General features: G+C 36.8%; 1 pseudogene, besides 3 other annotated features; it reads left to right on the top strand.

Annotated features, from left to right (window-relative positions):
* Nucleotides 31579-32079: an enhancer, noted in NCBI's record as "H3K4me1 hESC enhancer chr6:77161364-77161864 (GRCh37/hg19 assembly coordinates)". NCBI's record gives its function as "activates a minimal SCP1, AML or CMV promoter by ChIP-STARR-seq in naive H9 embryonic stem cells {active_cell/tissue: H9 hESC(naive)}" and the evidence as "EXISTENCE:reporter gene assay evidence [ECO:0000049][PMID:30033119]".
* Nucleotides 36637-36738, top strand: RNU6-261P (RNA, U6 small nuclear 261, pseudogene; annotated as a pseudogene).
* Nucleotides 57670-58171: an enhancer, noted in NCBI's record as "NANOG hESC enhancer chr6:77135272-77135773 (GRCh37/hg19 assembly coordinates)". NCBI's record gives its function as "activates a minimal SCP1, AML or CMV promoter by ChIP-STARR-seq in naive and primed H9 embryonic stem cells {active_cell/tissue: H9 hESC(naive and primed)}" and the evidence as "EXISTENCE:reporter gene assay evidence [ECO:0000049][PMID:30033119]".
* Nucleotides 60452-61035: an enhancer, noted in NCBI's record as "OCT4-NANOG hESC enhancer chr6:77132408-77132991 (GRCh37/hg19 assembly coordinates)". NCBI's record gives its function as "activates a minimal SCP1, AML or CMV promoter by ChIP-STARR-seq in naive H9 embryonic stem cells {active_cell/tissue: H9 hESC(naive)}" and the evidence as "EXISTENCE:reporter gene assay evidence [ECO:0000049][PMID:30033119]".

Below are 72089 nucleotides of genomic sequence, written 5' to 3'. Positions count from 1 at the left end.
TTTTTTTTCTGATAAATTGTTTAAGTTCCTTATAGATGCTGGATATTAGACCTTTGTCAGATGCATAGTTTGGAAATATTTTCTCTCATTCGTAGGTTGTCTGTTTACTCTGTTGATAGTTTCTCCTGATGTGCAGATGCCCTTAAGTTTAACTAGATTCCATTTGTCAATTTTTGCTTTTGTTTCGATTGTTCTTGGCATCTTCATCATAAAATCTTTCCCTGCTCCTATGTCCTGAATGGTATTCCCTAGGTTGTCTTCCAGGATTTTTATAGTTTGGGGTTTACATTTAAGTTTTTAATTCATCCTGAGTTAATCATTTTCTATTTCTGAGTTATTTCACTTAGGAAAATGGCCTCCAGCCCCATGCATGTTCCTGCAAAAGACATGATTTCCATTCTTTTTCATGATTGTCTAGTATTTCATGATGTACATATCTTATTCAAATATGGCTGCAATAAACAGAGTACAGGTCTTTTTGATACAGCGATTTCTTTTCCCTCGAATAGATACCCAGTGGTGGGTTTGCTGGCTTAAATGGTAATTATATTTTCAGTTCTTTGGGACATCGCCATACTGTTTTCCATAGAAGTTGTACTAATTCACATTCCCACCAACAGTGTATAAGCTTTCCCTTTTCTCTGCATCCTCACCAACATTTGTTGTTTTTTGACTGTTCAGTGATAGCCATTCTGACTGGTGTGAGATGGTATCTCACTGTGGCATTAATCTGCATTTCTCTGATGATTAGTAATGCTGAGCATTTTTTCTTATGTTCATTGGCCACTTGTATGTCTTCTTTCAAGAAATGTCTTTTTGTGTCTTTTGCATATTTTTTAATGAAATTATTTTTTTTCTCCTTGAGTTTTTGAGTTCCTTACGGATTCTGGATATTAGTCATTTGTTGGATGTATAGTTTGCAAATATTTTCCCCCACTTTCTAGGTTGTCTGTCACTCTGTTTATTATTTCTTTCATTGTGCAGAAGATTTTCAGTTGTCTATTTTTGTTTTTGTGTCATTTGCTTTTGAGGTCTTAATCATAAATTATTTGGCTAGGCCAATGTACTAAAGAGTTTTTTCTAGGTTTTCTTCCAGGATTTTTATAGAGACAGAAATCCAGTGTTATTCTTCCGCAAGTGACTATCCAATTTTCTCAGCATCTTTTATTAAATAGCATGTATTTTTCTCATTATATATTTCTGTTGACTTTGTCAAAGATCAGTTGGTTGTACGTATGTGGCTTTATTTCTGGATTCTCTATTCTGTTACATTGATCAATATATACATTTTTGTACCAGTACCATGCTGTTTTGGTTACTATTGGGTTAGTGCAAAAGCAATTGCAGTTTTTGCCATTACTTTTGCACCAACCTTATATGATATTGTAATATAACTTGAAGCCAGGTAATGTGATGCCTCCAGCTTTGTTCTTTTTGTTTAGGATTGCTTTGGCTATTCAGATTTTTTTCTTTTTTGGTTACATATGAATTTTAGAAATTTTTCTTTCCAATTCTGTGAAAAATGTCATTGGTAATTTGATAAGAATTGTGTTGAATATGCATATTGCTTTGGGGAGTGTGGTCATTTTAACAATATTGGTTCTTCCAGTCCATGAACATGGGGTCTTTTTCTATTTATAGCCTCTTCAATTTCTTTCATCACTGTTTTGAAGCTCTCCTGGTAGAGATCTTATCTTCCATCTCCTTTGTTAAATGTATTCCTAGGTATTTTATTTTGTTATGACTACTGCAAATGAGATTGAGTTTTTTATTTGGTTCTCAGCTTGAATGTTACTGGGGTATCAAAATGCTAATGATTTTCGTACATTGATTTTGTGTACTGAAACTTTACTGAAATCATTTATGAATTCTAGGAGACATTTGGAAGAGTCTCTAGGGTTTTCTAGGTATAAAATTATTTAATCAGTGAACAGACATAAATTGACTTCCTCTTTTCTAATTTAGATCCTTTTTTCTTCTTTTGCCTAATTGCTCTGGTTAGCATTTCCAGCACTGTGTTGAATAGATGTAGTGAAAGTGTGCATCCTTGTCTTATTCCAAGTCTTAGAGGAAATGCTTATGATTTTCTTCATTCATTATAATGTTGATTGTGGGTTATGCTGGAGTTCAATCAGGCCGGTGGGAAAAATAACAGAGATAGTTATAGAGATAGACACAAGTCTTCTTGGAAGGCCGAGAAGTTTGCATAACTTCGGTAACAGATCTGGCTGAAGGCGGCCTGGTCTCTTTACCTTTAAACAAATTAAAGTAGTAACAAAGGAAGGCAGAGTAATCTACCTAGCTAGCTTGTTTACTCATGTGATCTTAAGACTAAACTTTGATGTGCCAGGCAGGGGTGGGTGGTGCTTAATTGCTTTCTACTCGGAAAGTCCACAATGGTGGGTGGTGCTTATTGCTTTTTACTCAGAAAATCCACAATGTCAATTACCTTCTAATGGTGTTAACTCAAGCCTTTGTTAATTAATCTTACTGAATAAACGTCTCACTAGCTGTGAGGGCACTAGGGCCACAGTTGCAACTGTTTACTGGACTCAGCAGGGAGTCTGTAAGCAGCCTGGACAGACTCAGTGGGACTGGCAAAGTAGAATATCTGTGTGTCAGTGTATGTTATTCATCTGTTGCCAGGTCAGGGGTCTGCAGGGGACATATCTCCCCGCAGCTGGTGCCCCAGTATGAGGAGTGCTACCACATTGTCATATATGTTTTTTGTTATTTTGAGGTATGTTACTTTGATGCCTAGGTTGTTGAGGATTTGTATCATGAATGGATGTTGGATTTTATCAAATGCTTTTTCTACATCTATTGCAATGATCATGTGGTTTTTGTCATTAGTTCTATTGATATATTTATTAATTTGTATATATTAAACCATCCTTGCCTCCCTGGAATAAAACCTACTTGATCATGATGTATTATCCTTTTGATGTACTGTTGGATTCAGTTTGCTAGGATTTCGATGAGGATTTTTGCTTCTACGTTCATTAAGGATATTGGCCTATCATTTTCTTTTTCTATTGTGTTCTTGACTGATTTTGGTATCGAGGTTATACTCGTTTCATAGAATGAGTTAGGGAAGAATCCTTCCTCTTCCTAATTTTTTTAGAATAATTTCAGTAAGATTGGGGCCAGCTCTTCTCTGCACGTCTGGTAAAATTTTGATGTGAATCCATCTGGTCTTGGGCTTTTTTTTTTTTGCAGGGGGTGGATTTTTTTTTAATTACTACTACAATTTCTTTACTCATTATTGGTCTGTTCAAGGTTTCTGTTTCTTCCTGGTTCAATCTTGAGTTTGTATGTTTCCAGGAATTTATCCATTTCCTCTTGGTTTTCTAGTTTGTGCATATAGAGATGCTCATAGTAGTCTCTGATTTTTGTATTTCTGTGGTATTAGTGTGTATAATGTCATCTTCATTATTTCTGATTGTGCCTATTTGAATCTTCTCTCTTTTTTGGTTGACCTAGCTAGTGGTATATCAATTTTGTTTATCTTTTTAAACACCCAACTTGCCATTTTGTTGATCCTTTGTATAATTTTTGTCTCAGTCTCATTAAGTTCTGCTCTTTGTTTTTTTCTTTTCTTCTGCTAACTTTGGATTTTGTTTGCTCTTGTTTTTCTATCCCTTGAGATGTGAAATCAGGCTGTTAATTTGAGATCTTTTGATATAGCCATGTAACACTGTAAACTTTCTTCTTAGTGGTGCTTTTGCTGTAACCCAGAGGTTTTGGTACGCTGTGTCTCCATTTTCAATTATCTTGAAACTTTTTTTTTAAATTTCTGCCCTAATTTCATCATTTACCCAAAGATTATTCAGAAGCAAATTGTTTACTTTCCATGTATTGTTTTTTTGTTTTTTGTTTTTTTTGTTTTTTTTTTTTTGAGACGGAGTCTTGCTCTGTCGCCCAGGCTGGAGTGCAGTGGCGCGATCTCGGCTCACTGCAAGCTCCGCCTCCCAGGTTCATGCCATTCTCCTGCCTCAGCCTCCCGAGTAGCTGGGACTACAGGCGCCCGCTACCACGCCCGGCTAATTTTTTGTATTTTTAGTAGAGACGGGGTTTCACCGTGTTAGCCAGGATGGTCTCGATCTCCTGACCTCGTGATCCGCCCGCCTCGGCCTCCCAAAGTGCTGGGATTACAGGCGTGAGCCACCGCGCCCGGCCCCATGTATTGTTTTGAGAGTCCCTCTTGATACTGATTTCTAATTTTATTCCACTCTGGTCCAAGAAGATACTTGATATAATTTTAATTATTTTGTGTAATTTATTGAGGCTTGCCTCCTGGCCAAGCATTTGGTCTATTGTGCAGAATGTTCCATGCACAGATGAGAAAAATGTATAATCAGCAGTTGTTGGGCAGAATGATCTGTAAATGTCTATAAGGTCCATTTGTCTAGAATTCTGTTTTAAGTCCTAAGTTTCTTTGTGAGTTTCTGCCTCGATGATCTGTTGCTCACTATTATTTTATTGCTTTCTATATTTGTCTTAGGTCTAGTAGTATTTGCTTTACTAATCTGGGTGCTCCAGTGTTGGGTGCATATATATTTAGGATAGTTATAACTTCTTGATGAATTGAACCCTTTATTATTAAAGATCTATTTTGTCTTTTTACTGTTGATTTAATGTCTCTTTTATCTGATATAACTTTTTCCACCTCTTTGAGTGTGTAGATATCTTTGACCTTCTTATGGGTCTCTTGTAAGCAGTGAATAATTCAATGTTGAATTTAAATCCAATTTTTCTGTTTGTATCTTAGGTGGAGCATTTAGGCCATTTACATTCAAGGTAAATATTGATATGTGAGGTTTTGCTCCTGTTATAATGTTGTTACCTAGTTGCTTTTTATTCTCAGTTATGTAACTGCTTTATAGGACCTGTGAGCTTTGCACTTCATGTGTTTGTATAATTATGAATATTATTATTTTGTTTCCTTGTTTAGAACTCTTGAGCATTTTGTGTAGAACTAGTCTAGTGGTGACTAATTCCCTTAATGTTTGCTTATCTGGGGAAGACTTTATTTCTCCTTCATTTATGAAGCATAGTTTAGCAAAATACAAAATTCTTGGCTGGCAGTTATTTTATCTAAGAAGACTGAAAATAGAACCTCAGTCCTCTTTGGCTTCTAAGATTTATGCTGAGAAGTCTACTATTAGTCTGATGGGATTTCCTTTATAGATGATTTGGTGATTCTCTCCTTGTCCTTTTGGAATTTTTTTCTTCAAGTTGACTTTAGATAATGTGTTGACTATATGCTTTGATGATGATTGTTTTATAAAGTATCTCTCAGGTGTTCTCTAAACTTCTTGTATCTGGATGCCTATATCTCCAATATAGCCAGGAAATTTTCCCTGAATTATTTCCTTAAATAGGTTTTCCAAACTTTTTACTTTTTCTTCTCCCTCAGTAATGCCTATAACTCAAATTTGGTTGGTTTACACAATCCTATATTTCTTGAAGGCTTTGTTCATTTTTTTTAAACTTTTTTTAAATTTTGTTAGACTATGTTAGTTTGAAGGGCCTACCTTTAAGCTCTGAAACATTTTCCTCTGCTAGGTGGAGCCTATTTTTAAACCTTTCAACTGTATTTTATTTTTTTTAATATATCAATCTCTTCTTTCATTTCCTGCATTTTTTTTCTGATTTATTTGCATTGGTTTTCAACTTTCTCTTGGATCTCACTGAACTTCTTTATAATCCATATTTTGTATTCTTTATCTGTCACTTTAGAATTTTCATTTTGGTGAGGATTCATTGCTAGAGAGCTAGTGTGATCCTTTGAGGGTGTGGCAACACTATGTTTCCCATTGCCAGAGTTATTATGCTGGTTTCTTTTTATCTGGCAAAGTTTTTGCTTCTTATTTTTAAACTTATTTTCATTTGGATGGGACTTTTTCACCTTGAAGGTGTGACTGTAGTGTATGTTAAGTAGGGTGCTTTGGCTTTTCTTCTTTAACCTTGTGCATTTCTGTCAGCAGGTTTTACATTGGATTGTGCAGCTCAACCTCCTGGCCATAGGTGCTGCTTATGGGTAAGAGCCGGTTGTGGCAGAAGCAAATATGTATGTGCTTGATTTTTGTATACTGGGATGTGTTCCCTGTTGTTTCACATGATGGGCTGGTCTGTAGCATACTCAATACCTTGAGTTCCCTTTTCAGTGTGGGGCCGCATGGGGATAGATGTTGATGGAGCTGGACCACCAAACTTGCTCATGAATACACCAATGATGAGCACAAGCACTGCCCTAACAGAGGAGGTCCTAGAGGAACTCCTGGTGAAATGCACTGAAGTCTTTGCAGGGAGGAAAGGGGCTGCACCAGCTCCATGTCCCAGGGAGGCAGAAATGCAGTCTGTTTCCCTATCACACTCCATCCCAAGATTCATGACCCTGACATCCAACAGATGTAGTTGTCTATCTCTATGACACAGTGTAGCTGAGAGCCTCAGAAAACACCTGTCCCATTGTTCTCCATACGAATGACTTCAAGGAAGAACCTCTTCCCTCAGCCCAGTACATATATCTTGTTGTTCACCTGTTCTCTAATGCAGTAATGCTACTGCTTCATGTAGAGTGGGTAAGGGGCTCTGCCTTTCAGCATGTGCAGGTGGGTGTTGTGTCAGCTGTGATGGTGATGCTCACTAGTTGGGTTGGCCAAACCTCAGACCCTAGGAAAAGTGAATAGGTGCCAGCAGTGGTGGACTGGCAATCCCCTGATGCTCAGGTCCCTATATGGTCCCCTGGACAGCATACACGAGTCATGGAGGAATCGGACCTGGACTGGACCAATGGACTTGTCCTCAAGTCCCCATGGTTTAGGTACTAGCTGTGATAGGGAGAGAAGGACTGGCCCCCAGGCCGCCAGCAGAACATTCAATCAGGGCCAGAATATTCAGATGGTGGCAGCTCAGAGCAGATCAGAGGCCTCTGGGGACTGGGCTTTTAGGAGAGTACAGGCTGGAGCTGCAATCATCAAGTGGGGCAAAGCAGCCGTGCTTCTGACCTGTCACCAGGGAAGATAGGCCCCTGTCAGTCAGATCTATGGAGTGTGTGACCTGCTTGCATCTTTCTCCTGTAAGAGAAGAGGTGATCTGCCCCAGGGCAGAATGCAGGCCTCCAGGGGTTGGGCTTTCAGAAGGGGTATGGCAGTTGCACTGAGGGCCTGCTGCCAGGAAAGGTAGGCTCCCCCTTAGTGGGAGCACTAAAACAGGCCTACAGGTGTGCAACTGGTTTGCTCCTCTGTCCCATGGCAGCAGCTACAGTTTCCATCTTTGGGACACACAAAAATGCCTGGCCTCATTTCCTCGCCAGCAACTGGCACTGGGCTGCAGCTGATCAGGGATCAAAAGCCTGTGGAAACTCATATGGGCTCCACTAATGCCTCTGTGAAATCTCTAAGCAGCTCCCTGTGTTAGACTAGAGGCCAGAGCTGGTGCACTAGTCAAGGGGCCTCTCCCAAAGCTAGGGTTGTAAATGTCCATGATAGGAGTGTGGACCCCTGGAAGTTACTCACTCACCCCTTCCATGCATCAGGCAGCTTCCCCTGGCTCCATGTTGATCCTAGCTCAGCAAGCTACTTGGCTTCACTCTTCTTTGCTTTTCAAGATTCCCATCGCTTCTCTGATGAATTCCAGTGTGCTTTCTTAGACTATCTATTTGAATTAGGCATAGTTACTTCTATTTTGATTCATCTCCATGGATGAGGCACCCACTAGTCTGCTATCTTGAATAGGCTCCTCCTTTTTTTGATGCTTTTTTAGTGTTCCTATGTCTTCTGGTTTTTATGTGATCAGTAATATCATTATAGACCCCATGGTGGGTGTAAATATTCACAGACATTATGTTTAAGTTGCATAATCATCAACAATTTTCTTGGCATTCAGAAATTGGACTAATAATTAAACCTGCATTTTCCATTTTTAATTTATTGCTGCCAAAATGGTATGCTGAAAAATAAAATGTTTATGAAATAGTTAAATATGTAGTTGCATATTTGTAAATGATGAAACCACAATAGTAAGCATGTTCATATTGTTCTCTATGTATTCTAAAGAAATATTTCTTGCCTTTAATTTCTGCAACAATGTTTTGTACTGAAATACATTTTAGTACATCCAATCTATAGTTTTCCACATTCTCAACTGTTTCTGCTAACTTCAGAGCTGTTCTTTGAGGCATTAACCAGGACTCTGCACAGGCCATGGCACAGTGGCTAGTATACCAAATGGCCAGCAGAGGCAACAGAAGGAAGATTTCTCCCACCACCACCTAAGATCAGCTTATAGACCTAACTAATCTTCCTTGTCTGTATACTGGAAGTCCCCTTCTCCACCAAAATGCTTTAACAACCAATGAGAAAATTCTAAGACTAAAAGACTAGATGCCCTCAAGAACTGCCAAGTGCCTGGGTGCAGAATCTCACACCTGTAATCCCAGCACTTTGGGAGGCTGAGGCAGGCAGATCATGAGGTCAAGAGATCGAGACCATCTTGGCCAACATGGTGAAACCCCATCTCTACTAAAAATACAAAAATTAGCTGGGCGTGGTGGTGCACGCCTGTAGTCCCAGCTACTGGGGAGGCTGAGGCAGGAGAATTGAACCCAGGAGGCAGAGGTTGCAATGAGCCAAGATTGCACCACTGCACTCCAGCCTAGCGACAGAGCCAGACTCCATATCAAAAAAAAAAAAAAAAAATTGTCAACAGAGGAAAGGAGGCTAATTTTCAGAATAGATCTACATATACTCCAGTTAGAGCTAATAATGTAGTATGAACTTAATTTAGAGGAAGTGTTGACGCTCAGCTGTGGAAGTATTTTTGTTGTTGTTAATAATTGTTTCTTTACTTGAGCTTTCATGTTCCTTCCAACCGCCTTCAATTCCAGTGAATCTCTAAAATTTCATCTAAGATAAATAAAATCCATCTAGCCCTGGAGAAAGAAAGCTAAAGAAGAAAAAAGAAGATAAAATAAGAAAGGAAAGTAAAACTAAGACAATATAGGAAAGATACAGAGTAGAAATCAGTGATAAACCTTCATCAGTGTCTATCCATTAATATCTTGATCAGAGACTGTGTAAATATAAAGTTTACCTTTGATTTTTTAAACTTTTCTCAAAGAATAGCTTTACAAATGAAATAGTTACATTTTTGTGGTAGATGACCTTACCTTTTTTCAGATAAATGCTCTCTTAGGGTTCAGGTAATTATTTCTTGCAATGATAGCATGAGATGTAAATAGTGACAGTTGGATACCAACTGAGCCTCCAAAAGGTAGAAAATTAGAAAGGATGATATTTTCTACACTTTCAAAATGTATCTATTTTGCAGTACAACAAAAAGCTTATTTGTGGCATTTCAATTTTTATGTAACATTTTATTGACCCCAGCAACTACATTATCGAATCAATGTCCACAAAGTGGACAACTAAAAATTCTTAACTATATGCCCAGTCTGGTAACTCTCACTGGGAAAAGGAATTTATGCATAAAATATTTTAATTAAATTTCAATAAGAATGAATTTGTTTGTTTATTGTTACTCATTCAGAAACATCCCTTACAAAATATGAAAAAGAAAAAAATTTTCTTTAGGAAATGTCTTTAGAAAGTTGTCTTTAGAAATTTTACTCATTCTAATAATTCCTAAAATACTATTTCTACAAAATAAAATAAAAATAAGGTCTAAAGGGATATAAAAACAATATTTTTGTATCAAAAAATGCAGACGTTGAAATCTCAGATCATGAAAAAAACATGTTCTACCCTGATATGTATTATCCCCAACCCATGTGATACATACTGCAAAGCCACTTTTTTTTTTTGTCTTTCAGCTTCCCTATATTGATTTGTGAGAACAATGACATAATACATGTAAGGTGTTTGGGATTCCTCAGAAAAGACTTTGTCACTATCCTATCTATATGTCACTATCCTATCTTTTTTTGGTGTGAAGTCCTAAATTTCTCAAAACACATATTTTAGCAACTTTGTCCTATTTGAATTATACTCAAGGCTTCCATTGAAATGTAACATTTTATCACTTTATCTGTAAAAGTTACCTGAAAAGACAAGTGCAAAGACAAACTAAATGATATTTATAAAATGTACATTGTGATTCCTTCTGAGTGACTGAATAAAATTGAAAATAATTTTCCTTTTTGAAAATGTCCTTTATTTTACACATTTAGTCATAGCAAAAACTAATGTTTGAAAATGTCTCCACTCAATTTGATAAAATTCAGTACCTTATGGTGTGCTTTTTTTAATATTCTGATCTCAGAGAAAGAGCTGATTTTATAATTGAGAGGTTTTTTGGTATCATAATAATTAAGCCATCAGATTTCTTTGTAAAGGGGGTAAAAGCAGCTACTTTTTTCCCCAAAAGATACTGAAGAACTTATACTATGACTTGAATGTATTTTTCCAAGACTATTTTTGAATACAATTGAGTATTTAAAAGTTGCAAAATAGACTCACTGGCATACATTGCAACACTCACTGCTCAGTCAGCAGCAGTGAAAGACACATGTTGCTCCTAGTACCAAATTATTGAGCCAATACAGGCAATGTGGAATAGAAATCCACAGCATAGCAGAAGCCCCGTGGCTGAACTTTAAACATGGGCAGTCAGGGGAGACAAGGCTGGGTGTAGACAGGCCACTTCAGCCTAAGAAAGCCATGAGCAATGAGTTCTTTTACTGTCCCTCAGGGTATATAACTGTACCCTGCATTTATGCACTTCTAGTCACATTGCCCATCAGGATACATGACTTACTCTCATTCTCTGGTGGAGCTCCTTCTCATCGATACACTGATTTGGCAATCAATAAACTGTTCCTAGGATGAGGTATAGGTGCTCAGTAGGTGTACTGTTATTGTGGATCTGGTATATTTCTATAATTCCTTGAGTTTGAGTTCCAGGAGGATTCAATTCCGCATCAAATTCTCAGATGTTTCTGAGGTTTGAGGAAATGTCACAGACCAGCTATCAACCCTTGCCTTTCATAGATAAATTAAAAATAAGCAAAATAAGCATCTAAGGGCCTGAGGCACATTTGCTACTCCTACTTCTGATTTTTCTCCACTCATTTCTCCTTAGTTCTTTCCAGGTGAGTTACTATCCCTACTACACATTTACAATGACTCTCAGAAGATTTTCTTCAATTATAGAGCTTGATTCAAAATACTATTCTCCAACTAAAGCATATCAGTTAATACCAAATACTCTCTTTGTCTCAAAATTCTCATTACTTACATACTTTTCAATAGCTCATTAGAAGACCACTGATTCTCTTGATTAGTTTTACATCCATTTTATTTCATTTTCAATAGAAACTGCTTTTTTCTAAATATAAAATGATTATAAGCTAATTGTAAGAACTTGAACTATACAAAGGGAAGAAAAATGTAAAAATATCCTGATTACCTCACCCTCCAGAGAAAATCACTGCAGTATTTTCAGCTATGGGAATAGTAGTTTAATATGTTAGAAGGAGGCATCTTTGAAATTATACTGTGGAAAGAAGACAAAAAGGTGAGGTAAGCTACAATTGATAGTTACTGCTGGCCCTGTCCACACCCTTCTAAAGGGAATCTTTCCATCTCTCAATCTCTGGAACGTCCAAATCCATGTGTATACAAAGTGGCCATCAACACGCAATTCTCTTACAACAAAGTACCACAACCTTTTTGAGAAGGAGACTGCCAAAATTGTTCCTAAATTTTATATATGCAAGTGAATAACAAGATAAACCAAAACCCTTCTTACTTTGTTCTCTTGACTATGAAGCCCCTGCACTTCTTGTCCTCATCAATACATTTTTCCATTTACACACACTCTTATAAACTATAAACAAGCATGGAAGGCCAACCTTTCACACATTCACACTTAATCACTATGTTTCCTCTCCAACTGATTATTAAAGTCAACACTTTGGGCCAGGTGCAGTGGTTCATACCTGTAATCCCAGCATTTTGGGAGGCCAAGGCAGGGGGATCACCTGAGGTCAGGAGTTTGAGACCAGCCTGGCCAACATGGTGAAACCCCGTCTCTACTAAAAATACAAAAATTAGCTGGGCATGGTGGCGGGTGCCTGCATTCCCAGCTACTGGGGAGGCTGCAAAGGAGAATCTCTTGAACCCAGGAGGCAGAGGTTGCAGTGAGCCAAGATAGCGCCACTGCGCTCCCGCCTGGGCAATAAAAGTGAAACTTCGTCTCAAAAAAGATTAAAATATTCAACACGTTGATGAAACGGTTTTTATTTTTGTGGAAAAGTTAAAGGAAAAGATAAATTAAGGTATTTGGCACCTGACAGGGAAATAAAGATCCATTTTCACCTCTACCACAATCACCCCTAAAACTGAAAGTTTCACAGTGAGAGCTGGGATAAACAAAGCAAACTTGCCCTCCTGTTGGGTAGCTGGGTTTTTATACCCCTTAAGGCAGGAGTGACACAAGGTGGTCTTTCTTTCCCAATTCTCAATAAAAATCAAATGTAAAACCTGACCCAGAATTCTGAAGAAGGAGTAGTTTAGAATTCACCAGAAGGAACATTAAATTTTCCCCCCCATAAAGATTTTAAGTTAAAGGACCTCAAAAGCATATTGCAGATAAACCTCTCAAATACTTTTAATGGTTCATGAAATTATCAGATAGATTATCTCATAAGTAGAGTTTTTTATTAATGCGGTTAACAGACTAGATAGAATTTTGTTCTGTTTCATACTTGGCCTCTTCATAATGCAAACATTAAATCTGATTTGCCTTAGTAAGACACATTTAGACCACGTAGATGACTTTACCTCAGAAAGTAATATAGAGCTTAACACTACTGTCTTTTTCTGCTAATTCAAAATCATCTTATCTGAAGCTAAAAATATTTATGGTATTTGCTCACATTTCACCTCATCCTATACACTCAAAAAGTTTTTATTATGCAACTCTAAATGCTGCAGTACATATTTGTCTATGGGTCTAGAAATAATTACATATTTTGAACACAATGTATGGAACATAATAATTATAGACCTGTGCTGGCTTTCCAGTGAGCAATGTATAGTGTTGGTAAGAATATCTGATAATGCTATCTGTAGCTCTTATTTGTTAATGACAGCTGGGCATATCCATGGGACGGTTCCCCTTTTGCAGCCATATCATTTATACTTGAAGTATTTAATAACTTTGCTGGCCCTTACACTGCTGTAACATGTGAACACTTTCAGAATATACACCACAGTTAGGTTTCAAACAACAACAGCCTCATTTCAGCATTTGAACTGCAAATATAAGATTACTACTTCTTCCTCTAATTATATCACTTGTGAGAATTCCTAATTCTTATTGTGGGAATTGGCTCCTCCTCTACCTATGGTTGAGAAATGTGTTTCTCAATGTCTTTTTATCTAAGTAAATTTTAGTAAAGGTCTACATAGGAAAATTCACTACAAAATAATTCATAAATACTTTTGGATATTGTGATATCTTTAGAAATCTATTTTTGAACACCCGTTAGTTCTTTAACTTACTTGGAGCTAAATTAATTGCTAAACTATATGCATAATTGTTTTAGCTTGATCCACCTCATTCAAACGAAAACTTTTCTTGGGTAATGATTGTCAGTGGGAGAGAAATGCTATAACCTTTTAGTCTTGTTAAAGTAAACTAAATATAACCTGAGAAGGACTCTGTACTTCTATATTTGAGTCCTTGTGGATGAACCACAACCTAACTTAATAGGTGGACAAGATTGAAACCCTAATTTAGGAGTATGTGCTTTTAACAATAACTGAGTCTTGGCCAATCTCAGCAGCCATACTTCAACCTCTCATACACTGCCGAGTGCTCAAACTGTGTTCAAATAAGGTAAACATCAACCTGTAATCAATCCAGCTGTTTCTGTACCTCACTTCTGATTTCTGCACATCACTTCCTTTTTTTGTCTATAAATTTATTCTGACCATGAGGCATCCCTGGAGTCTCTCTGAATCTGCTGTAATTCTGGGGGCTTCCCAATTTAGAAATTGCTCATTGCTCAGTTAAACTCCTTTAAATTTAATTCAGCTGAAGTTTTTCTTCTAACAGTCTAAATCATGTGCCATGTCAAGGCACCTGAGATTCAGATTTCAACACCATATATAAATCCGAAATTTCTTGATATAACAGATGATTTTCCCTCCAGCTTTTGGTATCCCTTTGCCTGATGAGTGGGAAAGGGATGTCCTAAGCAGAGGGGTAGCAATTACTGTAGTGAAGAGCAATCCCAAGTTTTGTAGGCAAGGTTAGGTTTGCTACAAAGTTTACCTACCCTTGTACCAGAAGAGAAGCAGTCAATGATTAGAGAAGTAATGCAATTAAATTATTTTGATTGTGACTTTAGAATAAACAAACCCCTAAAGCTTTCCTTTATTTTTATTACTAACAAAATACACTCTGCAAAATGATGTCTTATCTCAATGACTATAGTCTTGAGGGATGAAGAGAAGTAGGACTCAGTCAAGTTAAACAATAAGAACCAAAATGATGACCTATTTCCTAGCTATCTTCTCTCCTGGATAGTCATTTGGATAGTGATGACTTCAGTCTCATCCCTAGCTCTAATTTTTCCTTCTCACTGTACTTGTCAGGGAGTGAAAAGGAATCTATTCGATGTGCATTGATGGAAAGCTAGAAACTAACTCACAAGGTATGAAAGAGATATTTGAGTTTAAGGGTAGCTATGTTTATATTTTCATGAAAGAAGATTCATGAAGGTAAAACAATTAGAATAGTTCATATGGATCATCATTAATAGTTAATTTAATGCAAATGTTTATAGGGTAGACCCATGGAATCAATATAAGCAAAGAGGCTACAAGAAAAGAATATATTTTACAGTGGACATTTTTTAGGATGCATATTGTAATAATTTGTGTGAATTTATTCAGTACATCACAAACAGGAAAGAGTTAAAAGGTAAGCATGTTAAATGCTTGGTTTTCTTATCATCCACAGAATCTCTGGGAACGGCAATCCATCATCAAATTCAGTTTTAGTTTTCATACATTTTCTGCAACAAGAAGAGATGGCAGTGTTTTGAAATGGGAAGATTAAAATTTTGAAAATCTTGGAAACAGAAATCATCTATTTTATAGAAACTACTTTTTTTCTGGGTAGAGTCATGCTACAGGCACCCTTCCAGGGAGATACACTTCTTGCCACCCCCAAGAATATTATTATGAGAGTATATAAATCAACAGACAGCAACAGCTCAGCAAACCTAGAGGTAACCAAGGACATTCTACAATTACTGAGACTCACCTCATCTCACTTTAATAAAGCCCACAGGAAAAAGAACTTATTTCTCTCTAAATAAAGTATAAATCCTACATGAGCATTTTTGTTTAGCTAATTGGGTCAGCTGACTCACTCTCAGCCATGTTCCAGAGGGCTGTATTGAAACTCTCCTCCCTAAAACCCATGGAGAGGAGGCAGAGCATTTCCCCAGTGGGGTGGGTGTTGCTATCTCCAGTAGTAGAGAAAAAGAATGGTGGTCAGACAAAAACCAGGCAATGTCTTCTACAAGTGACAAGTGAGATATCAGCAGCACTGGAAGTAAATAGAAATAAACAAGATCTGAGTCACTTCTATGCACTTGCACATTTTAGATATTTAACATTGATAATATAGATATATAACTATATTAAATTTATAGTGGATATTAAAATGCAAAGATAAGCAGAATAAAATGCGTACTGTGCCTACTTAAGATTTCAGGAAAAAAAAAAGTATCATTTAGAATGCTACTCAACATGAAGAATCCAGCCTTTCTCAACCCCAAGTGAGGCAGAAGTTTCAAAGGGACTCACTGGACAATTATTGCAGAAGGTAAATATTGGATCCATTTTATTATAAATAGGAATTGCCCTTGAAGATTCTGAGTGTGACGAGTCATAGTTTTATGACAGAAGTGTTGATCAGTTTGTACATGGAATGAATAGAGCACTCAGGCCATATAGAAGATAGCCAGAACCAAAGGTAAATTATGCTCTTAGGCAGTTTTGTATCACATTTACTTCCTAAGTGTTATTCACCTTCTTTGGCAGAGGTTTTAAAATTATTTTGTAATAACATGCTCTATTCAGTTTATTTTCCCAGATGAAATCTTACTCAGAAGCTCAACATGTAAATAAAACAAAAGGAGAGATATTTCAGTTGAGTGTGGTAGAGAAGAAGGCACTGTGCCACTAATCTGGCCCCAGCTTTCTCCTGCCATCAGCCCCAAGGCTCGTGTGTGAAGTGGGGCTTCAAGGAAAGCTGCTGAAAATCCATCATTCTAGTGGACAAAGTCAGTCTCAGAACAAATGAAAGAGCAGGGCTTATAACTGTTAAAACTGTTGCTCTGCCTTATACCAACTTCTAGTCTGAAAATACGATTTTTGGAGTAACTTTTAAAAGTGGACAATTTAACTAGCCAAAATTGGCCTCAAACACCAAACATGCCATTACAAAACAAGAAGAGCAAATCTTTATGGGAAGGTACAGAAAAAGACATAGAATATCTGGAAAAGAAAATTTCTGCATTAACAATGGATATGACTATGGAAGAGATGAATGAGCCAGAATTAGGAACTAAATCTAACCCTTCAAGAGAAACACAGCTATCCCAGTGATATATCCATGTTAGAAGGCATAGAGAAACTTTGAAATCTCTGCAGAAAGAATGCCAGCTAACAGTTTGTGGAGGTTAAAGAACTGGATAACAAATTTCCCATTTGGAAAGTTTCTTTTGAATCAATTTATTACAGAAAAAGATTTCAAATAGCTTTCTGGGAGAAAAATAAAATAAGTTGTTAAATTTAAATAGTTGGTACAAATTTATCATAATGCAATCTCTTTCAGAATAACTACAAAGATCTTATTTACAATCCCCAAAATACAAGCAGCAATTGCTATTCTTACATTGATGTCATTGGAGAATTAAAATATATAGAAGAGTAGCTTTCTTAGTCATGTGGCAATTTCTACAAGCCATAGGTAGACCTGGTATTGTTGCAGTCTTTCTATTCCTTAGCTCAGCTAAATCCGAGATCTTTTCTCACAACCAGGAAGAATTAAGCATGCGGACACTGGAGAGTGAGTGTAGTAGAACCTATTAAGCAAAAGGAAAGCTCTCAGCAAAGAGGGGATTTGGGGGGTGATTCCCCTACCAGAAAGCAGGAAAGTCCCCCATGTGGCTGGGTCTGGGGCCTCATATGACTCAGAATAGGGAGTGCATGCTGACTGGCCTGTGCATATGCAAAAAAGGTTAAAGCAAAGACACGAGTCAAAGGTGGACATACAGTGTAGGAAACAAATTAGGAAAGGATAGGTATATGTAAAATAGGTGAAGGGTGGGGAACTATGGAGGAAGGTGCACCAAACAGAAAGACATGTTCTGAATCCATTCCGAGGATTTAACTTGTAGCTTGGCTTTCAGGCATTAAACAGTCTTCAGCTTGGAGGTGGGGTTTCACTGGGGACCCACCCTATGCCTAGGCATCTGAATGCCTCCTGCCACTCTCAGTATCTTGAAGAGGGCTATGAAAAAGCCATTTTAATGGTATCTACTTTGGAATTTGTAAAGACAGTAAATTTATTACTCTCAGAACCCTCATAACAACTTGAAGGTGTCATCTATTCTATCTATTCCTTTTAAAGCCAAATTATACTTATATCATCCCATGAAATAGTCATCTGTTCTAATGAAAATAATTTGAGATAATCAAGGAATCTATGAAAAGGACTTGGATGTTTTCATTCATTCACCTGGCAAACAGACACCAGGCAATGCTGCCATCTATACTGGGCATTAGGCCTACACAGTGAATAAAATATAATCTCCATGGAGAATGTACACTCTAGTGTATAAAACAGTTAAAGAGATCATCTCAGCATACTATATGTATTCTGAAAAGCAGTTAAGACATTATGTTTGAAAATACAGTTGGCATTTAATGACTCTAAAAGAAAATATTCAAGGAAGGGTTTACCATCTAAACTGAGACTGGGCACACATGTTCACCATGTGAAGAGTGACTGGAGGATGTTCCAGTGAGAACAGACAAAACATGTAAAAACCTAAAGACAAAAGAGGAAGTGGCATATTGGAGGGTCAGGGACAGTTCAGAGTGGAGTAAAGAGTAAGGGGAGATGCATTAAGATACAAGGCTGGTGAGATGAGCTCAACCTACATAATCAAAGGCATTGAATATTGTGTGAGAAATCTGGGGTATTATCATGCACACAATGAGAAAAAAATAAGGCTTCTAAATAGAAAATGTGGTTACTCAGATCTGAGTATAAGAAACATTATTCTAACTTGAAATGTAGGATGGCTTGAAGGTGAGTAGTGAGGACAGAGAAAACTATCCTAATCCGTTTGTTCTTTGTGAGGCAGAACAAATAACGATTTCACAGCAGACAAGATATGAAGTATGACAGGAGAAACCCAGGATGCCTTCTTGATTTTTGTCCTTAGCAGTGGGTGTCCTTAGATGGAGAATGTAGGAGGAGTTGGGCTAGATACAAGAGGATGAATTGAGGTTTTTGTTTGTTTGTTGTTGTTGTGGTTTTGAGATGGGGTCTTGCTGTACTGCCTAGGCTATGTCCAACTCCTTGGCTCAAGGGTTCCTCCAACCTCAGCCTGCTGAGTACCTGGGATTACAAGCACATGCCACTGTGTCTGGTTCTGAATTAAGTTTTTAACATGTTGAATTTAGGGTTCCTGGGATTCATCCAGGAGACAATTTTTATTCTTATTATCTTGACTTGTTGAATGCTGCTGTACTATATGAAGTGAGGTAAGAGGAAGAAAAGATTACATAATGAAGGTAAACAGTGATGAAAAAGGAGGGCAGTTGAAAAACAAAATACTGAACCAGAAATGTAAAAAATGACACTTCTCAATGAAATATAATTGTATAGTAAGTCCTGCTATTAGTTTTCTCAATTTACAAGATTAAAAACCACAAGCAGCACTTGAATTAACGGCTTGTACAGCTTCATTGTGGGCGTGAACACATGTATGCATACATAGAAGTCAGTGAAGACATGAGTTCACCAAGGACTTTTAGGAGAAGATTTCACACAGAATATCAGAAAGTAATATCAGGCTGTTTACCAACTATAAGACTGGTTATCTTGAACTGATTGACCCAGTGTCTGTGTTAAGATCTTACAGTGTACACCCAAAGCAACTTTTAAACACATTTCATATTGCATATTATGAGGCTTCTTCTGGAGTTTTTAAGCAAAACAAGGTACAGGTTTCTTAAAACCATGATTATTGTGAACAAAATTGGTTTTGGTCTATTTTTTTTCTTAACCAATTCACAGAATGCAAACATTATTAATCTTGAGTTTAATTAACCCCCTCTTTCATGTAATATATAGTAAGAAATTGTTATCAACTGTGACAATGTAAAAGTTAAAATATACATAACAGAAACTGGAAGAGAGAAATGCTGAGAGGAGGAGCAAGAGGTAACTAATATCTACATCTTATGAACTATAGAATTTAAAAATTACTGTTTATAATTAGCAGAAAAAATAGCAAAGGTTAAGAATATTATTTAATGTTTCAAATATAAGGATTCAGGAACAAAATGATATTATAACTATATGAAAAGGAAGGAAGATGGGGTAGCTATAAGTAGGCTAAATCCTCATCTGCCTTGGTAAGAACCTAATACAAAATATCTAAAAATTGACAAGAAATTCCTCCCTACACATCATTCACAGATATGCAGGTAATCTTTAGGAGAAAGATCTAGGAATGGAGGTTGATGAGGCAATGGGCCATTGTTTTTGTTTAAGCCCTATGCTTTGTCAATTGTAGGTGAATATTACTTTGATAAACATCTAAAAATGTAATATACATACATATATATTATGTATGTTATGTTACCTGGAAGATTTAAAATAGCTCCCAGTTTGGCATAACATTTGACCACAGTCATAACAATGGCATTAATATGTGTGAACAAAGACTGTTTCAATCAGGAAGAACATACATGACAAATATGGCAATGTGCATCTAAACAAGTCAAGGGAAAAGCAGCCTTGGCCAATAGATATGAGGAAGGAAGATCAAAATATGTTGTCTGAGGAACTGCTTAAGATCACATACACTCTATGTTCACATTTCACACTTACCAGGCAACTTTTTGTTCATAATCAGACTTGCCATTCAAGCTAGCCTATAGGAGAGAAACCTTGTCATGTTAACACAAGTAATCTGATCTGTGTAAAGTTTTATTTTCCTATAAATTAATAATTTAGTTTTTGAGATTATACTTCAGTGTCTGGAGAGAGCCTTGTTATTGTAAGTAAGTTATCATAGAACTCTTAGAAAGTGGCTATCTTCTGGGAATTCCTGGCTTTACAACTTGTCTTTCTACCTTCAACAGTTTAAAACTAGGCCTTCTTTTCTTTTTTTTTTTTAGATCAACACACATTCTTTGCTTCCTTCCAACTTCCTTGTTGTCTACAATGTTGTGAGTCATTCATTTTTAATAGTCCATATAGAATTGGTACTCTAAGAAACAGGGAATAGTTCTTAGGTTACAACTTCAGTGACTTTGGAGTTGCTCTTAACTTTTAATAAAAAACTAAATAGGAAAATACAACAGACACAAAATCAAATGTGACATATCTGAGTTTAAAGAAAGGTCCCTCTAGGCAAATCTGTCACTCAGAAGTTTCTGTAATCCGAGGGAGATTTCCTATGAAACTAATGAAGCTTCTCTCTAGGGCACCTCACTAGATGAGGCCCTTGCAATGCCCTAGGAGGCTCCCTTGCAACGTGTTCATGTAATCACTAGTTTTTCTAAAACTTTCAAACATAAGATATTTTAATGGTAATTGGTTGGACTGCTGTCTCTTTCTTTTCTGACTTCATCCCCATTACAAATCCCCTGAGGTCCAATAGAAATGGATTAGCCATGGATGTTTTAGAATCTGGCTAAGAGAAAGTTAAGTTGGAGATATATTATCTTGTTTCTAATCTACTTAAGTTTCACAGTTTTTATATGTATACTTAAGTTGTTGTTGACTCATCAGGCATCACTGAAATTAATGTATATTTCCAGAGATTATAATTTGATATGAACATGCCCTCTGATTTTCAGCACAGAATATTCATGGATAATGGAGGAGAAATAGATTTGAAATATATGGAGCAACAATCTAGTCTATGGAAAATTCTTCTAATTATCAGACATGTAAAATTATAAGAAAATGATTCAGTTCTCATTGACACCAATCAAAATGAAAGTTCTATTCCTTCAAGAATATTCTGAATAATATTGCATAATTATAAAAACAACATGTTTTTCAGACATTCTTCAGAATAGTATTAGAATACCTGCATTTGTAGGGCACAAACCAAGAGCAGTACTACAAATAGTAAGTATATCTTGTATAATCACATATTGAATGTGTCCCAGCTATTAACAGTAAAAAAAAAAAAAAAAAAAAAAAAAAAATTTCAATCAGCTAGGCTAGAAGACAATTATCTTTGTGTTTTGGGACATCAGGGACCCCAAACAGAGAGACCGGCTGAAGCCATGGTAGAAGAACGTGGATTGTGAAGATTTCATGGACATTTATTAATTCCCCAAATTATTGCTTTTATAATTTCTTATGCCTGTCTTTACTGCAATCTCTAAACATAAATTGTGAAGATTTCATGGACACTTATCACTTCCCCAATCAATACCCTTGTGATTTCCTATGCCTGTCTTTACTTTAATCTCTTAATCCTATCAGCTGAGGAGGATGTATGTCGCCTCAGGACCCTGTAATAATTGCATTAACTGCACAAATTGTACAGCACGTGTGTTTGAGCAACATGAAATCTGGGCACCTTGAAAAAAGAACAGGATAGTACCAATTGTTCAGGGAATAAGAGAGATAACCTTAAACTCTGACCACCAGTGAGCCGGGTGGAACAGAGCCATATTTCTCTTCCTTCAAAAGCAAATGGGAGAAATATCGCTGAATTCTTTTTCTCAGCAAGGAACATCCCTGGGAAAGAGAATATGCACCTGGGGGCATAGGCCTATAAACGGGACCGCTAGGTGTGGCCGTCTCCTATGGTCTGTAGACTGCATGGGTGAAATAGACCCCAGTCTCCCATAGCGCTCCCAGGCTTATTAGGAAGAGGAAATTCCCGCCTAATAAATTTTTGGTCAGACGGGTTGCTCTCAAAACCCTGTCTCCTGATAAGATGTTATCAATGACAATGGTGCCTGAAACTTCATTAGCAATTCTAATTTCGCCCTGGTCCTGTGGTCCTGTGATCTCGCCTTGCCTCCACTTGCCTTGTGATATTAAGGACTTGATGTCTGTGACCCACACCTATTCACACACTCCCTCCCCTTTTGAAAATCCCTAATAAAAACTTGCTGGTTTTTGTGGCTTGTGGGCCATCACGGAACCTACTGACATGTGATGTCTCCCCCGGATGCCCAGCTTTAAAATTTCTCTCTTTTGTGCTCTTTCCCTTTATTTCTCAAGCCGGCCGATGCTTAGGGAAAATAGAAAAGAACCTACGTGACTATTGGGGTAGCATCCCCAATATCTTTCTATAGTTTTCATAGAGGATATTAAAAATATTTGTTTCACAATGAGGATATCAAAGGGCATGCAACTAAATACATACGAAAGAGTATTATAGAACTTTGTGAGGCCATTAATTAATAAAATGTTACCAACCTTCAAAAAGGTCATTGACCCTAATGGGCCCTTTCCCTGCTCAGTGTTGTTCACACCAATAAAATAAGACCAGGTTCAGTAAAGCAGAACAGAAACTTTATTCATTGATTGAGGAAAGGAGAAGGTGAGCTTATACTCAAAGCACTCTCTCTCTGTGGGGTAAGGTAAAGGGAGATTTTAAGGGCTTTTAAGGCAGGTGGGTGGAGACAGGGGGCAGGATTCAGGGAAAGAGGTGGGACTTTCCAGAGAGAGTCGAAGTGTAGCAGTTTAGTTGTTTCCTTTGTGCCCAACACTACATGTGCCTAGCAAAGTGCATCCCTTCCCACTGCATGGGGATTTAGTCTGGTAACAAGGCAAGCATTCAGGTTAGGGTAGCACTACAGAGCTCATTTCTCACCTTGTGGCTAGTTTGTTGTTGCCAGTATCTGGCCTTCATTTCTATAAGCAAGCAGACAGGTGTGCACAGGTTAATTTTACAGGTTTAGGGGCTTTTTGAAAGAATTGAAGTCATGCTGCAGTGACAAATGTAGCAAGTTCTATTTTGGGATTTTTAAATATTTATAGAATATGTAAGCTTTATAAAATTTTAAGTTATGCTTTCTTTACCCTAAAGAAATGTTTATATTTGTATATAACTTTGAATTTTAAATTCTGGATTCCTCTTATTAAAGAGGGCCCTCAACAACTGTATAACCTTTAGCCCAGAAAACCTGGGAATCTACACCTGCATGTACAATAAAACTTAGAGTAATCTCTGGAAATGCAAAGTTAAAGATAAAGGGTACTCTGTGCACACGGTGTTATCAGTCTTACATTATATGTCCACCAAGAAGGCTTTTATAAAAATCCAGGTAACAGAAAATGTAGACATATTCAATTTAAGTGTATTGACAAATGATACCAAGAACTTGAATCATACCTAATTTTCTCTAACTTCCTCTTCCAAGTTGCTTTTTTTAAAGAGAGTTTGTTTATTAAAGGAAGTATGAAAAAATCTGTTTGGATGTCCTCTAAAATTTCGGACACTTTTACAAGGTAAAAAGTACATTAAGTCATGTGACTCATTTGAATGTTGTCAGTGGCATAATAACAAAAGTCATCTTATTTGGGGTTAAGTGAGGTAGCTGTGCTAAATGACTCTCAAAATCATAAAAAATGGATGGAACCATCAAAGTAGAAATGAATAATTAAACTTGTGCTCCAATCTGCACCTATGGATATCAGGAAAACACAAAGAGCTATTAATGTTTATTCTTTCTAGATAGAAACCCAAATTGTAAAATTATATAACAAAATTTAATAACAAATATTGCAATCAAGACTAATACTATAACAGCATTTGGCATGCGTCTGTGTAGGAGTTAAACAAATAAAATGCTAAGAGAAAGAGCATACAGACTCCTACCGGTACTAAAAAAGAAGTGAGAAAAAAAGTTGTTCAGTCATGTAGAGCAAAGCAGGAAGTGATGATGAGAAGGAGGCCTGAGGGAGTGAAAGAAGGAAGGCAGGCAGCATCACTGAGTACTTGTATGTTTGCCATCACATTAAATATTTTATATCCCTTACAATTATTTTATAGTCACAAACCCTGGATGGTAGTTATTATTATCACTATTTTAGAGAATAAACACTTGAAAGAGTGAATTTAAACAATTTGTCCAAGAACACATGTGTAAGAGATGAAGCCTGAATTCAAACCACATCTGTCTGACTCCAAAGCCCACACACACTCTTTCTACACTCAAGGCCCAGATCGGTCAAGAATGGCATTGGAGGTGTGAGTACGGGGTTGGTTCACAGATCCTGGAACAATAATAGTAATAATGTTGGATAATGCAGCAAACATATACAGCATTTACTATGTGCAAGGCAGAATTCTAAGCACTTTACATTTATTACCTCATTTAATCCTTCTAGTTGATCTCATAGAAGTAAAGAATAGAATGGTAGTTACCAGAGGCTGGGGTAGTTTGGGTTGGGAGAGGGAGGGGAGATGTTACAATTAGGAATAATAAGTTTAAGAGATCTGTTGCATAGCATGGTGACTATGGTTAATGATACATTGTGTTCTTGAAAAATGCTAAGAGAGTGGATGTTAAGTGTTCTCATCAAAAACAAAACTATGTGAGATTATTCATTTGTTAATTAGCTAGATTTAACCATTCCACAATGTATATATATATTTCAAAACATCATGTTGTACATAATAAATACATACAATTTTATATGTCATTTCAAAAAATAATTTTTTTAAAAAAAAGATGGTTCATGGGAAGTGTCTGGGACAAGTTAAGTACTGAATAAATATTAACTATTAAAAAATCCTTCTAACAACTGTGTATGGAAAGTATTCTTATTTCCCTTTAACTAAAAACAGCATTTGTAGCAAGAAAAGACAAATTTCCCAGTGCAAGGGGTTTAATATATTCTTTTCTGTAGCATTGTAGAAGCAATACCTGATTATAATATAAGTACAAACAGTTCGAAGTGTTTAAAGAGTAATTTTTCTCCTCACCCATTGTAATCCCCCTCTGAAGCAGTTAAACACACAGGCACACATAAATATATGCACACATTTCAGTATAGCTCATAGGCATCTTTCTTTTAAGTATTTAAGTTGGTTTCATGATGCATGATACTACTTTATAAGTAGTAGTCCATCATATGGTTGTACTACAATTTATTTGAGCAGAATTAAAAGTACTTAAATCTATGTAAGTTTTGCATATCTATAAAATAAATTACACCTACTTCAGTGGAAACATAACAAATTCCATTACCCCTTTGTCACTCAGCAGATGCTCAGGGTTTCACTACAGCAATAGATTTCTTAATTAATCTCTAAGTAATTGACTCATCAGTTTAGGCAATGCCCATTTCTTCAGTAAAATACAGTAAATAATGACCATGTCACACTAAATACTCAAAGCTGCCAAGCTACTTTCTATTGGGTCTCTTCTGTTTCCACCAGTTTCCAAAAGTCTGTTACATTTTCACCAAAATATATGACAGTTTTACATGGTATTGTAATTATAGCACAAATTAAAGAAATATACGTGCTAAATATAGCTGTTTCTACGAAAACTAAATTGAATTCTTTGGAAAACTTAATAAAGGTAAGTTACTAAGATAAAAGTGCTATGAAATTAGATACAGAAGAAAACCTTAAAAGTTGTAGGAAAATCGACAAGATTCTAAAGGAATTATGCACTCAGATTGCTTTGCAGCTGTCTTCAAAACATTTATTTTAGTACTATAAAGACATTTAAATATATACAAAAAAAAATTGCACTTGACAGGACCAAAGTTGAGCTCTTCACTAGTCACATTATAGGAAAGAGCTAAAGAGGCACAGGGATATTTGTTTATTCTACAAGAAATGCTCAAAAGGTAAAACTTATTTTAGAAGAAAAAGGGGAAAGCATAGCATTAGTTAATCTCACTCTGCCTCCTTACCTCTCCTGCTAAAACATATGAAAAGAAATAAGTTTTTAGGGTACATTATGCCTTCACTACATGTATCCTGAATGGAAGAAAGAAAGAAACCATAGATTTTAAAGTTCAGTTGGAAAAAAAGAAGAAACTTTTTTTAAAGTAAAAATAAATAAATGTTCAATGCATGCACGTAACTATACATAAAAAGAAAATATCTATAATGCAACTTACGTAAAGTTTCTTTAAAAGGGTAAAGCAATATGGAGGTATAGTGTATGTAGATAATAAATTATTTTTTAGAATTAAAGTACTAGAAAGTTTTAATATCTTTTATTAAAAAAGTTATATGAATTATAGAAAATACAGGTCTTCTAGGAAAAATTAAGAAATATTACTTTTAAAATTTCCCTTGTAAGTTTTATAAATTTTGAAAAAAACTTAAACATGGCTATCCATTTGCCTTAAATCATATCCTACCAATTAACATAAATAATAAAATAAATAGCAATTCTGACTTTTTCTAGAAAGTAATATATCAATAATTGCTATTTTAAGCATTAAAAACATTTACAAATTTTATAATAATAAGCACTCTATAATTTGCTTATTAGGAAGCATAACATTCTACTATTCTTTTATTGTTTGATACCAGAACTCATCATACATATACAGGCAGTTAATATAAACATTAGTTACCGTATTTCATTGACTGGGATATTTTTCACATTTGAATATTTGTGAAATGTTGAAGTATCTTATACCACTAACAAAAATATTCGTTAGTTTTTTTCTTCTTTCTTTTGTTAAATAAATGTTTGGAAAAATTGAGATGGCACATATTGTAAATGACACCATAGTTCCAAAGAAATCCAGCATTAAAATGATCACTAAAGGATTCACTTACCAAAAAAAGAAAAAAAGTTCCTTTAGGAGGGTAAGATTGCAATTTAAAAATTTTTAACAGATAATAATCAAATAAAGGTCAATAAATTTGAATTTTTCTGAAAAGCTACCCTGAAGTCTATCAGAACCCTAAGAAGTTCTTGCAATTGCTAATACAAAAATAAAGCTATTATTTACACAGTTCTGCAACAGTGTTTTCACTATTCATTTACTTCAGTGTTAATGCCCACAAATTTTTTAAAGTTAAATCCAAAAATCACAAAATAATAGAGTAGAAATCACAAAATAATGGAGTTTAAATGCAGTCTGAAAATTTAAGATTAGACTGGACTCTCTGTCAGCTCATCTCAATTTAATACCATTCTGGTTGTACCATTTTCCACTTCTCTACAGCATTTCAAGTGAAAATCTTTCAAAGAATATACTCAGTCAACATTCTGAAACAGTTGTAGTATTTTAGTTAATAACAATATATAGTTTTCCATTATCAAAGAAAGACTTTGCTTCTAAGTTTCATCATTAAAACTACAAGATTTAATAGAAACATGCTTGATCTCAGCAGGATGAACCATATCTATCATTCTCACAACATGAAGTACTTGAACATTGACTCACACATTTCATCAGAGACCCTGAAAAGTTATATATTTTTATTAGAGATAGAGATCTTTAAAGTGTACATAAGAGTTTTCAGTGAATTGTCACAGATTAAATACATGCATTTATCACCAACCTCTCTGAAAATACCACTACAGTTACAAAGAGTTAATAAGATATTAATCTAGGAAGACAATGAGAAAGTAAATCTCAGTAAACAAAAATTTTTAGAAGGAAAAGGTCATATCAGTAACTATGCAGAGCAGAGAAAGATGTTACTTAGGAGCTTAGGGGTATAAAAGCCAAGAAATTTAGAAATGCACATCTCAGAACCTTGTAAAATCTCAAGAATTAGAAATACAAGGAATGCAATAATTGGAACTACAAAAAAGGAAGAAATACTGCGGTTTCAAAACAGAATGATTGAAGGAAGAGCTTTATAGGGTGCAGCTGGGCTTCTGGATCACTTAAATAGCCAAGCAATTCTTCCCCACTCTGAGAAGCCTGGTGATTCACTCTATAATGAGGCAGAACACAATGTCTCGAGTCAAGACACTAGGCAGAGCTAAGCAAAAGATAACTAGAATCAAAACCAGGGAAACTCAAAAAATATGACACATGAAGAGTTAAGACCCACTGGGGCTTCCAGAACCTTGATTTGTATCTCCAGGCATGAGACTGAAGATATCCTCTTAGGAGAAACTGACTAGACTGAAGATATCCTCTTAGGAAAAACTGACTAGGATAAAGGATCAATTGATATTGGCCATTGTGGATCCTCTAATGAGACGGTCAATCTTTGACTTACCAGTGAAACCCTGCAGTCAACAAACCTTGCTCTTACCACAGAGTTTGCACTCAGAATCTTAGTGTTTCACTCTAGAATATGAAAAGACTGCTAAGAATCACCTGGTAGTTGAGAAAAGCCTGCAATATTCAATGTAGACACAGAAACAAACAAGTAGCCAGAGGCAACAAAGACTATGTGGGATCAAAAGAAAACTGCAAATACACTGTAACATAATATTATGTATATATTTAATATATATAATTTACACATATAAGTTTATATATGCATATATAAGCATACACAGATAACTATATATTACATCCATTAACTAGTATATTTCAAATATACTGTAATTAAGATATGCTATATCTATTTTAAAGGAATGTTATTTTTTAAAAGCTCTCAACAAATCTGAAATATTAAAAATATTACAGAAATAATTTTAATCCATTAAAGTTGTTAAAAACCTCTCAAAAGCATTTTTGAAACAAAAGATAAAAATAAAACAGAAGAGATCAGAAAATGGATGGCAGTCTGTGGTGTTTGACATCCAATTCAAAAGAATTCTGATCTGAGAAAAGAGAACTGGCAGGGTAAATATTCTCAAATAAATAACACAAACAATTTTTCTAGACCTGAAGTACATGACCATCCAAATTAAAAGAGACCACTGAATGCCAAGCAAAGTGGATGAATACTGCCTTTATGAAGGAACCCATTGAAAATTTGATAACACTAGAGAAAATTAGAAGTTTTTCAAAGCAATGAGGAAAAAATGTAAATACAAAGACTGGAAATCCAAAATCATCAGACTTCTTAATGGCAACTTTGGAAACTTGAATAAAGTCTTCCATATTCTAGATTCAGTATTCTATACCCAGGCAGATTATCAATTACGTTTGAGGGAAAGACAAAGATATTTTCATGAATGTAAGCTCTCAAAATTTTACTCAAATATATCATCTTCTAATAAATAGCTGAATGATAAGTCCCACTAAAAGTAGAGAGTAAACCAAGAAAATAGAAAAATGGAGAATACAGTAGGAAGGTAAAGGTAAGGAGAAACAACGAGATTTCAAATCAGAAAGCTAGAGGTTTAGTGAGTATTGCTTAGAAACCATTAATTTCACACACACACACACACACACACACACACACACACACGCAATATTGAAAGCTGATGTGCATCCAGGGCAAAGAAGATTGTAGATTTGGTAAGAGAATGTTTGAGACAGTAAGTCCCAAAAAGCTTGAGACTGCAGCAGCTCACAGTTGACTGGAACAGCTACCAAAGTTGTTCCACATTATTCACATAAAAATATAATCTGATCCCATTTAAACATGAGTAATGTTCAAAGTACAACTAACATGAACCTAAGAATAGATAAAGCGGAAAAAAGTATATGAACAAGCTAAATAATAAAATTTCTCCATGTTTTTCCAATCTCAAATTACAACAAACTGATTGTACCACAAAGGGATAAGGTTCAAGGAAGGGATACAGAGTTTCAAGGATGATGGCAGTGGCAGCCCATCTGGAGTGGCCACTGCAAAGACACTGGCTACAGCAGGGAAGGTGTGGCTGGGGCTGTGTGTTTTGCGGAGCTGGCAGGAGATAGGAACAGGTGATTCCGGCGGGAACCCCGCACCCCGTCAAGTTGGCGGGGCAGGAGCCTGTGCTACTGGGCACAGCTGCAGCCACCCAGCCACAGCTCTGGACACAGGCATTCCCGCACTCCCTGGGGCCCGGGAAGCCTGCCTGCTCCTGCTTCCTAGCATCTCCCTGCTCTAGGCGCCTGCTCCACTGCAGAGCAAAGTTGTGGTCAAACCTAGGCACTGTCACGACCTGGCGAGGTGTGCACACGCTCAGGGTGGCTCTGACATGCCAGCCACCTGCCGCCTTGGCCTGTTTTGGACTTGGGGCACCAAGGTACATGGGAGGGAAACTCTTGAGTGCTGAGGGCAGCTGGACACGGGCCTGTGGGCGTCCCTCAGTGCGGACAGCCTGGGTGCTGTAGACAGTATGTTGATGGCGGTCGGAAGAAGACAGGTTCCTGGGCAGAAAGAGGTGAGTCCCCAGTGAAACCTCAACTTCAAGCCAGGGTGGTCTGAACCTTGGGGGCCAGGCTGCCAGTTCGCAGTGGAGTCTGCAACCTGGAGTGAGAACTTCCTTGATGCCTTTTGGCTAATTAAATAGGGTTTTTTCCACACTCACCCATGGCCACCCATGGACTAATCAGCACACACTTCCTCCTGCCCATGTGCCAACCAGCATGCATTTCCTCCATTCAGAGCCCATAAAGCCCCATCCCCACCCCCACCCCACTCCACCACCCACTGAGCCAGACTCAGTCGGACATCTGTGGGGTCTACCTGTCTGCGGATAGGAACTACCCAACTGAGGTATCCTCTACATTCATTGGTACTACCTGTCTGCAGATAAGAGCTGCCCACTTCGGGTCTCCTCTTTGCTGAGCACTCTTCTGTCTCCCAGTAAAGCTCCCAGTAAAGCCCAGCAGCTCCCAGTAAAGCTTGTTCACCCTCCAGTTGTCTGTGTAACTTCCTTCTTCCTGGATGCAGGACAAGAACTCAGGACCCACCAAAGGGCAGAGCGAAAGGAGCTGTAACACTTCCCTGGCTTGCTTGCCAAGCTATGGGCAGGAGCTAAAGGGGCTGTGACACTACAGCCCTCCTGCCCTCTGCCAGCGCAGGGCAGGCGCTCCACATGACCGGAAGCAGTGGCGGGAGCTAGGCCAGCCCTGGAGCCGCGGGCTGGAGTGGGATGACCAAACTGAAAGAGATGTAACACAAATGGGGTGAAACACATCCCCCCAAAACATACCTCCCCCACTCACTGCACTGCAGGTGATGAGAAGCAGAGAAGAGCTGCAGCCCTTCTGGGAGCCCAGACCTCACGGCTCCCCACGCCAGGGCTGTGACATGCTTTAACACCCTCTTTGTGGCTCTGAGGTTCCTGATGTCTCCTAGTTTCCAGGTGCTACTGCGTTCCCCTCGTCCAGACACTGGTGCCCACAGCAGAAGCTGCTTGTGATCTGGCCTAGCCTGTAACACAGTTGGCACCTGTGATGGTGCCCGGGGCTGCCTGCCTCGCTGCAGCAGCTGGCGTGCCTGGCTGTGCGCAATGGCCAGACCCCGCGCTCACTCACTCACACACCCCTCGCCACTCCACACCTGGCTTACCCTTCGCAGGCATAAGATCCAGGCTGGTAGCACAAGCCAAGCACAGCCTGCCGGGCTGAGTGGGCAGAATGAGTCCAGCAGGCATGAGTAAAACTCAAGTAGAGGCACCACTGGCCACAGAGGTTTCTGGCTGGTGAGGCAACACCCAAAGGATCCTCTGACAATTGCATGAAGACAGAAGATGAAACATAAGCTAGCAGAACTCAGTAAAGAAGGACAAGGGCAATGCAGAAAATCATCAAGAAGAACACTAGGTAGTAATCAAAATAAAATAACATGACTAAAATCCAAGAAAAGGCATAATAGGTTGGTAAATGAAATGAAATGTGTAATAACAGAGTTTTAGGGTAGAATAGACAGCCTTTATCTAGAAAATGATAGCAAAGAAGATCCAAAATATGCTTATTTGTTATTCCTGAAAAAGAGAACTCATCAACATTCAAAAGTATTTTATAATATAACCTCCCTGAAATATTAGCACATCATGTCCTAAGAAATACTGACAAACATAATCAATCCCAAGTTATATCCTGATGAATTTATGGAACTTTCATGATAAGGAAAACAATTACGTGGAACTTAAGGTAGGGTAAGCACACTCCAAGCAAAAGGAAATAATCAGACTGTATCAAACTTCTCTACAACAACACTACAGGCAGGTAGAGAGTGAAGCACAGTCTCCAAAATTTTGAGGAAAATATGGTAGGACTAAAGGATTCTGTCTGGCCAAGTCACTCTTCAACTATTAGAAAAATAAAATCAGACATTCTCAAGTAGACAGGATTACAGCATCAGTGAGCTTTGTTCATAAAACTACTAGCCAATGAAATCTAGCCAAGAAAGAATGAAGTGAAATAAACTAGGAAAGACAAAGCTACTCAGACATGAGCTTAAAAATTAATTTACATTTTGAGACAAAGCTAAACCCATGTGGTTATTATGCACACATTAGAAAATAAAATCGAAATAATAATAATACTATTTTGAGTTCAATATTTCAAAGTTATCCTCAAAATCAAGTGCAGCCTACATGTCAATCTGGATAAAACTATCAAACTCTCTGACCTTTTTTTTTTTGCTTTTTTGGTTTTTTTTTTTTGAGACGGAGTCTCGCTCTGTCACCCAGGCTGGAGTGCAGTGGCGCGATCTCGGCTCACTGCAAGCTCCACCTCCTGGGTTCACGCCATTCTCCTGCCTCAGCCTCCCAAGTAGCTGGGACTACAGGCGCCTGCCACCACTCCTGGCTAATTTTTTGTATTTTTAGTAGAGATGGGGTTTCACCATGTTAGCCAGGATGGTCTCAATCTCCTGACCTTGTGATCTGCCTACCTCGGCCTCCCAAAGTGCTGGGATTACAGGCATGAGCCACCGTGCCTGGCTCTCTGAGCTTTTTTAACTGAGATGTTATTTAATGCTGTTCCATGGCATTTATGTTTCTATCCAGTGGAAAATGTGGTAGATAATTATTTGGATGTCTAGTAGACCATGATCTCCTATTCTAAATTCTGCCCTCTTGAGTTCCTATGGTTATACAGTTCTCTCTGTCCTACATGGCCCTATCTCACAGACAGAGCTGATTGAATATGAATGCATAATAAACCCAACTAGACCAATCAAATCCTCTGCCCTGTTGCCTGGAATTGAGACACTGATCCTGTGGCTGAAGATATGTACTATCGGAACTTGAATTGTGGCCAAATAGAATTCTAGTTCATAGAAATAAATCAGTAAAATAGATATAAGGAGGTAAGAGACTGTCTTAGTAGAAACTAAAAAGTGTGGCTGTTTAGATTCCTGTTTTATGTCCTTCCTAAAGCCTAATATACTTTCTGCTTTAGGCTTCCATGAGATACTAGAGTACATTTATAATAATTTCTCCTCTTTTACTTAAGCTCTTAAGTGGGTTTCAGTTATTTGCAGTCAAAATAGCCTTAAAGGCAACAGAAATTAGTATAAGAAATGACATTATATTTAACAATTCCAAATAAAACCATTAAACTGGATAAATTAAAGTGAGTTCTGGGTTGGGGGACAATGATGATTCCTCTATCAAGGAATAGAAATATAGCAATTTGGTTTGGCAATAACAAAATAGTTCAGCTATCATTGTTATCTTTGGCTATTCGGTCTGTATTTTCATAAAAAGTGAAGCTTTAAAGGATGTGATCGCCCACTTAAAGGTATCAGAGTATCTTTAAGATTTAAGAGAAGAAATTACATAGACCAAGAGGAAATCAGGGATAGCAGTTTAAGACTACTGTCTTTCCAATCAATAAATTATTTGTCCTGCCAAAATGGCAACAACAAAATTATTTGAATAATCATATATCTCCAAATTAGGCTGATGTCCTTATTGAATACTAATATTGATAATGGGATATGTGCAACTAACTAAGGTAATGGAAAGAAATCATTATCCATGTGCTCCTTCGTGAGCTAGAGAATGGCCTTCTATCGCGTGCCATACCTAGCTCCAACTTAACACATTTGCAAATATCTTCAAAACATAATCTGGATTTTATGATTTAGTCTTAATACACACGAGCAGATTAAGGAATTGTGCTCTGCTGGTCATTGTTTTTCTTCTGGGCCTTAAGACTAAAGCCATTAAGTAGATAAAAATGGAGACAGGATTCCAGGATAAGACGTGGATAAAAATAATAAACCAAGTTCTGACAGTTCAGCCAAGCAAATCCATTAAGCACCGTGATGCAACAAGTTATCTGGCTTGGTTTACTGCAAATACAGTCTCTAAAACCAAACAATATAAACAAAGATTTTTAAAAAGACCAATAATATTTTAAAAGAAAACTCTCTATATCTCAGCACTTTGGGAGGCCAAGGTGGGCGGACCACGAGGTAAGGAGATGGAGACCATCCTGGCTAACACGGTGAAACCCCATCTCCACTAAAAATACTAAAAAGTAGCAGGGCGTGGTGGCGGGCGCCTGTAGTCCCAGCTACTCGGGAGGCTGAGGTAGGAGAATAGCGTGAACCCGGGAGGCGGAGCTTGCAGTGAGCCGAGATCGCGCCACTGCACTCCAACCTGGGCGACAGAGTGAGACTCCGTCCCAGAAAAACAACAACAACAAAAAAAGAAAACTCTGAATCTGAACAACAGAACATAAATGACTCAAACCAATATGGGAAACTCAGCTGAAGTAAGGCTTTGTTTTAAGTCAGGACTACAAAAGATGCTGGCAGAGCCAGACTGGATTTCTATGCATTATGAACAGCCTCGTTATGAGAATCCGCCCCAATACTCCCTTCAGGGTATCTCTGAAGGACATCAGATATAGAAATTATACCAGTAGGCAGAACCTGGGCCAGCTAGAATTCTTAACTGCTCATTCTACAGGATAGAAAATGAATCAACAGACTCAAAAGTCTATGACATTAACTAGTCAGCCCCTCTCCCTCAGATTACAACATGCCTGCCCTTAGATCCCAAATCTATCTCAGAAGAAGAATATTTCGGTATCACCAATATGATGAGACACAGTGAAAAGGCATATTAAATAAACTATACTGTTTATTCAATTCTATTTTATCCCTGTTAACATTTTAAATTGTTATGAAAATAAATTCTGAAAATAAAGAAACATTATGATTGCCATTTCGTGGAGAAGCAGATCAATATCCTCTCAGGTTGGCCCTTCACTAATCATTTTAGCCACTCCATAGCTTTGACCTTCTCATAGCAGCCACAGACCACAGGAGGTTCAAAACACAAAAGGCCAGAGGCAGCAAAAGCATAGAGTAATGAGAGTAGAGCAACAGTCAGAGCTTTGGTACCTCACAGAGAGCAAAGCTGTTCTCAGGGTATAAGTAATCAAGAGCAAGCATTTTACAGGGTATTTTAGAGAGAAGTAAAAGCTTTTTGGTAAGGCAGTTATAAAAACTCAAATTCAAATGAATGCTGAGCAAAGGCACAGGCAAAGACTAGAATTCTTGTGCAAATTACAGTTGCAAGAAAACATCTGGAGCCGACTGACAGAGGACTAAAATACTGTGGAATAAAAATGGGAAGAATGCAGAAGACAGTCAGTCAGTGGAAACTGGGAGAAGAAACATGGAAATTAAACATGTAAAAAAACTGCTCCCATGTCTATACTGTCTGATAATTTTTATTAATTTTATTATAAGAAAACGGAAGTATCAGTACGTGCTGCTGAGAATCCATAATTATAAAACAAAAACTAAACAATTTTAGTCTAGTATTGCTATATGTATTTTTTGTTACATAGAAGACATTTTTATTGTCTTATGCTAACTTTAACAACCCCTCCATATATTCATCAAAGTTCTGATCCTTAGAAAACACAAAATAGGTGAGCAAATAAATTTGGTTTTTAACAAGGCTTGTTATCTGGGTGGCCAACAAATAATTTGAAAACATAGAATTTTCATTAGAAATGGATATTTGTTTGTATAAATGTTCCCAATACCAATATTCTGGACTTTCTTGTCAATTCAGTAAGATGAAGGAAGGCTAAGCAGAGATATTGAAACATAAATATTGAAAAGAAGAGACAATGATATTTGTAGAAAATGCTGCTGAAGAACTGACTCATGAAATATTTCAGGGGTGCAATTGGCAATATGGCAAAAAGAATACTTAAAATATGCAATCTCTTTGAGGCAATAATTCTAGTTCAAGAAATTTACTTGAAGAAAATAATCAGAGATGTGAGAAGATGTGTGTGTGTGAAGAATGTTTACAATAACTTTACATCTCTGGTTAAAAAAAATAGAGTGCTCACTTTAGCAGCACATATACAGATAATCTTTGATTTATGGTGGTTTATCTTGTGGTTTTTCAACTTTACAATAACTTAAAAGTGATAAACATTTGGTAGACACCATACTTATTTCACCATCCCTAAAGTAGTCAGCCATTGCTTTCAGTCATCTGCGTATTTCAACATAATACTTTCTACTTACGATGGGTTTATTGGAAAGTAACTCTATTGTAAGCCAAGGAGCATTTGTACTAAAATTGGAATGATAGAATATTAACATGGTCCCTGCACAAAGATGACATGAAAATTTGTGAATCTTTCCATATTTTTCAACCCAAAGAGTTCATCAAGACAAGTAATAATCAAATTATTAAAAATAAAAGACAATTTTGAGAGCAGCAAGAGATAAGAAGTGCATTTCATACAATGGCATTTTAATACCACTATCAGTGGACTTCTCAGTAGAGCCCTTGCAAGGCAAGAAAGAGTGGGATGAAATATTCAAAACCTGTCAGCAAACCTGTCAACCAAGAATACGTGGCAAAGCATTCTTTTGGAAATGAGGGAGACAATGGTAGCATCTTACAAAATAAGATGTTTACAAGATGTGCACAATAGCAAAACCAGGATTTTGACATTTATACAGTAAAGATACAGAAAATTTCCATCACCAGAAAGATCCCTTGTGTTGTCCACGTTCCCATCTACTCCTCTCCCCTCTTCCATTCCCTACCCCTGGCCACTACTAACCTGTTGTTTATGTTTATAATTATGTCATTTTAAGAACATTATATGAGAAGAATCATATAATGTCTAATCTTTAGGGATTGGCTTTTTTCACTCAGCATAACTCCCTGAAGATTCATACAATTTTCTGCATGTATCAATAGTTCATTTCTTGTATTGCTGAGGTAGTCCATGTTATGGATGTATCAGTTTGTTTAACCACATGCCCATTGAAGGATGGCTGAATATTTTTCAGGTTTTCTGGTTCTGATGAATAAAGTTGCTACAAACATTAAAAAAAGAAAAAAGAAATGAGGAAAAAATAAAAACATTCTCAGGTAAACAAAAGTTAAGGGAGTTTATCACCATTAGGCCTGCCTTACAGGAATTGCTAAAGGAAGTTCTTTAAACTGAAACAAAAAGCTTCTAATAAATAACATAAAAGTTATAAATGCACAAACCCAGTGGTCTAAGTAATACAGAGCAATAATCAGAATGCTCTAGGACTATAATGTTAGTATATAAAATAATTTTATTCTTAGTACAGGGGTAAAGGACAAAAACATTAATAACTACTGTTGAAATAAATTGTTGAGGAATACATACTATAAAAAAAGATGTAATTCAGACATTAAAAATGAAAATTATGTGTGTGGGGGAAGTAAAAGTGTAGATTTGTTGTATGCAAAATTTGCTCACTCTTAGCTTGAAATAAACTGTTATAAGTAGAAGATATTCTATGTAAGCCTCATGGTAAACAAAAACCAAAAAAGTCTATTGGAGACACACAGAAAAATAAAAAAGGTTCAAAACTACAACTACAGAAATTTATGAAACCACAAAGGAAGACAGCAAGAAAGGAAGAAACAAAGTATCTCCAAAAACCCAGAAAACAATTAACAAAATTGTGAACAGTAATTCCTTACTATTGGCAGTAGTGAGTCCTTACCTATCAATAAGTACCTTGAATGTAAATTGATTAAATTCTCCAATAAAAGGACATACAGTAAATGAATGTATAAAAAAAATAAGACCCAACTATATACTGCCTACGAGAGACTTACCTCACTTTTTAGGATACACATAGACTGAAAATGAAGGATTGAAAAAAGATATTCTATGCAAATAAAAAACAAAATAATGCAGGGATAGTAATACTTAGCAAAAAATTAAAGAGGAAAACTACTTCCAAACTTTATTTATTTATATTTATTTATTTATTTTAAGACAGAGTTTCGCTCCCATTGCCTAGGCTGGAATGCAATGGCATGATCTCGGCTCTCTGCAACCTCTGCCTCCCGGGTTCAAGTAATTCTCCTGCCTCAGTCTCCTGAGTAGCTGGGATTACAGGCATGCGCCACCATGCTCGGCTAATTTTGTATTTTTAGTAGAGGCGGGGTTTCTCCATGTTGGTCAGGCTGATCTCAAACCCAGAATTTTTTTTAATAAGGCCAGCATCACTCTGATACCAAAGCCAAACAACGATATAAAAGGAAAGAAAACTACAGGCCAATATCCTTGATGAATATAGACACAACAATTCTCAACAAATTAGTAGCAAGCCAAACTCAGCATCACAAAGGATCACTTATCATGATCAAGTGAGATTTATTTCTGGGATGCAAGGATGGTTTAGCATTCACAAATCAATAAATGTGATACACCGTATTAACAGATTGAAGGACAAAAAGTTATATAATCACCTCATTAGACACAGAAAAAAATTTGACAAAATTCAACATCCTTTCATGACAAAAACACTCAGCAAATTAGGTATAAAAGTAAAGTCTTTCAACACAACAAAGGCCATATGTAATAAGCCCGCAGCTAACATTATACCAATGATGAAAAATTGAAACCCTTTTCTCTAATAACTGCAACAAGACAAAAATTCCACCTCTTGCTACTTCTATTGAGCATTGTAATGGAAGTCCCGCTTAGAGCAATAAGCCAGAAGAAAGAAATAAAAGGCATCTAAATAAAAAAGAATTAAAACCATTGCTACTTGCTGATGGAATCATCTTATATACAGAAAAAGCTAAAGTCTATAACCGAAAACTGTTATAACTAATAACAAATTTGGTAAAGTTGCAGGATACAAAATTAACACACAAAAATCAGTAACATTTCTCTACACTAAAAATGAACTTTCCCAAAAAGCAATCAAGAGAACAATCACATTTACAATAGCTACAAAAAAATTAAATACTTAGGAATAAATGTAACCAAGGAGATGAAAGACCTGTACATTGAAAACTATAAAACATTAATGAAAGAAATAAATGAAGACAAAAATAAATTCAAAGATAGCCCATGCTTATGGATTGGAAGAATTAATATTAAAATGTTCACACCATCCAATGCAATCTATAGATTTAAATGTAATCCTTACCAAAATTCCAATGCCATTTTTCATAGATATAGAAAAAACAATTTTAAAATTCATATGGATCCAAAAAAATCTCAAATGGCCACAGCAATCATAAGCAAAAAGAACAAAGCTGGAGGCATCAACATCACCTGATTTCAAGCAATGCTACAAAGTGATGGTAATTAAAACAGCGTGGTGCTGGTACAAAAATAGACACATTGACCAGTGAAAACAGAATGAAGGGCCCAGAAATGAACCCATACAACTACAGTCAATTCATTTTTGAAAAAGGTACAAAGAATATGCAAAGGGAAGAGGACAGTCTCTTCAATAAATGATGTTGGGAAAAGTGGACATTCATATGTAAAAAAATGAAAGTGGACCTTTACCTCACACCATATATGAAAATAAGCTCAGAATGTTTCAAAGACTTAAGCATAAGGCCTGAAACCATAGAACTATAAGAAGAAAACAGGAGAAAAATTATTCAACATTGGTCTGGGCAAAGATTTTTTAGATTTGACTTCAAAAGCACAGACAACAAAAACAAAAACAGACAAATGAGAATAAAAACCTTCTGTGTGGCAAAGAAAAAAAATTGATAGAGTTGAAAGATAACCTATGGACAGAAATAAAATATTAGCAAGTCATACATGTAGTAAGGGATTAATATTCAAAATATATAAAGAATTCAATCTATAGAAAGAAAATCTGATTAAGGGCAAGCAATCTGAATAGACATTTCTCAAAAGACAGCATACAAATGGCTAACAGATATATGAAAAAAGTCTGCGACATGACTAATCACTAGGGAGATGCAAGTTAAAACCACAATGAGATATCACCTTACACCTGTTAGAATGGCTATTTTCAAAAATATGAAAAATAAGTGTTGGTGAGAATGTGGAGAAAAGAGAAACCTTGTACACTGTTGGTGGGAATGTAAATTGGTAGAGCTATTATGGAAAACAGTTTGGAGGCTCCTCAAAAAACTAAAAATACAATCATCATATAATCCAACAATCTAAATTCTGGGTATTTACTCAAAAGATTTGAAATCGGTATGTTGAAGAGATTTCTGTGCTCCCACATTGATTGCAGCACTATTTGCAATATTCAAGTTATGAAATCAACCTTAGTGTCCATCAGTGGATGAATGGATAAAGAAAATGTGGTATCTAAACACAATGAAATATTATTCAGCCTTAAAAAGGGGAGAAATTCAGTCAATTGTAATATGAATCAACTTGGAGAGCATTATGCTAAGTAAAATAAGCCCAACACAGGAAAGCAAATACTATATGTTTTATATGTGGAACCTAAAATAATCGAACTCATAGAAACAGAGAGTAGAGTGGTGGTTACCAGAGGCTGGTGGATGGGGGAAATGTGGAGATAGTCAAAGGGTATGAAATCTCAGTTAGATAAGAAGAATGTTTGATTTCTTTTTTGAGATATATTGCATAACATGGTGAATATTGCTAATACTTGAAAACTGTATATTTCAGTCACTAAGAGAATACATTTCAAGTGAACTCATCATAAAAAATGTTCATTTGAGGTGATGAATATGTTGATTAGCTTAATTTAATCATGTCACATTGTTTTAAAAATCATAACACTACTTTGTACCCCTTAAATATATACAACTATAATTTATCAATATATAATTAAAATAAAACAAGAAAACCCAGGGGAAAAATGGGACTTGAGATACAGACCATTTATGCTACAATAAGGTTTATAAAATTCTAACTTTTTTCTTTAAGACAAAAATTAAAAACAAATGAGACTATAAGTTCCCTCAAAAAAAGAAAAATAGAAACACCTTTTATAGCCCAAACAATGGAACTAATCAAATAATTTATAGTAAATTTTTTAAAATGAGATCAAAGGTGTCATAATATAATCAATCATGTGGATCAATTTATTTGACTACATATTAGTTGAGAAGGGCAGTCTGCCATGGCCCTAAGCATTCATGCACATCTTTGCTCAGTGTGTCAAGTTACAGGGCCTAATCTCCTCTAGCCTGATGCTGTTTCTGCAGATAGACTCAAACACAGTTAAGTAGGTCAAGGCAACAAAAACATACCCATGTGACTGCTCAGGAGGGGCTTGTTTATTGCATACCATAAAAGGTACTGAGCCCTTAGCCCTGAGTTCCAGCCCAACCAGGCCATTGCATCATCCCATGATATTTAGGGTAAGGAGAACTAGCACTAACATACTGATGCTTCTGCTGTCGCTGTGCTGTGAGTAATGACCTGTCTTGCTCTGATCCAATGAGTAGTACAGTTTACTTTCAGCGCCTCTGCTACGAAGGTTGAGGTTTTTTCCCTAACCAATTCCTTGCTTTTCACCTGCCAGTTTGTGTTGCTTCACTTCTTTGTGTTTGGTTTGTACTCTTTTAACATAGAGCAATAAGAATATATACCTCCTAGTTATTTTAAGGATTAAAATATTACATGTAAAGCAATTAGAACACTGCCTGACACATAAAAGTGTCCAATAACTATTTAGCAATCACCATCATTGTTGTCAACATCATCCCCATCATCATCATTAGAATCATGCAGTACAAGCATATTTAGTAATTTCTAGAAAATATGGTATCCTTGCTACTAAAACAGCAAGTTATAAAATGCTGAGAACAGATAGGAAAAATGTAAGTAATTGTTAAATCTGAATAGAGGGTATATGGGAGTTCCTTGTACCAAAATTGGAAACTATATGAAAGTTTAAAATTATATCAACATAAAAAGTTACCTTAAAAATAGTGAGTACAGTAAATACCAATCTGAATTTATTTATATACCACTATATTAAATACATAATATACTTGCATATGTGTGTGTATACACAAATATAGGCACACTCATAAACACACATCTTAATAGATAAAAATAAATAGGCTATCTCACCACACTTGATGTGATTTAGAATAATTTTCTTTTTTTGTGTTTTTTCAATATTTTCCAAATTTTAAAATACATATAAATTGTTAAAATAGAAGAAGTAGACATTTAAAAAGAAAATTAAAAACTCTTTTATGGAAAGTTTTACATAAACAATGGCTTCAAAATACAGCCCCTATGTTTTTATATTTAAATGAAGAAATACAAATCAGACATTTCAAATAATGTTCGTTATTTGAAGAAGTTGGAAAAGTAGACACTCAGAAACTCATGATGTTTAAGACTAAATAAATGTGTTATTGTGTATGAAGTTTTGGGTTTCAACTTTGTTTGAACTCCGGAAGTTTACCACACTCTCAGTTTTAAATAATCATGTAGCTAAAGGAGATTGTGACTTGTGTATCGACTTCCAGGCTTCACTTGATTAGATAAGGATATGTTCAAGGTGCTTGGGCAACTTTAATTACAAATTAACACACTGATCAGAAGAAAAGATTTGGCATTAAATGGGAAGAACAGAATAGATGAAATTCCAGTAGTGTCTGCTAAAAACAAAAGGAGAATAAAAGAATCATCAGGAGTGAGGAAAAAAGAATAAAGCCTCAGCTGGCAGAATCCCAACAAGCAAATTTAGGTTCCAATGGAGTCCTCGTGGCCTGGTTCAGTTTTCTGATCCACAGCACAGATCATACTGAGCTCCCTGAAGTGAGAATAATCTCTTTCATGAAAACTTTGCTGAAAGTTTGTATTCTCTTCAAATGAGAAGGCTAATAAAGATGACTTCCATTCTCCCCAGTAGTGCAGAAAGTACTAACAATAACATTTCTGCAGAAAAATTCATTTTCTCCATTAAATAATAAAAGCACATTCTAGCATATGAATATATCTGAGCACTTTTAACTGTTGGACCATTTTCCATATTCATCTATTCCTCTGCTCTTGGGTATAACAACTAAATAAATATTTAACAGAACTTAAGAGAGTAAATTTGTTCCTAAAGGAAAAAAAGTATTAAATACAAAAGTAATTAACAGGAAAAATTTTGCCTAAATAGAGTGACAGATGAAAAAGTAAGCATTTTCTTTAATCTGAATGTTCCAAGCAGATTTCAGGATTGAGTCAGAACAGGATAAATCTATTACTGCAAATGCATTCACTACAAGTAATTAAATATCAAAATCACCATAAGCAGGAAGCAAAATTCCTCATTCCTCATAACAATAAGTGCCCAAGTAGGTGGTACTAAGGTCAGTTACTTCAGCAATTCAATCTAGAGAGGACTCCACATGACTTCTCTGCTCTACTCACGGACACAGGTTACTTGCTACCTTTTCAAGCAACATATCCCCAGAATGATGTTCGAAGACTGGCAGGATCAACTTGCTGTCTCAGGTCCCTTTTCCAGAAAGCATCCAGCATGTATTCTATTACCACTCAGTGACCAAGGTTTTATCCCACTTGCATATCTAAACCAATAACTGCAAAGGGAGAAGGAATTGTATAACTGGCTTAGAAAAATAGTCATTCAATCCCTGGGATGCTCAATAATGACCAAAATGAAGGTTCTGCTTACCGATAAGAAGGGGTATGGTTGTGGGGTAGGCAGCCAGCACTGTCTGCCCCAGGAGAGCTCCAGAGGAGAGTGTAAGACAAAAGCCAAATTCTTTGCCATCCTTTATGAGTCCTGTGTTCCTTCTCTGTAGCTTTATCTGCTGCTTTCTGAATAGGCCAAGCACTTAAGTTGATCTTATCTTTGAAATTTCAGTCCCTTCATCCTTTATTGAATTTTTCACCTCTTTCTTCTTATTTTTATCTTTCAAAGCCTAGTTCAAAGGCAGCCTCATCTACTTCCCCATAATGGGGTGCATCCCTCCTTTTTCTAGCCTGCTATGGTTTGGAACTTCTCTATTTGGCACTTTTGCTTTCCTGCTTTATATCAGTCATATCATAAGTCTCTCACCACAGTGGAGTGAAAGCTCCTTGAAAACAGAAATGGTGTCACATTATTCTTTTATGTGTGATTCCAGTGTTTTTAATGTAAAAGGTATTTAATAAACAGCAAGAGAATTCATCTAAAAAGTCATCTTTCTGAAATCACTCAGTAAAATTCCACACCAAGACCCTGATGCTGTCATCCTCAATTTTTTTAAGAATGGAGAGAGATCACCTTGAAACTAATTTAAGAGTAAAGTCAAATTAGCTGCAAAGATTTATTGCATCTTTTGGTTATCTATTTTAGAGGAATCCATTTACATTTTTAAAAACGCCCAGTAGAATCATAATATTAGTCTATGTCATTAAATTTTTGGAATGCTTTTGCTGAAAGTGAAAAAGAATGCTCTTATATGACTCATCAGATTCTACTCTGACTCTGCTTTCTTCTACTTATCAAGTTTTACTAAGTTTTTATCTTCTTTGAGTTTATTGTAATAATTTTCCCCTTATTTAATAATATAACTTTCAAAATAAGTACCAGTTAAGTCAAATATTGTGAGGCCAGAGAAATTATATAAAACAAAAACAACTCTCTAATGAAGTGAGAATCCTAGTTTAAAAGATTTCTGGAAAGGAGACAAACATTTAGACCAGGTCAAAGGAAGTTACCTGATTACAAAAGTTAAACATGACTCTAAATGTTTTATACTACATCTTGAACCCCTTTCAATTTTACTACGTAATAGAGATAAATCTAGACTCTTTCTAGCCTTTTTGTGGAATCTTTGAACTTATGAATCTTAATAGGAAACTGAGTATGCCTTCCCTATAGAAGTCAAAAAAGCCAGATGCTCAAGATCGGAAGCCCCTTCCAGTTAGGGTGTGGGTATGTGCCATAGGCCAGCTCCTCAGATTCACTGGGCTGGAACTGTGATTGGGCAGCTGGTGATGCACAGGGAATCCATTTCTGGATGGCAGCAGTGGCAATGGTGCCACCACTATGCCCAGTGTCCACAGGATGCTTTATGAGCTACTGGGTCCAGGGTCCAGAATGGTCAACACCAGGGTCCTCACAAGACTGGTTCTGGTGGCCTGGCCTGTCTTTATTCCTGCCTGCTTCCCAACCTGTTTCTCTAGTTTTCTCAGAAATTCTACCAGCATCTCAATATCCATTCAAATTCCTGTTATAAGTGAGTCTCTGTTACCCGTGGATAAGAACCATAACCAATATTTTATGTAAATACTTCAAATACAAATGCTCGTGTTTGTGTAGTACTGAGCAATCTTAATCTGCTTTTAAATCACTATTTTTACTTGAAAATTTCAAAGGTTTTTATTTCTTGTTTCTTATTTATGAGGCTAGGTCAAAAAGTTTTGAGGGTATTCTTTGTCTAAAGCTTTTCTATATCCCTTTAATGGCAGAAGTTCAGAAGTGGATATATAACTCATATGAAATTCTATAAATGCTAAAGATACAGTGATTATCACTGACCTTCAAACATCCCATATAGACCAGATAGGTTAGAGATGTTTTGGGGTGCTTGAAAGGCCAACAGATTTTCTTTTGGTCAGCTTTTAAGCAAGCATGGCATTACATTTTATATGCATGAATATAATCATGCTCTGCATAACGACACTTTGGTCAATGATGGGCCGCCTGTGCAACCGTTGTCCCATAAGATTGTAATGGAGCTGAAAAATTCTCAATATCTAGTGGACGTCATAGCCATCATAACATCATAATGCAATGCATTACTCATGTGTTTGTGGTGACACTGGTGTAAAACAACCTGCTGCACTGCCAGTCATATAAAAGTGTAACCCATACAATGATATACAGTACATAATACTTGATAATGATAATAAACAACTGTGTTACTGGCTTATGTATTTACTATACTACACTTTTTGTTGTTATTTTAGAGTGTACCCCTTTTACTTATGAAATAAAAGTTAACTGTAAACATCCTCAGGCACATCCTTTGGGAGGTGTTCCAGAAGAAGGCATTGTTATCATAGGAGACGACAGCTCTATGCATGTTATTGCTCCTGAAGAACTTCCAGTGGGACAAGATATGAAGGTGGAAGGCAGTGATATTGATGATCCTGACCCCGTGTAGGCCTCAGCTAATGAGTGTGTTCGAGTCTTCATTTTTAACAAAAAGTTTAAAAAGTAAAAAATAGAAATAATAGAAAAAAGTATAGAATAAGGATATACAGAAAGCACTTTTGTACATCTATACAGTGTGTTTGTGTTTTAAGCCAAGTGTTATTACAGAAGAGTCAAAACATTAAAAAAAAAGCTTCTAAGTTTAAAAAAGTTACAGTAAGCTTAGGTTAATTTATTATTAAAGAAATATTTTTATAAACTTAGTGTATCCCAAGTGTACAGTGTTTATAAAGTCTACAGGAGTGAACAGTAATATACTAGGCCTTTGCATTAACTCCTATACAGGAGTGCTTTTTTTTTTTAATTATTATACTTTAAGTTCTAGGGTACATGTGCACAACATGCAGGTTTGTTACATATGTATACATGTGCCAGGTTGGTGCGCTGCACCCATTAACTCATCGTTTACATTAGGTATATCTCCTAATGCTATCCCTCACCCCTCCCCCCACCCAACGATAGGCCCCGGTATGTGATGTTCCCCTTCCTCTATCCAAGTGTTCTCACTGTTCAATTCTCACCTATGAGTGAGAACATGCAGTATTTGGTTTTCTGTCCTTGTGATAGTTTGCTGAGAATGATGGTTTCCAGCTTTATCCATGTCCCTGCAAAGGACATGAACTCATCCTTTTTTATGGCTGCATAGTATTCCATGGTGTATATGTGCCATATTTTCTTAATCCAGTCTATCATTGATGGACATTTGGGTTGGTTCCAAGTCTTTGCTATTGTGAATAGTGCTGCAATAAACATACGTGTGCATGTGTCTTTATAGCCGCATGATTTATAATACTTTGGGTATATATCCAGTAATGGGATGGCTGGGTCAAATGGTTTTCTTGTTCAAGATCCTTGAGGAATCGCCACACTGTCTTCCACAATGGTTGAACTAGTTTACAGTCCCACCAACGGTGTAAAAGTGTTCCTATTTCTCCACATCCTCTCCAGCACAGGAGTGCTTTTTTTTATCCTTCATACTGTATTTTATTGTACCTTTTCTATGTGTAGATGTTTCTATACACAAATACCACTGTGTTGCAATTGCCTACAGTATTCAGTACAGTAACATGTTGTACAAGCTTATAGCCTGGGAGCATTAGGCTATGCCATATAGCCTAGGTGCACAGTAGGCTATACAATCTAGGCTTGTGTAAGTATACTCTGTGATGTTCTCAGTACAATGAAATCACCTAATGATGCGTTTCTCAGAACATATCCCCATTGTTAAGCAACACATGACTATAAATAATGTATTTCAATAATGGGCATGGCACATTATTTTGTTCTAAATATTCTACGTATATTTTCTCATGTGGCAGTTTATGTTTTTGTACTAAATGCACAGTGTGAAGTCTTTATTTTTGAACTTCGGCCTCAAGCACCTCAAAGAACAATAAATATTTGAGAAAATTAGTCTGTTTTTAATTCAACGGAACACTGGAACTTCAAACAGCCTAGCTGTTGCTCTCAGAATAAGAACCTTGCTAACTTGATGGAACTAAGAATTTTGGTATGTCACAGTGATACACAAATAAACAATAAATTTCACTTTTTCTATCAGAATTATATGAGAAAACAAACTATTAATAGCAATATAAATTCTTATAGTAAAATGATGGTAAGGCCCACAAAAAGACAAAGAGGTTATTGTCCATCTGGGCTCTCTCTCAAATCCAGTTGGCTCTGTCTTAGAGGTTGCACTTGCCTTCCTAATCATATTCCACACCACACCCCTTCAGCCATCTCTCCCCTCCATTGCCTGCTCTGTGGCCTGAGAGGCTGACTTGTGGTTGCAGTTGGCATCTCCTGTGCTCTCTTACTTGCCAGCTTCATTCAGGCCAATGGAATTCACATGCAGGAGATAAGAGAGCAAGAGGAAAAAGGGGATGTGGTATTTCTGTCTTGTTCCTTCTCTGCTCTTCTTCTGGCCAGCCTCTTAAAATAGCCATTTCCTTCCACAGCTACAACTCCCACTGGGCAATTCCTCTTCAATGGTTCGCACTTCCACTGGATTCTGATAACTCCATTTCCTTTCCTACTGCCTTTGGTCCAAAGGGTAGGAAAGACTTTTCCATTTGCTCTCTGTGAGTACCTCATCATTACCTGCTTGTTCTTTTAATCTGGCTTCACATCTGAGCAAGTAGTTTCTCAATTGAGTCTCTTCATTTGAACACCCAGGTTATACTCTATTTTCTATCAAAACCCTAACTGCTTACAGGACAAAACTACCTGATACCTTTCACATGAACTGTGGTCTTATTTTCATCCTTTCAACTCAGGAACCTTACTTGTTAACATATTAGATTCATACGTTAGAGAACATGGTATTAAAACTTCAGGAAGACATGATAAAATCAGAGTGATAATTCATTAAAATACAATAATGAATATTGTTGTAAGGAAGATTGGGGGCCTGAGTCTTCTTGCCGGTTTTTACTTTTTGCATGAGAAACCAACTTTTATAATAAAAATATTCAAAAGTGTGTTTGCTAAGTCTAGATTCAGACTGAGGGGAGTTAATTACATTATTCAAATATTTGTTGACCTCAGCCTAACAAAGCCTGGGACCTCTTCCACTGCCTTTATACTCTCCAGAGATACAGGGTAGAAAACACAGGTAGTCTGTCCCCTGAAAAGTGTCTCACTCTGCACTGCCAAAATTAATCTCACTGACTGTCTTTTACTAAGTTTTTAAGGCAACAAATAAATGTGACCCCTACCCTGACCAATTCCCTTCCACATACACAGCTACGATCAGTGCATTTCTTCTTTAGAAATTTTTTCATTTATATAATCAAATCATGAGTTAAGGGCTACTCGGTCTCAATAAAGTGATTTTTATTCATTCATGCCTTCCACAAATATATGATGAGCATCTTCAGTGCATCTGACAGCTGCTGGGTTTGAGAACATACCCTGAAGAATAAATTCACTCTCTTCCCCATTATGTGGTACTTTCTCATTTTTGATGCCAGAAAGCACACTTATATCCTTCATATCAAGCTCTTTAGGGACACCACATAGTATTCCCCAATTACTGACAATACATTTTTTTCCTGCGTGAATATCAAATAACCTAATCAGTGCCAGAGCGGTACAAAAGAAAGAAAAAGAAAATGTTTACAGGACCATTTTAACATTCTAAATATCCTGAATTTTACCAACTAAATAATGATGTTGGCTAATAATTTAACCAAGTTAAGATTTATCTTTTTAATGTATAGTCTCCCATTTAACTATGAAATGTATATGTACTGGTTACCATTAGAACCCAGAGTTGGTCCAGATCAAATTGTGAACTAGTAAATCTGTTCTCTTCATCTCCAGCTTCATCAAACCATCTATGAAAGAATTGTTCTACTTCATCAGGCTGTGCTTCCATTTGCACATTCACATACACAGCCAGTACCTTGTCTTTCTCTCTGAATTCAGTGGTGTCTTTACTAGCTTACCTGCTTCTCTTGTTCCTCTGTACTGCACACTTCACTCAGCAGTAAAAGTGATAACTTAAAAATGTAAACCCGATCAAGTCACTCCCCGGGCTTGAATTCCAGATCTGTCACTTCCTAGCTATGACCTCATCTGTAAATTAATGATGTTCATAGCCCTTCCTTCACAAGATTGTTTTGAATATGCAATGAACATATTCAATGGGGAGGCCGGGTGTGGTGGCTCATGCCTGTAATCCCAGCACTTTGGGAGGCGGAGGCAGGTGGATCATTTGAGGTCAGGAGTTCAACACCAGCCTAGACAACATGGTGAAACTCCGTCTCTACTAAAAATACAAAAATTAGCCGGGTATGGTGGCACACACCTGTAATCCCCGCTACCCAGGAGGCTGAGGCAAGAGAATTGCTTGAACCTGGGAGGCAGAGGTTGCAGTGAGCCGAGATTTTGCCACTGCACTCCAGCCTGGGTGACAGAGTGAGACTCCATATCAAAAAAAAAAAGAAAAAAAAGAAAAAAGAAAAGAAAAGAAGAAAGAATCCACGAGGAATGTTAAAATGAATACCTGGCATAAGTAAACTAGCTATTATTTTAGACTGGCAAAAGTGTTTTTTTCCATATTTCCTGTGACACCCCACCTCAGGCAGCAGCTAAGATATTTTATGCTTATTGCCTCAGGGGAAAGAAAATGGCATCAAAGAAAAGAGAAAAGGTCTTTTGAAACTCTTGGCAGAGGCATTTGTTTGTGAAAACAAAAAGACCCTTCAAGTTTCAAAGTCTTTCGGGGGCATAAAGTTTATACTGTAAACAGTATGATTTGGGAAAAAAAAAAAAACAGATGAAAGGACATACAGCCCAACCCTAGACTAGACAAACTTTCTCTGGTCAGGAGGGATTCAAAGAGAACATTGAGAGAAGGCCCCAGGCCTTGTCCTCACCTGCTAGGCTAAGTTCTAGGGAGGAAAAAACAGTCTGGGTATATTTGAGAATCTGAGAACAATGAGGAAGACTGTGTCCTAAACAGAACTTGAGACAGTTATAAAGCCTTAGCATTTTCTGAGTCCAGCATGGTGCAAGCAAGAGTAAGGAAGAAGAAAAGGCTGCATGTCACATCTCAACAGAGGAGACAAGGAAGACCCCTTAAAGTTCCTCTCATCTCTAGACCACCATGAGAAAGCAACCAAATATGTCCTGTGTTTCAACAGAGACACAAACAGAGAGGAGACAAGGGGCATCTACAGAGTCCCTGTGGTTGAGGTGAGAAACAAAAAGAAGCAGTCTGCATGGTTCATAGCCAAGGATCAGATAGAAAAAGTATGCCTCAATGAATACCAACATGGAGAGATGGAACTGGCCACACACCTTTCATCACCCCCAGCCCAACACCAAATGTGTTGGTGTGACAGAAGAACTCCTCCTAGGATGACTGACATTACTACATATTTTACATGGAGTTGAAGGGATTCTCAAAAAAATAAGTCCAGCTATAGAAATATAACACTATCTGCTTGTGTTAAATGCCTTTCCATTTCCCTTAAAATAAACTGCAAGCTTCTTACCTTTGCCTACCAGCAATGCATGACCAGGCTCCTGCTTCCCTCTCTCATCTTGTCTCGTGCCTTTTTTTCCTTTTGTCAGTACATGCCAGCCACTCCAGCTTTCTTCCTCTTTTGAGACTTGGGAAAGTCCTTTCCCAAATTAAGGCATTTGCATTGGTTGCTTCTGTGCTCTTAAAATGTCTAGACCATTCTAAGCCTTGGGAAATCATCACGACAGTCTTCTCCTCAAAGAAGACTTTCCTGACTTAAACTTCTCCATATCTTCTCATGTTATTTCATCCATACGACTTAATGCTTGTTTATTTACTCAATTATTTATTTACTTTTTTTTTCTAATCTCCCTGAGGCCTGGAATCTTTTCCATATATTCTTTGCAATGTCCTTCACATCAAGCACATTTTCTGGCATAGAGTAAGTGCTTAAAAATATTTGTTAAATGAGTGAGTGAATGCTTTCCTTCATCCAACCACAGTAAGGAAGTTCACACTGTAGTCATAGTAGTAGCAACAGTATTTTATCCTTTTTATTTAAAAAAATTATTTTGAAAACAAATCTCAAAAGATATTTTCTATCCAAACTATATAAAGTACATTAGGTGTTCAGAGATCCCCAAGACCACCCTCAGATTCAGTGATTCAGTAGAAGGACTCACAGAACTCAGCAGAGCCATGACACAGATACAGCTGACTATAGCAGTATAATATGAGGATACAGATTAAAATCTGCAATGGGAAAACATAATATAGGTGCTGGTAATTGTGAAAAAAAGTTGAATTTTTGGAGGCCTAAAGTAAAAGAGAAAATTCATGGGCCCTTAACTTGGAACCCAAAAGTGGTATATGTTGAGTAAAAGGAATCCCACATGGTTTCTTCCTGTACATAATCTAACACACTATGACATGCCAACAGCATGGGCATATGATTATTTATAACCAGCCTCAATCCAAAAGAATTTGACAGTTGTTTTTAATAATACAATCATATATACATAAAACATCTGCAGGAAGCAACAATACAGCGTAGAGTACTGGGAATATTGGACAGATTTCAAGAACCCTGAAAGAACATTCACTGTGTCCAGGGTAGATGAATTCTGAGACTCATTTGGAATCAGGTAGGTCAGGGAAAGATGACTTCTGCCTGCCTACCTTGTGTGTCCTTTCTTCAGAGACACAGATCTACAATATCCAGAACATAAGAAAGCTCCCTACGCTCAGGAGTTCCATTTGAAAATAACTGATACTATTTCACAATTCATTCCCTTACTACACTGCTCTCAAGTTTCATTCCTTTCTCCATCCTTTTAGGAATGACAGTTTCATGTAATACTATACAGCTAAAAGTAGAAGAGAAATTAACAGTACATTAAGGCCTGGGGTGTAAACTTAACAGTAGACAGCAGGAGAAATGTTAAATAGTTGTACACATGGTACAAGAGAAAAACTTCAGATTCCTTCAAACCACTTCTGAATAACTTCTCTTGCACAATGCAAGATAATCAAGAAGTCAAAGAAGGATAAGCCTCAGTCTGGAAGAGCCACAATCAACAGATGTCCCGACACTATCACGTTGAGTACAGGATGAGTTCATCAAGCAGTCCGAGATCTAAAATGAAGCATCAAACACCCATGTTGATAAGAGGAGCAAAAACAGATTCCATTTTTCTAAAGGGTAGTTGCAATAAATAACCATCAAGGACCTTCTCCTCTTCCAACTACTCGAACATCCCTTCAGCTGCGTTATTGCCACTAATTTTACAGGACCTACTTCCTCTTGAATGAATAACTTAATAATGTAAGCTAGACTTGAACTAGAAAATAATGTTCTTTCTTCTTTTTTTTTAGATAAATAAGAAAAATGTTAAAAGCCAAAGTGCCTTGGTAAAATATAAAACTATATGTCCACCCGTGAGGTACAGACTCTGCACTGCAGAAATCTAAACTATTGATATGGAAGTCAAAAGTGAAATGCTTTTCCAAAGGCAAAGCAAAATAACAAAGAGAAAAACTATGAAAAAGAGATAGAAGTAAAAGAGAGAGAAAAAGAAAGATTCAATCTACTAATAATTTGTATTGTTAAAGAGTGGAACAGAATAAATAAAATATAAAAAACAAATGTACGATTGAGCAAAAACAGTCCTAAGTTGTTAGGTCCAGTTCTGAGAAGTCTCCACAGAGATTACTCTGTGTTGTTGTGAGGGCATGCTCTGTGTTTGGTGCCTGTCCTCCAGAATGTAGACAAAAAAGCAGATGACCACAACTTGAGTAATAAATGTAGAATCACTGGAAAGTCTTTACTTCAATCAGAAGAGCTCAAGTATTTCTTGATTCTTAAGCTTATTAAAAATCTTCATTAGAAAGGAGATAAAGCTAGTCATGGTGGCTCATGCCTATAATCCCAGCACTTTGGGAGGGGGAGGTAGGAGGATCACTTGAGCCCAGGAGTTCAAGATCATCCTGGGCAACATAGTGAGACCACATCCCTACAAATAATAATTTCTTAAAAAATTCATTGGGCATGGTGGTATGTACCTGTGGTTCCAACTACTTGGGAGGCTGAGGGAGGAGGATCATCTGAACCCAGGAGGTCAAGGCTGCAGTGAGCCATGATCACACCACCGCAACCCAGCCTGGGTGACAGAGTGAGACCCTGTTTCAATTAAAAAAAAGAAAAAGCAGATAAAAATCCATTCTATCTGCATATGCAGTCTTGTATGTACAGTGTCACGAGAAAGAGATCAATTTCAGATGCAAAAGAAGAAAGATAATTTTTTAAACACTGAAAAACAGTTATAGAATACAATAAAGCCTCCCTATGCAGTTGATCAGCAGCAGCAACAGCATCTTCATCACAGCTCTCTGAACAGTTTAAACATACCACAGTAGACAAATGATAAGGAGATAAGTTTGTGTGTCACAGATAGAAGGCTGCCACCTGTCTTTAGTTCTAAAGATCTCAAGGGCCTGTTTTCTGAATGACACAAAGGGAAATGTTATAAAGATTATTAATGTCATAGGTGATTGATCTGAGAAAAAATAATTTCTTTGATTCTAGTAATGTTTCTAATCAAAAAAGAGCAAACTCAGGTTGACCTATGATGTTCCTACAACACAAAATGGCAGAGGTATTGAGGCAGGATGTATATCAATTTGAGGGCAAAAAGTTGTGACATGAAATTCTGCTCCCAACCAAGTTGATATTGATGTACAAAGACAAAAGGAAGATGTTCTGGGATATTCAAGCCTTCAGACAATGTACAAGTCACATACCCTTCCTAAAATAAAAACTTATTTCAAAATGTTTTGTAGAGGGAGTGGTAAATCACATCAAAGGACTTTAGAATGAAAAAGCCATAACATTAAAAAAATCCTAACCAAGACTAGGAATAAGGGAAAAAAATAAAGAAAAAGCAAAGTTTCCAATATTTGCAGGTGATATGATTGTCTCTCTGGAAAGCCCAGCATGATCAACAACATGCAACAAAATTCAAATAAAAGCTCACTAAAGGAGCCAGTCTAAATAATAGTATTAATGTACACAGATATTTCCAAATCTTTTATTTTACACTTGAAATAAGAAGTTTTAAAAATCAAGGAAAAAATTTACCATTCTCAAAATTGAAATTTATATCAGATGCCTAAAAATAACAGTGCAACAAAAATATGAAACCTATATGTAGAAAACCACCACAGTTATTGAGGATTATAAATGCTAATGTGAAATGAAAACCTATTCCATCTTCTTTAAAGAAAAGAGTGAAGGAAATACAGATTATCTCTTAAATATGCCCAGACAATGAAAAGTATTCTAAGCATGATACTGCAGGCAGAAATCACAAAGGAAAGCACTGAAATATATAACAGTATTAAATATTGTAATATCTGTGCATCCAAAAATCCCATAAGCAAAATAAAAGGTACACATCAACCAGGAAATAAATGCTTATAGCCTATATGGCCAGCAAATAGACAGTGGCCTTAAATGCATAAAGAGCACATACAATTCAATATAAAAATGCATATCCTAATAGAATAATAGGTAAGAACATGAATAAACCATCCATAATAGATGAAAGTTAATGGCAATTATGAAAAATTGTTCAAGCTTATTGGTTTTCTGGGGGGAGAAAGTTGATTTAAAGCTCTTCTCTTATGATCCTCCTCATCACTCTTCCATCAAGAATGAGTTAAAATCTAAAAATTTTACTGCATTCCCAAGGAAGAGAAGTGTTTCAATTCCAACAGTACCACAACCACAAGGACTAATCTTTCAAAGGATTAAAATGTTCATCAAATACAAATATTATGCTTTTTCTACTTTCTTATTGATTGATAAGCATGCTAGGCTACATCCACATGGACAAAGAGAAACGGCTGCCCCAACCTCTTCTCCTTGTGTTGTTTGTGTGTGTGTGATGTAAGTGCATCTCTCTATTTGGACACACTGATTCTCAGGAGCCTGGCAAAAGTACACATGGCTTGAGAGCTGCTTTCCCTGACAAGATACAAAAATACATGACGTTTTAGATATATAGTTATCAAATAGATAATGTAACATTTTACTAATGGGGAAGAATCTACAGAGAGCATGATGTAGAAAAAAATATATGTGGATAGAATGGCTGAGTAATTAAATAGTCGATATCAAAAAGTCTCAAAACATGTACACCAAAATGTTAACAATGCTGCGTTTCTGCCTGATGCTGTCATTCCTCTATCATCCTACTTCTGTTTCATACATGGATTCTCTTTTCCATCCCAGAGCTGTTCCCATCTTGTAATGATTTTGTTAAAATGGTTATTTCTCTGTATCCAGTGTACTGCACTAATTGGACCTTCTTTTCTTAAATTGCCTTCAATATAACTAGGAAATTCTGGAACTTTCTGAGAGTAACCAATGTTCATTAAACTTTCACTATGCTTTAATAGTTGAACCACTTGCTTTTTTTTTTTTTTTTTTTTTTTGAGATGAAGTCTCGCTCTGTCCCCAGGCTGGAGTCCAGTGGCGCAATCGCGGCTCACTGCAAGCTCCGCCTCCCGGGTTCACGCCATTCTCTTGTCAGCCTCCCGAGTAGCTGGGAATACAGGCGCCCGGCTAATCTTTTTTTATATTTTTAGTAGAGATGGGGTTTCACCGTGTTGGCCAGGATGGTCTCCATCTCCTGACCTCGTGATCCGCCCGCCTCGGCCTCCCAAAGTGCTGGGATTACAGGCATAAACCACCACGCCGGGCCGAACCACTTGTTTTAAATAATGAACTTATTTATTCATTACTGTTGCCTACCAAGGTTGGTACTACTATTATTGTCTTCATTTTTATATAAATGAGTAAAGTGAGGCCCAGAGAAGTTAAATAACTCTGGATTGTAGGATTGAAGACAGGATTTGAACCAAGATATTTCTGATATAAAAGTGCATGCACCGTTTAACCTCTGCAGTAACGATTCTTCTCTTTTCTCTCCATGAGCCTATATCCGAGAATGGCTTTCTCTCTTTACTCTCTCCTAGGTGCTTATATTGCACACAATTCTAGGAGTTTTGGCAATGTGTCCCCCAGTTTTAATGTGACTGAAATGTCATATACAGTGATGGTGTTAGACAAAATGAAAGCAATTTACAGAATTAATATTACCTCTAAAAGTGCTATACAGATATCACTAATTCGTATTCTTTCCTGAGTTACATCGTTATGTAGAAAGAAGCCTGGGGTTTTACACATAAAAAAAGATGTTTGTTAATCATCTATTTTTACTCCAGGCTGGACACTGCTGGGTATGGGAATGTAATTTAGGTAAAATCAGAGTGATCTTTTCACTCACGGAGCTTGTGGTTGGGTGGGTGTCTGTTTTTAGCCCACTTATGTTTTATGCATACTCCCATAGCACTTATTATATATCTCTATTATAGTAATTCATGTTTCAATAAACGTTAATTCATTTCTGACCTTCTCAAAGACAGTAACAATGTCTTGTCCATCTTTGTTTACCCACAAAGCCTGACATAATGCTTGATACAAGGATATATTCAATACATAAGCAATGATATTTTTACATTCTTCAACTACAGTGTCTAATATGATAGAGGCCATGTCATAGGCGTGAATGCTCTCAGTGTAACTAAGATCTCTCACATCCCCAGTCTGGGGTAGAAAATATAGTCATATGAATTTTAACAATAAAATTAATATGGCTGCCAGCCCCCATTTTGCCACTCTGAGAAAGGTCTTCTGGAATTCCTGAGGCCTGACCTCCCAGAAAAATATGTCTGTTGATATCACTTTATTCTAATTGCCTTCAAAACAGGCTACTGCAGAGCCCCCTGAGGCTTTAGAGTCTCAGTCAATTCACAGCAGGTTTCTATGTTTCCAAACACAGCTTCCACCTCCATCAAAACATTGCCTAGCCAGTGGCCAAAGCATCAGCAAGACATCACAATAGCTGGTAAGTTTTACAAACAACTCACAGGAAGTGGGAAGTAGAATCCTCTATTTCACCCATCCCATTCTGTTTCTCTCTGCTTCTGCCACAATTTCACCATGATTCAGTTACGGAAAAGTAAAGATAGCTTCCCCTCTCAGCGTGAAATTCAGCAGTGGGCACCCCATTCCCCCATCAGCCTCAGATCCCACAGCTCTCCCCTATTAGGTATTGATAATCGACCATTCATCCAACACATACCAAGGAGCAACAGCTGACTCAGAGACTCAAGGAATTTAGAAATGGCTAAAGAAAAACTTTTCTTTTTATGTTTCACTGATGAAATTCCATCTCTTTCTCTTTAAAAAAAATACCTAGTTCCCATAGATTTAGTGCTACACACAATTCTAGGAGTTTTGGCAATGTGTCCCCCAGTTTTGCTAGAATATATAATTCTCTGTAATTATTTCTGGATAAGTTTTTCCTCAGGAATTGAAAAAAAAAATCTTTTGGATAAAGTTGATCAACTATTTGCCCACAGAACGGCCTGTTACTAATTAGGATAATTGTGTTCAGACTAGTTTTTTGTTACATGAAAGAGAATATCAACCATCCCTCAAAAACTATTATTCATTTTCAAAGTATAATATATTTTAAGTAGCTTGATTTTTTTTGCATTTATTACCATAGGTTAACCATTGTGATTATAAAAGTAATATATAGTCAATGAAAAAATATAGAAAATAGAGAAAAGCAAAAAAATTAAACTTATTCATGATCTTACCACTTAAAGATAGCAACTCAAAGTTTTAATATATTTCTTTACTGTCTTTAAGGTTAACTACCATCAATACTCACATTTTCAGACTGCTCTAATAAACTCAGGGTAGGGTAGATAGGATTTTATTTCTGAGAGCATTTGAAGAGATTCCTAGGAATAATGCAAGGATATATCCTAAGAAAGGAAGGAGCCACAACCAACTAGATCTACTAACAAAGCCAGTAGTCAGCCAAAGTGACACCAAGTCTACCATGGAGATAGTCATTCATGTCGTCCTTTGGCCCAACTCCAATGAAATCCCAGGGAGCAGGATGCTACAAAGGAATGACTGAAGACTACTTTCTCCAATATCTCAGGAAGGTATTGGAGATGCAAGATTGTTCTTTGTGAATTCTTTTCTAGCTGACTACAACACAATAAGGCATTCTCTTCATTTCAGCAAAAACAGGTATGGCTTTGGCATCTACCTTTGGCAGTAAGGGTTCCAGAATTCTTAAGCAACAGTGACACTTCAAAAGCTTTATCGTTATCAGCAGCATAAGGGACTCCAGAAAATAAAAAAGAGCACTTTGTGGGTAGGAGCAGGGTCCTGTTGGAGACAGGAGGAAAGAACCAATGAAATATAGAGCTTGTATAGACTGTCAGTACACATGATGTTTATTGGTATATTGTAAGAAAAAGAGACTTTTATTCTCCTTTCATGAAAAGACAGTGTGTTAATAGGAAGACAGCCAGGGGCATGCTCCTGAAGACATAAAGACTAAGAATGCTAAATTGCTTTACATTACAAAGAACTTGAAATTGCTCAGACATATCTGTAGAAAAATGAGAACTGTCTAGAAAAGGATAATGATGAAGAAGTCTGGAGAGAAAAGCAAAGAGATTGGCAGGAAGCAACTCTGCAAGGTGGAAGAATAATCTATTTTTAAAAATGCCTGGAAGAAATGGCTAAGGGACATTGCGAACAGAGATGCTATCATTTGATTTGAGGTTGAAAGCTTGATGTGCTATAACCCTTTTCCAATTGCCCTCAAACATTCAGTACAAGTGGTCCACTACACCCAGCTGCCTTGTGTTGACGATGCTTAGGAGAAATGTTTTTTTAAGTATGCTCCACATTTTGATGTAGTGAAATGAGGAACTGCAGAAGGCAAGACATCAGGATTTTGTAGGAATAAGATCTGAAGAGGAGGTGACCAGGAGAATATAAACTTTTAGGAAGTAGAAAAAATTCTATCATAGATTACCATATTATCTTATCATAGAATATATTAATATTTACACAGCAATGCATAACAAAATTGGAAAAATGCTGTTCTTTTAAAAAGTATATCAATGTTTTAAGCACTCTTCTAACTTCCACATTTAATAGCTGAAAAGAATTCCATAATATAAATGTAATTTTTTTTCGTTTTTGTTATTAGCTATCTCCTACTTGTGGACCTATGGGTTATTTCCAGGTTTTCACTATTATAGAAAATGTTGCAATCAGAGTTGTGTGCATATTTGAAGACACTTCCGATTATTTCTATACAACTATTTCTTAGAGTGGAGTTAAAAAGTCTAGGAGTATGAAGGTTTTTCAAGCTTTTGATGCTTATTGATAAATTATTTTCACACAGGATTATATCAATTTGCCCTCCTGCCAGCAAAGCATAAGAGCATCAAATTTCTTTAAAGTAACAAATAAATACATGTCATATTAGACCTGATATTGAAGAGGGAGATAGAATAAAAACAATGAGAATTTATCACAGTCTCAAAAATGTGAGTTAACGTTGGGCCATTGAAAGGAGTGGTAGATAAAATGCCTAACCCAGACAGCTTTAACATTTCCCTCAGCTTGACTAAGCTTTAGACAGGCTTCTTCCTGATGCTAGGCTCCTGACCTTCCTTTTCTTTACAGCATTTACTTTAGAAAACTTCTAAGTGTAAATTCTCTCTTTGCCTCTTTGAGATGTAAATCTTCTAAAAAGCCTCTTGCTAGCTTTACAGCCCAGGATGTCCTTTCTCAAAGATGTGGGAGCCTTCCCTGTGAAATATAATCATCAGGGAAGGTATCTCTGTAGGAGGGCAGGAGCCAAACTATGAGCCCATCCTTGTGAAAGGATGGAAGCCTTGGTCCGAGTTGTAAAGCTACCTCTTGTCATAAAGATATGAGAAAGCTTACTTTTCCTTTGGGTGAGACCAGTTAGCAAACAGAGGCAGCCTATAATTTCCCTCACTCCAGCCCTTAAAAACTCTTTAGCGCTTTGTTTCTATGGAGATGAGGTGAGATTGAGTTTTGGCCTCTCTTCCCTATTGCAATAGCCTGGAATGAAGTCTTCCTTGTCTGTTTAACATTGTTCAGTGCAATTTTAGCTTTGACACTCCATAAACCCACCCAAAATAGCAGAATGTTTATGTGTGATATAATTGTAATTATTAAATGCTGTTAAACTACTTAAAAGACATCTTAAAATTCTGTTATTTCTATCACCTGTCATAAATTTACAATGCACTCTCAAGGTTATGACTTTTAAACTGTTTTTTACTTAGAAAATACTAAATTAATATACAACAAGCTTGTCCAACCTGCGGCCTGAGGGCCACATATGGCCCAGGATGCTTTTAAATGGAGCCCAACACAAATTTGTAAACTTTCTTAAAACATTATTAGTTGGTTTTTGTTTTGTTTTGTTTTGTTTTTGCTATTTTTATTTTCTAGCTCATCAGCAATTGTTAGTGTATTTTATGAGTGGCCCAAGACCATCCTTCTTCTTCCAATGTGGCCCAGGGAAGCCAAAAAGATTGGACATCCCTGCTGTAGCGCCTTGAACAAAACATGTATTTCTCTAATTCTGTTTCCTTACTTATAAAATGGAACCTGGTAAGTGGCTATTAAGATCTCCAAAGATCTAACAGTCTGGGGTCCAATTCATTCTTCACAAAATTCCAAATTACTGAGCAGATTATTCTGCTGCAGAATGTATTTCTACAACACTAATCAGCTCATAAACAATTGGAAAATAGAGAAACTATGTCAGAATAATATGGACATAATCTGGTTTATACATGATTTTTTATAAGCAAGGGGAAGTAGAAAATCAAGAGTAGAAACCGAACATTCAGCAATGAAGAATAAAGACTTCAGCCTATGCTGCTCAGGCAGCTGAAACCCTTTCCGTTCCATTTTAATAAAATTATAAATAAGTCCTGCACCAGGGCATCCCTCCTCCAAAAGGAACACTCAAGCTTTGTATTGCTGTGCCTGATGAGAGGTTGCACTCCCCAGAAAGAACACCTTCAAAGCAGCCCCTCTGGTTTAGAGTTCTACTTCTATCTATCTACCTGCCTCTATGCTAATTAAGAGCTACTAGTATTTCTGTCAGAGGCACGTGAAACAGAACAACTCCATCTTAAATAGGAGCTGGGTAAAATGAGGCTGAAACCTACTAGTCTGCATTCCCAGATGGTTAAGGCATTCTAAGTCACAGGATGAGATAGGAGGTCAGCATGAAATACAGGTTATAAAGACCTTGCTAATAAAACGCGTTTCAGAAAAGGAGCCGGCCAAAACCCACCAAAACTAACATGGGACGAGAGTAACGTGTGGTCATCCTCACAGCTACACTCCCACCAGCACCATGACAGTTTACAAATGCCATGGCAATCTCAGAAAGTTACCCTATATGGTTAAAAAGAGGAGGCATGAATAATCCACCCATTGTTTAGCGTATCATCAAGAAATAACCATAAAAATGGGCAACGATTTTTGGAGTAGCCATTCTTTATTCCTTTACTTTCTTAATAAACTTGCTTTCACTTTGCACTGCAAACTCATCCTGAATTCTTTCTTGTGCGAAATCCAAGAACCCTCTCTTGGGGTCTGGATCCAAACCCCTTTCCTGTAACATTTTCATTGTATTTTTTTTTGTACATTTTTAGTATCCTCTGTGCCATCCTCTAGCCATACTGAACTGCCTGCCTGAGTGATGTGTTTTCTACCAAAGTACCAGTTACTCTTCTGTGTAGTGCTGTGGTCACAAAGTTGCACTGGTGGGAATGGTCTCCCCTCACCCTCACTCTTTGCCCCATTAGATCCTCTTAGTTCTAGTGGAAATTTTTGTAGAACATCAAGTTTTTGGTTGTTGTATTTTTTTCAAAAACACAGAACCTCTGTACTTATAATCATACCTCCTCCAAAACTATCAGAAACTGCAAAAATACGGTAATAAGGCTCTTACATTGCTCACCTATTTATCCAAAAATTATTTAAGTGCCTGCCACATGCCAGGGACTGTGCTCATCTCTTCTATTGCTTCATTTGAAGCAAGCAACAAACAAAAACACCTGAAAATTTTGCATCTCCAATAATGATGGATATATTGTTGGTACATTTACATTAATATTTTCCATCCAAATATTCTTTATTGCATTAAAATTTATTGTAGAACTTAGAGTGTTCTTCTTTTAAAAACTCAATTTATTTTGCTACTTCTACAGAGAGCTATAACTCAGATTCCTCTTACTGGTGGTTCAGCACTTTCCCCACCTCACTTTCATTGGGCTCCCAGGATGGGGGTCAGCCCCGACAAGACAATCTCTATCGATTCCTACCTGGCAGCTCACTTCACAGCTGCTCACCCTTTTACTTCTATATCCTCAGGCTTTATTTCACAGCTATGGGTTTCACTTAATAAACTAGACCACACTTGGCTTTTCATCTTCCTGGAGCTGATTCACAGGAAAGCCCCTAAACAAAGCAAACCTGAACAAACACACACACACACCACTAATTTTATTATAAATCTAACATTTCTCTGTAAGTTAGGGAAAAATTTTCCACCTGATGTAGTACTTCAAAAGCTAGTATTTCACATACCAAATAAAATATTGCTTTTCCCCTCCATCAGTTTACTTATCCTCCCATGATTAGCCTGTGTTACAGAGAGAACTTTAGACTCTCAAATATATTGTTTGCTTTTATAAGGACTAGTCAAGACACAAATAATGTTGAAAGATAATCAAACCTTATCCTAATTTACACCAGGATGATAAAAGTGAATGTGTCTTTAAGTATGTATGAATGGAAGCACACCAAGGTATGCATTAATATATATGATACTGTAAATTGGCAATAATAAAATCAACTTCCCTCCTCACCTCAACCCCCACACACAGAATAAGAAGAGATATAAATCTTTGTGCTATTGACTGAATATTTGTGTCTCCTCAAAATTCATATAGTTAAATCCTAATCCCCAGGGTGATGGTATTAGAAGGTGGGGCCTTTAGGAGCTGTTTAGATCTTGAGGGCAGAGCCCTCAGGAATGAGATTGCTACCCTTATAAAAGAAGACCAAAGGAGCTCAGTCACTTCTTTCACCATGTGAAGACATAGTAAGAAGGTGCTGAAAATGAACTAGAAAGTGGGCTCTCACCAGACACCAAATCTGCCTTGATCTTAGACTTCCCAGCCTCTAGAATAAGAAATAAATTTCTGTTATTTATGAGATACCCAGCCTATGGTATTTTGTTACAGCAGCTCAAATAGACTAATATATGTTGCTAAAAAATTAATTTATGATTTACAAGTAATTCTTCTAAAGTTTTTTTCCCAGTTACTTGTATAGCTAAAACAATGGCTTTTAAGAGACAAATTAATCGGCTGTAACCCAACAGTCATAATTGCAAAGCAGGAGATTCAATGACTGCGTAGTAATGTGAAGCACTGAATACATTACAGTGAGGCCGACTTTCACTTTATATTATTTATAAAAGACAATTTGTTCTTTTTAAATTTAAGAATATACTGTCTCAGGAAATAAGCGTGCTCTTTCAAATGTGTCATTTGTGTGTGTCTCTGAATCTTCTGCAAGAGCTAGAGACTGAACAGACATGTACTCAACCTCTCCTAGTGGAGACTCCCAGCAGTGACCACATCTGAAGCTTCTGGTCATGAACTGGCATTCCAGATGCTCTCCACCCTTGGTCCTTCCACTGCACAGGACTTTGCATAACTAATGGCTACCACAGTCTGACCTTCTGAGCTTCACAAGATGTCATTCTAGGCCACAGACTCTCCCTCGTGGCTGCACAATAAAATCCCTGAGACACTTTAAAATAAAATCAAGAAAGCACATTTTAAAAATAACTGGGCCTCAACCCAAAACAAATAAATCAGGACATCTGAGAGTAAGGCAATTCTAGATGTATTTATTCATACTTGAGTAAATGAACTGCCTGGCAGTTATGGGGATGAGGATAGCGAGGCTATGGAGAGTGGTAGAAGGTTGCATACAGAAGTCAAAAACTCCTCAATACTTTCACAGAGAGGCCCAGGAAAAGTACACAAAGCAAGATTAGGAAACAGGTCATTTACAAGGGCTCTGACTCATAAAAATCTAAAATTTCCTATAGTATGTGAAAAGTCATATTCATTACCTTCTATTGCTATATAACAAATTATCCCACACTTAGCTGATTCAAACAGCACTCATTTATCTCACAGTTCTGTAGGCCAGAAGTCTAGGCACATCATGGCTTGCTTCTCTGCTCAGGATCTCACAGGATGAAATAAAGGTTAGAGCCATTCAACACTCCTTTCTGGTTCATGAGATCCTCGTCCAAGTTCATATGGGTTTTGGTAGTTTCCGTTTTTTATAGTTGCAGGATGGAGTTTTCTACTTTGGTGCTAGTTATCAACTGAGGGCCCTTTTCAGCCCTGAGAGGCATTATTTCCTGCCCTGTGACCCTCTCCACAACGTTGTAGTCTGTTCTTTGGAGACCAGCAGAAGAATCTCTGCTGCCTTAAATATCTCTGACTTCCTTTAAAGACTCATCTGAATTAGGTCAGGCCCACCCAGGATAATTTCACTTTTGATTAACTCAAAGTCAACTCAACTGACTAGGAAACTTAATAACATTTGGAAACATTCTGTCCTATACTGTAACATAATGGGAGTGATAGCCCATCGTATTCACAAGTCTTGCTCACGCTCAAATGAGCAGATCATCCAGGCCACTTGCACTAGGAAGCAGCAATCTTGAGAACCCTGTTAGAATTGCCAGAAGCTTAGAAGAATTATCAATCTTTCCCTGTCTCCACTTCCTCAAATGTAACCTTGAAATACAAATGTACATATTTATAGGGTTGTTAATCCACTACATAAATGTTTTTTGTTTGGTTGGTTGGTTTGAGTTTTATTTTGTTTTTTTGAGACAAGGTCTCACTCTGCCACCGAGGCTGGAGAGCAATGGCACGATAGAGCTCACTGCAGCCTCGAACTCGGGGGCTCAAGCAATCCTCCCACCTTATAGCCTCCCAAGTAGCTGGGGAGTAAAGGCCTGCCAAATTTTTGTATTTTTTTTGTAAGACAGGGTCTCACTTTGTTGCCCAGGATGGTCTCAAATTCATGGGCTCAAGCAATCCACCTGCATCAGACTCCCAAATTACTGGGATTACAGGCATGAGCCACTGCCCCTGGCCCTCAACTACATAAATGTTAACTGTTATTTTTGCCCCAAGTATTCAGGAAAGCCTGATAGACACATTCAGCTGTGTCGGGTGGTATGGATGGGACGACAAAGAAACATGTGTGGCCAGCCCATATTTATCTTTCCTTATCACCCACTCAAAGACAGTGGCATTCTGCTGAAGACTGTCTGACCTGAGAGTGACCTCTGTCCTTATGAATTACCAGAGCAAAATTATCAGTGGTCCAAAGTGATGGCAGAAGAAACGTAGCACCATACATTTTCCTGGCCCAAAAGTTTAGTCCTAAGCACCTAGGAATATTCAGATAAATGCCCAGCATCACTATCCTAAGCTACCAAAGTGGTCATTTACCTTACAGACAATGTTATTTCACCTGTGCATTGCCACAAAACATACTATTGTACTTGGTTGTAAAAACTCAGACACAATGAATATATTGTGTTAAAAGTATTATAAGCAGAGCAGAGTTCCAAAGAGTTCTGCAATTGTTGCCTGAAGGCACAGCTTATGTAAACAGAAGAGGGCAAGACACACGATCCTTGCCATTCAGCACTGGCTTATTCTGTCCCTTTGTGTAAACCACGTATTTCTTATGGTACATTTTGTCAACACCTGCAAACCCAAAACAAAGAATGCAATTGATTATCTAGGCAAACAGTGCTGAATAGTCACCACAAAGCACAAAAAAAGTCAAGATATTTAATTTTAAAATTTAAATATAAAATTTAATTATATATTCTCTGAATTTTGTAAATCTCTGCAACAGTCCTAATGGAATGCTTGGTGAGAAATGAGGTAAATTTTATACCCAACTATTGAAATCTTTTTAATCAACCACATTTCCCCAATTTTTATGGGGAGCCAACATTCTCCCCCAGAACTTAACCACTGGCTGTGTCTGTATAGTGGCTCATGGCTCTTTTATTTCCATTAGCTCTCTGCTAATGGCGTACAGATTCCTCTGACAGTAGCTTTGCTTGAGGCCTCTTATTGCCTCCCATTAACAAGGGTATAATTAGGGGAAAGATAAAGAATAATGTTATCTGGTACATTTGATATATGGGTCCCTACTAATGGACATACGTGAGGATTTAACATACTGTAAGTTACCCAAGAATCTACAAACTATCAGGAATCCAAATAGTTTTGTTAGAAGAACCCCAAAAGGAGCAGAAGCATGTTTCTCTCACCATTTTTGTTATACTATATCCTCACATTTAACAAATGTGTATTAAGTGCTTACTATGTACTAATTATTCTAGGCCTTGGGCTGCAACAGGAAATAAACAATAGTCTCTTTTATCTTTGTTCTCTTGGAGGGCAGGGAGATGAAGGATATAGACAATAAACAAAAAAAAACTAAGATAATTTTTTTCATATTTTAGGAAGCAGGGAATCAGGAAAGGCAGGCAGTCAGGGAAGATCTCTCTGAAGAGGTTAACTATGAATAGAGACTTAAATGGGGAGAAGGCCCAGAAAGATCTGAAGAACATTCCCAGTAGATGAACACTTGTTGTAGTGGCCTATTGATGGCAACCATCCTGGTTGATTTAACAGGCCAAAAAATAAGTGGCAATATGGCCATAGGGAGTGAGCAAGGAGTAAACGAAAAAAAGTGTGGTCAAAGTGTGGACAGAGGCCTGAACATAAGCAACTATTTAACGATTTTAAGCAAGAGGGTAATGTGATCAGATTTTTGTTTTATGGAGATTTAATGATAATTGCCCATGGGAGAGGCCATTGGCATAGGAGAAGGGTGGAATTAAGAGAGGATCAATGTGGTTTCATAATGTGGAATAGCTATCAACTATAGAATTCTGCTCACCTTCTCCTATCTGACTCAGACCTCGGCTAGAATACTGCATGGCTTCCCATGTCATGTTAGATAATAAAATCTTCATACAGATAAGTCTCAACCATGATATAAAATGAAATAACTCAGGCACAGGAAATATTATTATTATCTTTGTTCTATTGAAGGAGTGAGGAGATGAAGTTTCACAGACTAACCAGTGTATTTTTATTTTAAGTTATCTCAAAATCTAAATGGACCATGACAACGAAATAAAGAAGATGGCAGAAAATGAAACATAGGTAAAGCTGGGCACAGTGGCTTATACCTGTAATTCCAGCACTTAGGGAGGTTGACAGGGGAGGATTGCTTAAGCCCAGGAGTTCAAGACGAACCTGACATGGTGAGACACCATCTCCACCAAAAAAACTAAAGAAAAATGGCTGGGGATAGTGGCACATGCCTGTCATTCCACCTACTCAGGAGGCTGAGGCGGGAGGATCACTTGAACCCAAGAAGTCAAGGCTGCAAAGACTGCGATTGTGCCACTTCATTCCAGCCTGGGTAACACAGCAAGACCCTATCGCAATGACTGTGATTGTGCCACTTCATTCCAGCCTGGGTGACAGAGCAAGACCCTATCTCCAAAGAAAAAAAATAACAGTAATACAGGTCAAATCATAGGTAATATTCAAATAGTTTCCTACTCCATTTTCTGGTATTAGTAAACCTAAACTTTTCTTTCTCAATGCGATAGGTTTGAGAGATTTAAAAGTCATTGTTCTTTACTTAGTAATGTTTATGGAAAACTAGAGAACATATTTTCTACTTGTTCGTAGTAACTGTGGTTTGTTGTTGTTATTGTTGTTAACATCAGAATATGTTATACATACTGAAAAGCTCACATAAGTGCAAACATGATGAATTGACACAACTAAACACACCCGTTAAGCCACCACTCAGATCAAGAAACCGCATGACCTTCTCATACTCCTTTGCAGTCACTGCTCCCCAAGGATAACCATTATTCTGACATCTAACAGCATAGATTCATTATGCCTGCTTTTACAATGTATATAAATGGGATCATACAGTATGTTTTCTTCTGTGCCTGGCTTCTTTCATTTAATATTATCTTTGAAATTTATTCATGTTATTGTGTAGTTATAGTTCAATCATTCTTATTACTGCCCGTTGTGTGAATATACCTCAGTGTATTCATCCATTCTACTATTAATAGGTATTAGGGTAATTTCTAGTTTAAAGCTATGCTGCTATGAACATCACAGTAGATGTTCTTAGATAAAAAGAAATATATATGTATACATACACATGCACACACACATAAATGCAGATACAAACACATATTTCTGTTTGGTATATACCTAAGAATGAAATTGCTGGACCACATATTATGCACATTTTAAGCTTTAATAGATATTGTCAGTTTTCCAAATACATTATACCAATGAACACTAGCAACATATAAGTAGGCCAGATATTTCACATCCTGGAAAGGCCCAGTTGGGCTTTTATATCTGCTCTACTTAAGATATAAGTAAATGCATTTTGGAATACACAATTTTTCTAAAGTCATGTGGCACCTCCCACATAACTGGTGTATTTCCTTTTGGAAGTTATTCGTATCTTTAGCCACACATTTCACAGAAATGAGAAAGGCACGAGATGATGGCATGGAGCTGACGCCACACCTCCTCATCACTAGTGTCTATCAGCCACTTCCTGTGACCAAGTCTCTGTGCTTTATGTGTAATATCTCATGTTGTAAAGACAACAGAATGGCATCTGTATACACATGCACCTGATTTTTTTATTCTCTAGTCAATAACAAAATCTTTTTCAGAATATTGTTTTTATACATATTTCTTAAATTAATGAGATATTAAATTTAGTCAACTGTTATATTATAATCAATAATTATCTGTTTAAAGACCATCTTTAGCCAGTTTATAGCAGGCATGCTTTAATCAGAAAGGAAACACACTGATTACAAAAATAATCATTTTGTCTAAAGCTATCTAGACTATAAAAATTTTCATCTGTCTACAGTTTTAGAAAAACAAATTCAACTTTAACAACACTTCATGAAATAATTGTATTCTATGAGCACAAGGAATAGCTTGCTGAGAAAACTACATATTCAAACTGAGAAGTTAATATCTATTCTATGACAAAGTGTTGTACAAGGGATCTTGGAATAATCTGCCATTAAGTGAAGCAAAACACCAGCTCTTTCCAAATGTTCATGAGTGACACTGAAAGTTATGATATGTGGGTGGCAGCTGCTTCTGCTATCTTGGCCAACTAGCTCAGTGATTATGGTATATTTTACACACATTTTTCAAGAAACAGCAGAATATTCAGCAGGACAAAGTTAATTAATTTAATGTTTAATCATGTTCGAGCAAGGGAATTATCAGTATTCATCTTCTTCTATTCAATAATTCTTTATCTTTTAATTTCAAGTAAACATAAATCTTCCAGAACAAAGCATAACTGTTTAGGAAACTGACAGAAATATTATAGTCCTTTATTCAAGATAGAGCACTAATATATTTCAATGAGATTAAGAACAATGATAAAATTACTATCCTTTTGGGGAACAGAAGATAGCAGACAGATAATATTTTAATGTGTGTTGCACTTAATTCCATATTAGTTATCGCAAAAAAGTATCAGAACCTTACAAGAAAACAATATATTATTTGTGTGCTTTCTCAAATGCAAGATTCTCAAACCACTGATGGTCTTAACTATTTCCTGCAAGTTATTATAGTGGTGATTAACCTAAAACATTGTGAAGATCAAATATTATAATAAATTATTAGATGACAGGAGTTCAGTTTGCAAAATATCATAGGCAAAGTTGTATTGGTATGAGGGGAATGCTGGAATTTCTATTAGCTATTAAACATTTATATCATTCTCAATCTTGTGGTAAGATAGGTGCTTCTGTAACAAGTCAGGCAGAACACAGATTCCATGCTCCAATTTTCCCTGGTCTATAGACTTCATTTTCACAACTGCAAACCCTTAACACTGTGAGTACCTAGGAATCTGCTGTGTCCTTTCTACAGTCATTCAAACTCTCCTTCAAAAATTATTTAAGCCACATTGAAATAGATATTATACGAACCTAGTATTATAGTATTTAACTTAAAGAGTTTTGGTTTAGTGGTCTGTTGAGGAGACTTTTCTCTAATGGGACAAAGAATAAGGCAATAAAACTCAGTGTTTAAGAGCTGAAATGTTGAGAGAAAACAACCTGGGTTTGAGTCCAGGTTCTCCACCTTGCTAGCTCTGAGAAGTTGGGCAAGTTCATGAAGCTGGCAGAGCCTTAGATTCCTCATCTTTAAAACTTGGGTAATGATATTTACCTCACTAGATATTTAATAATACAGAAACCTGAGAAAATATATGTATAGTCATGAGAATGGCACCTGACCCATCTAACCTCTTACCAAATGACAGGATTATTGTTATTTCTAAATATTTAGGAAGAGTGGCACCTCAAGGATGAGCACTTTTATAGCTGTGATCTGAAAACGTCCCTCCTCAAAAGTGGGTGCAGGAAACAGAACTGCTAGTGGAATCAATATTAAATTTAAAAAAAAACTTTGGTCATATTTCAACTGAAATCTAGCATCTTTTCTAAATTCAGCGTCTTTCATCTATCTCTTTACATTTCTTTCTTCTTGAGGAAAAACATACATGTTAGCCAAAAAAAAAAAAAAAAGTTTTAATTTTGCTGTCTCTAGCCAGGACTTGGAAGCTGGCGATAAAAAGGAAAATGCTTTTAAAAGTAACTGAATTTCTTATTTCTAGTCTGGACAGTACACAATACTTGAAAAGACACTGAACTGTGAGTCCAGCAACCTGGATCACTCTACAGCCAGCTCTGCCTCTGAAAAGCTCTGTCATATTGGCCAGTCAACAAAACCTACTGAGTCTCCACAGCCTTCCATGGCAAAAAAGAAGGCTAGTTATAGAAGTGGTTTTTCAAACTTTAAAAGTCAAAAGAATCCTTTCTTCAGTTTATATCTTATCAAGAATACCAACTATGATCA

Source organism: Homo sapiens, chromosome 6, assembly GCF_000001405.40.
Source record: "Homo sapiens chromosome 6, GRCh38.p14 Primary Assembly".
Lineage (NCBI taxonomy): Eukaryota > Metazoa > Chordata > Mammalia > Primates > Hominidae > Homo > Homo sapiens.
This window is presented reverse-complemented; position numbering and strand designations above follow the sequence as displayed.